The following is a 72,089-nucleotide window of genomic DNA, read 5'->3' on the forward strand; positions in this document are numbered from 1 at the left end:
CCCCTGACTTATAATGTGTCGATAGAACACGGACGCCCCATTATGTTCCGTTAACCGTGAAATTAGGGTATTGAGCGCAAACATATAAAACATTTCAGCGCCGATATTAAGGACATTTGAGCAAAAATAAAAATGAGCTGACTATGCGGTATGGGTTTTGTTGAAGGTCGTACGGTTACCTTTAGTTGTTTATATCTGTATCATTTGGTCTCTTGTTTATCTCATTGTCTATCATATCACATCTTCTGTTTTGTAATAAAAAAACGAAGGCATAAAATTAAAACTGGGCAATGGCATTATATACATATCAGTCCCTCGCAAATTCCTACTGTTACCGATTCGTATGTTTCCCATTTAGATTTTTCAAGTGCAGGGTGAGATTTATGTCTTTTTCTATACCATGTATACATAAACGTTAAAACGCTGCTAATGCCTTTAATTTTTTTTTATGTTTGCCACATCAATTTCTGTACGGATTAATTTTCGAAGGACGTTGAGCTATTCCATCATTGCCTTTACGTTTTGCGTTACACTACCATTACTAGTATATTTAGAACAGGTAAAATTTCTCGGTTGTAACACAGAAAATTTCGTCAAAATGTCCTACATTGAAGATCTGTTGGTGACCTTCTGCTGTTGTTTTTTTCTATGGTCGGGTTGTTGTCTCTTTGGCACATTCCCCATTTCCATTCTCAATTTTACTAGTATTTGAAAATCCAGGTGCGGCTAATATTGCAGTGCTCAAATGTCCAGTGATGGAGGCGCTCAAGTTCCCCGTTTTGCATTCCCTGCTCAAATGCCCTATGCAAGTGTTCACCCATCCCTTTTGTTAAAGTACGTATTTTGTAAATCATGCAATCATTATAAGTGGCGGATCCAGAAGGGTTCCGGGTGTTGCAATTGTAACCCCTATTTTTGGACGATAAATGCATTTTGAATGGGGACATATAGTTTGAACACCCCCTTTTATCCTGGGTCGGGACCTCCACTTTTAGAAATGGCTGGATATGCATCTGACCACTTTACTTTGTAAAAGGTTATATTTGAAAATATGCTTTTAGATTTTAACTATTATCCGTTATGTGTGAGCGATTGCTTTTTCATTAGCATCAGTGTTATATTTGGTTTTGTAGATTGTGTAACAATAACTCATAATGCTATATTTTACGTTTTTGCTCATTGCCACTTATTTTTCTCATAAAGTTTTAGAGCTATTAGTTAACATTCGGATGTTGAGACATGACATAAACCAGATGTACATAAATATGTTTTATATGCCTACTAGAGATAATCCCCCATCCAAACAAAAAACAAAAAACAAACGCACACAGGCAGAGACATGACTGGAAATTTTGACTTTTGTCGAAGTCAATCTGCACAAATGCTTATCATCAGATATTGTTTCGTTTTCCACTTTGTGTGGCCTTGTGTTGTTGTCTGGTTGCTGTCTTATGAAGTACTGACCTCTTACGGGATTTTCATTCTACTTTATGCACTGAAAGTGTGTGTACTTATTTTATTTTAGTAGATATATAGTAGTAGTATGATATCGATATGATTGATAGAATCTCGATCTCAACCTTCAAGTGTAATGAGTAAATTATAACTGAGATCAGTTCTATTCTATTTTTGATATGCAACTGCCAGTGAACACATTTTCTTTTTTATTCATTTAATTTTTAACCGTATGTATAGCAATTGCCTTTGAGGCGACAACCATACGAATTAATACTAAGAAAACTATTTTAAGAATCCACTGAATGTTCTTGTATTAGGAGATTATACCATACTCTTCAAACCAAAGGCCTATTTTATTTATACATCCATCTATATAAAGATTTTTGGTCTATTTATAGCTTCGAAATTTTCCACAAAATTGCGGACGTGAAAAAAAGCATCATAACAAAAACGTTAGAAAACAAACTGTAGCGAGCGATAGATCTGAGTGATTGTAAACATAATTTTTGTTAATGGTTTATTTGTTATAGTTTAAAAACTTATGATGTATACATTTTAAATCATTGTTGCAACCGTGAAGAAGGTTAATGTGAATATAAAAACATTGTGTCATCTGTTTCAACTTGAGACTGACTGACGCAGCTAAGAATTCTATGTGACTTCCATTTCTTAAATTTGAAAATATTTTTTCTTGTTTCGACTGGTGTGGTAATTTTTAAAATAGGGAATATTTTATCAAAGACTAAGTTTAAAAGTATTAATTTTTATTTTCTGCTGGACAATGTCTTTTCCCAGTGAATATAGCCGGATCAATATAGGCCGGGTTTCTGTAATGACAGTTTTGACATACTGACAAGACTAAGTTTTCTGTATATTTATTATGTGGGTAGAGCGAGCAGGGTGATGAACTATTCGGTGAGCTTACTTTCGGGTGCTGTGTGCTTCTTAAAGAAAGCTGACACAATTGTCTTTGACAGGCCTGAAAATAGTCAAAACCAAGGATTCAAAAAAAATTAGTCTTTATTTCTTGATAGCGTATGGCAGAGTGTATAATATATATTACATCACAACATAATAATAGACAGTAAACTAACAATATCAAAATTTTCTAAACTAAGACTTTACATGGCTTAGTATAATAAAACCAAATAAAATATGAATTTTAAAGATAAAGCATCCTAACTGATGTCTATTCCTGAATAGGGAACATGATTGTATAACGCCTTAACCAAACAGATATAAATTTCAAATTGTCTTTTTGACTAAAAAAATCATTAACATTAAATTTTATCATCTTTATAAACATGATAAAATATCAAAACTAATATTAACTATCTGCATTGTTTGAAATGACTCTCCATAGACATGCCACAATGAAATATGTAATTAATCTCAAACAAGTTTATATACAAAATATTCTAATTAAAAACAAATACTTGCAAACTAATTTGTATATCATGGGGGGATAACTATTTAAGTTGTCTCTTTGGACCTAGCTCACATACTAAAATTAAACATTCTGGGACTACTGAGTTAATTTACTCTAAAGTAAAATACAATTTAAATAAAGTACTATATTTAGATGCGCTTTTAACTATAGGCATCAGTCTGAACTATTAGGATAGTAAATAAATAAAGTCTCAAAATATAGAAATCACAAGGCTGGAATGGGAAATTCAGGAGAACTAATGTTTCTTTGCCTATACAAGCTTTGTTACTTGGCGACGATGGAAAACTAACCTAAATGTATTGAATAATAAATGTATAACACTAACCATGACTTATTTTGGCTCTAAACTGGTGAAAATACACAATATTATTTGTCCCGCAGTTTTGTCGCAAGTAAACCCTGAGTTATCTCCCATATAAATAAATCTATGGCAGCCCGCAATACCAAAACTTAACTATACATTCAAGATGTGTACACCGTGACATAATTAAACAAAAGTAGTAAACTAAAACTATTACACACTAAACTGTAACTTTGAAACAAATATATTTACACAAGCTGTGTTTCTGTTTACCGAATTTAGAACTTTTTGCCAAAAGTACTTTAGTTAACTTTTCAAATAGAATAAGAAGAAACTCTTTAGATTTACATTTTTGACGGTTTCTTAAATAATTTGAATTAAAACCCAATATTTAATTCAACTAATTAACCTTTCAAAATTGAATAAATTACCTTCTTAGTTTTTAAAACATACTAGAAAAATATATATAACCTATGTACTCACCTGAAAATAGTCAAAACCAAGGATTCAATAAAAATGAGTCTTTATTTCTTGATAGCGTATGGGTGAGTGACGCTAATGAAGGAAAAAAAGTGAATCCATTGAATTAAACTAATTTTCAGGTTTTGAGCCAATCAAAATTTATTTTACAAAATTTTCAGTGTAAAAGTGGCAGATTATCGTACCACGTGCAAAACCACTCATTGTCAATGTGGCTATTTCTGTTTCCTTCTTTGTCAACTTAACTTGTTAAAAGACGTCTAATTACATAAAGTATTTATTTGTTAACCCTTACAAAAGAACTAATGTACATTACATAATTTAATCTGTCGCCTTGCTTTTTTTCATAGACGAGATAAAGACCTCCAAGATAACTTGAAAATAATCTCTCTTTGTTTAGCAGATTTACACCTTATATGTCTGTTTTAAGATAGATAATAACGTGAAAGAAAACTTGTGAACCAAACTTCAAAATGTTTAAGCCAAATATAAAATTAAATTTCCAAAATGTCTAAAATATAGAACATAAAAATAAGAATATTCCCTATAAAAATCTAAAGGAAATTTAATGCAATTTCTTACTATGACAATACTACATAGAGAATACTTCCAAGATAGCATTGTTTTTCCTCGTCAAAATTATGTAGAAAATCAAAGAGTGGTTAGCTACAGTTTGTACACTCTTTTGACTGGTCGCCGAGATATCTAAGCTCTACCACTCCACGTCCTTGACGCCAGTCAACTTCCCAATTTTCATTTTATGGATCGTCTTCATGACTTTTTTCATATTCATTTTAAAAAATCCTGTAAATTCTTTAATTTTAGCAAACAATTTAATTCTCCTAGAAGTTATATACTCTCATCAAATGTGCCGTTGTCCCGTCGGAAAGTCGCCGGTTGCAACATTGTTAAATCTAGTCAAAGGGACGTAACTCGTACAAAACGTCCAAAAATTTCGCGACATCCGCTAGACGGCGTTCATTTACTGTTACTTGACCTTAAATGGACGCATTAAATTATAACAAATATGTCCGTTAAATACACGAAAAAGTATGTTGGTCTAGTACAATAAGCGTTCATCTTCTTAACCAGTATCTTAACTTTTCTTCATTTAGTACGCTTCCAATTAATATCACGTTTAGTCGTCATATTCAGTCTCAAAAATCAAAATGTCTTTGTACAATAAAACGTATATGTTTCGTTATGCTTTAATTACTTTTAAAATAGTAATATGTGTTTAATGATGTATAAGACGAAATGTATTATGGATGAATTAGACAGAAATAATATCAACTTCGAGAAATGATATGGAAATATAGTTTGATTAAATTTCATTCTTATATGCAAAATACAATGGCATACTCCAGATTCGCGTTTATTCTACATTAGATTCATCAGTGGTGCTCAATTTAACAGAAAATTAAGCTAAAGAGCATTAGAATTTTTTTTTTTTTAAATTGATTCCATCAAAATATGACAAGCAAATATATAATGATATTAAAAATGTATTAGCTGAAGAGAAACTGACCACGCCATGACAAAACACGAATTACCATGACAAGAGTCAGAAAGGTTTCATACTTTCAAAAGTTACATGTTACAGAACAATACATTGGCTCTTGTTCTTTATTTTGTCACTTTTTGCCAAATAATATTTAGGATTTTCCAACAAAGAAATGATTTCAAAATGGTTCTTCTGTTTTGCAATATCTAATGGACTTGTTCCGTCATTCCTGCAAATATCTCTGTTGGCGCCGTGTTCAAGAAGTATAGTTGTAATATCAATAAAACCGAATAGACAGGCTACAAAAAGAGGCGTTGAACCGTCTTCCTTACGTATGTTGATGTCGGCGTTTCTCTCTAATAATAGTCTAATCATATCAATATCATTTGTAAAACACATCAGATGAACTGGTGTGGCTCCACCTATAATGTTTGTTATTTTGGTTGGTTCTTGATTAACATAATCAACAACAGAAGATTGGCACATTTTTGTAAACCAATGTAACCAAGCATTCTCTTCGTTTTCAATTGTTATTGTTTTTACTAGTTTTTCGGCCTCCCTTAGTCCATCTTTAATTGTCTGACTGTCATAGAAACCAATATTACAATCAGCAGAATGAGAAAGAAGTACTTTTACTGCTTCTCTATTGTTTTCATATAATGCAAGGAGTAATGGAGTTTCCCCATCGTACGTTTGTTTGTTTATGCAAGATTTGTTTTTTAGCAATAAATCTAAGACAGCTGGGTCGACGTTGGACTCACATGACACATGAAGACATGTACATCCAAATGTTCCTTGTTTGTTAATATCTGCACCAAAATTTAATAGTGTATTTATGACTTCTTTTTTATTGTTAAGGCACGAAAAAGACAGTGGTGTAAAGTAACAAGTACTACATCGATTTATTTCCACACCTTGATCAACAAACCATGGTAATAAATTAGCATGTCCTCCCCAACAACAGGCTTCTAAAGAACCGAATGCAAAACCGTTTTCGCACATCTCCGTAATGCGGGTAAGATGTAACTGTTCTGCTTTATCACGATGCAATAACTGAGTAAGTAATGAGTCCCTGAATTGTTCATTTTCCATATTGTAATTATTACTGAACAGATCTACAAATTTCCCATTTGACCAGTCTAATATTAATCTGTTTAAATACAAGGTTAATTTATCCTCTGGAATTATGATAATAAACTCATCTGTATCTTTGTCCTCGTTATTGCGAAATTTGTTCCATCGAAAACGTTGGTTGATGATATCAGTCATTGCATGTTTAATAAGGCAGTCTAACATCTTTGTTCCATAGAAATATACCAAAAAATCAAATAGCTTATCATGAATTGTTATATATATATTGTTTTCTTTCTTAAGATATGTACCTACAAGTGTATCCAGTTCTTCCTTTATTTTGATCCTTGATGTTCCTCTATTAATTCCACATGCTTCACACACATCATCTATTATATCCCGAACACACGATTCCATGCTTGTCAGGTATTTCTCATCTAATTTATTATTATAAATAACACAAAGCGCTAGTCCACAAATCTTGCACTGACCAACTTCTCCTTCATTCCAAAGACTGTTCAGCTCTTTTTCAAATACTACGAAAGGGTTATTAAAGAAATTATTGATGTCCATGTTTTCTTGTCTACTAAAAAGAAAGCATAATAAAGGAAAAAAATCATATTTCAACAACATGGCTTCTGGTATATCATTTCCATGTTTACCTAAATGAGCTTTGGCTATTTGTATTCTCTCATCCTTTGATAACAGTAAATTGTGTGAAATTAAATTACATTCACATGATCTGAATTGGGATAACACACAAAATTGTGTATCTTTATATACTTGGGATCTAATTGATACAATAATTTTACAATTATCTGATAATATGTTATCAACGACACCTAGTAACTGTTTCCAGGTGTCAATCAGCTGTTTATTAGCAGTAAATTTACCACCCATATCATCAATAATAAACACTGTTTGTTGACCTGGCTGGTAAAAGTCTCTTATATCTGTTGGAACTGTTATAGGAATTACAGTATATCCTTGCTCTTTCATCTTTAAAGCTACATGTCTTGTAACAGCGGTTTTTCCCACTCCTGGACTTCCAACAACAGATACACAGTTTTCCTTTTTCAAACAACTTATTACATACTCAGAAGCTGTTGTAGGTACGAACTTTGTATCATCTTGTAACCATTTTTCGAAATCTTTCAACATTTGATCTGTGAAATACAAAACAAGAGCGAGAATTTAACATATAGCACTTATAAACTATTTAAACTATATGGTACCGAACATACAACCTTACAGGAGTCAATAACAATTAACAGATAAAACAAACAACAGATATACCAAATAAGAAAAAATAAACAATAAGTTCATGACACATTACACGATAAACAACAAACTCAGCTACAGTATTTTAATGGAAAAATATAAGTGACTGACTTTGTTTAATTTTTATATCATTTAGGAAATTTGATCTCTGTTACATGCATTCTAGACATTTCCGCACTCTGTGTACTTGACAACTTGACATGGTGTTGAGACAAAACGTTTTTCTTGAAGACTATAAATTATGAACATGACATGTGTGCTTACTTATTTACTGCTTAAAAAGAAATAATCCTGACATACATGTATCGTAAATGCTGACAATTAACAAGTTGTAGAAATATTCAATAAACTATATGACTTGACTTAAAAACAATTATTCCAATAGTATACAATATGGAGTGATACATTACTACAAGGGATAATCAATGTTGTAACGACAGTAACTGGAAATAGTGTAAGTTATTATTACATTTGATTGTGTGTTGCATTATCATTTGGTCTCTATTTACATTGATCTCTGAGTGTATTGTTCAACTCATTCAGAAATGCTAAAAGATCACAACCAAAACAAATCATCGTTATCAGTATGTTGTCGTTTTATGGTTTGATTAATTTACAACCGACTTTGTCCGTGTTCACACCACACGTCATGTACAGTTAACATGTTTACAATTAGTTTAATGTAATGTACACTGGTTTCACGTTAAGAGTTTTCACATCTAAAAACCTGGTTCAATTTCTTGTATATGAGATTTTTCCACACTTGTAAACTATATGTCATTTAAATGCTCATTACATAGAATACAATTTAAATTGCTCGATCAATTTTTGTAGAAGTTAATATTAAAACGAACCATATAATACCAAAGTATATACGTATACATTCAGTTCAAAGACTAATTGAAAATATCAGAGATTTTTGACAAATCAACAGATTGCAACAATTAGGCGGGACAAATTTCGCATTTATACGCATACAATCGGATATACGCAATATTTGAAAAGATATATATTATACCGAGTTGATAATTTGATGAAATATATTTGCGTTTTTCGCAATTAACTAGTTTTGTTTAAATAAAACGGTCACTATTTGGAACCAAGAGCAACGACCAAATACTACGAAGCCTCTTTTGTAGATTCCTACGCTACGGAGCACCCGTGGCACACGGTAGTAAAATATAGACCTTATATTAAAAAAAAACATTTATTTAAAATCACCATCACGAGTTCGTTGACCGTTATGGAATAACCGTTTCACAAATGATATCGGATATGTTCCTTACGTCGTAACTACAATCGCGTTCTCTTTCATGAATGAATTAGACTATTTACCGGATTTGTTATCACATAAGCAACATGGCGGGTGCCACATGTGGAGCAGGATTTGCTTACTCTTCCGGAGCTCCTGAGATCAACCCTAGTTTATGGTTTTGACCAGTGGAAAATATATCCGTGTGCGTCCAGTCAATTCGGGTAGACATTTTTAAATGAATAATGTTCGGTAATGATGATGTTTTTTAGTGTTGATAAGGGGTTAATAAAGTTACCTATATTTTTTTTTTATAACAAGACGATATAGAACTTTGTTAAAATTGTTATAAATATCAATTCTTCTCATAAAAACATTTCTTTTTTAAATAAACATGGTAAAATTCATGTTTTAAATACGTTTTTTTTGTGTACACTTAAGCCACATAAGACCGACAATGACTATTGACAGCATGTAGACAAAACACGATTTTAACTAAATGTCAAAAATGAGTTTTATCAACAAGAACTTAAAGTGTTTTGTTTAATTATGATTTACACTAACACAACACCAAATTTGGGTTAATGTGAACATGGCCTTATTAGTGTCCCATTAAACACTCTGCACGAAATAATTAAAATTTGTTTAATTCTTCTTATAATGGCATTATACTGATATGATGTCTTGCATTCGAAAGTATAAACAGTAAATCAATTATTACATTCGATACAGACAAAAACAACCAATGCACATATTTGAAAATGACATCATGTATCTATAGAATTTAACGTAAACATGTTATAGTAATGGGGAAATGTGACTCCTACAAGGTTTGATATCCTGACTTTAAATTCCATTGATATTATTTTAGGCCATCTGAAGAAGAAAACATATTCAAATCAATAAATCAAACTCATCATGTTTGTCTTGCTCAACTATTGAACCTTTCCAATTTAAACTTTTTAGGGTGGATAAATGATTTCGAAAAATCTAAAGTCTGAGTATGGTTATTGACAATTTGATCGAAAGATGCGATCTACTGTTACCTAAATGATACCACAAATATGAGTATTCAGAATAAATAAAAATGTCATAAGCAATGGATGTGAACACATAAAAGCCAGAAAAGCTACTTACAGAAAGCTAAATACTTCATTTTTAAAATTTGAATTTATTTTAGAAAAAGCAACAAAACGTTATACATATGTAAGACTCTGTAACGCAATGGTACTCCGAACCGCGATGGTCACATTGAGGTGCAATGGGTTGACACTAAAGTGCGTTTTTGATCACGTCGAAGTGTGATGGTGGCATAGTGACGCTATCTTGTTGATAGCTACGCCAAAGAGCCATGGTGACTACGCTGAGGTGCGTTATGTTACTTAAACTGCATATTGTTAGTGTTTTTCATGTCCATCTGTCGACGAAGAAGTAAATATCTGTGCTAAAAGAAGCTTTCTTGATTATTAAGTAAATAATCTAGAATATTTCCAGTCATAATTGTAACGTTTTAGTTACTTTGGACAAAAAAAAGTAAACATACATTCAAACGTTCCAACATTTTTGTCCAACCGCTACATGCAAATATTTGTTTCCATTAAAAAGGTGCTTATTTCAACGACTGAAAACGTGATAGCTGCTTAAAACGCAATATAGTGATAAGTTAAGTACATAATTAACTTAACACCTATATGTCGCTTTTACTGCAACTGGACTGAGAAAATATGGAATGTTTTCGTATATTCATCATGTATACAAGTTCTAGACTGAGAAAATTTGGAATGTTTTTGTATATCCATCATATATACAAGTTCTATTCATTCTTAATACTACCTGTAAAGAGAAATAATTAGAAAAACGCTGACATACTCTTCGTGTTATGATATTACGGTAAATAGTAAGCTCAGACTGAGATGAGAATACAATAACACATAGTAATCTCAGATGAGAGGAACAAAGTTAAGTCTTTTAAGATAAACTGTTAACGCAGAAAATGTCCTCATGAAGCAAATTCATAGAGAACTCCCTCTCATTGAGCATGAAACTATAGATAACAACATATATAGCAATCGCACACCAGCGAATAGACCATCGCTCTTCGGTGTAGACCATCGCACATCAGCGTGACCATCGCACTTCAGCGTCCCCATTGCATCCCCACCGAGTCCTACACAGTTATGTCAGAATGCACACATATAGCATACACAATTAGTTGGTTAGTGATCGTTGTCAAACTGCATTAAAAAGTATAGCATGATTATTGAGCAAATTTCACGCAGTACAGACTTGTAGCTTATGTATCACTTCATCTAGACATACATGACCTTAGTTGAAACAGTTTAGTTACTTCATGTATGGGGATAAAGACAAGACCCTTTATAACATCTCTTGCAGTAAACTTAATAATGTAAATGAGTGATAACATGCATGAAGTAGGTTAAAACAAAAAAAGAGGTACCTAGCAAACCTCTGGGTAGATGAACAACACTGGATATAATTCTGGTAAGCAATGAGATTTTCCTTACCAATAAATAAAAAGTTAAATTGGAAAGAGGCAGGTGGAACTTCCTATTTTTTTTGTATCTTCTTCAAGTTTAGGATCAAAATATTTATCAATACACGATTAGCATCATTCACAGAAGAAAGAGTAAAGTGGTGGAGTTAACAAAACGTCGTAAAAATGATAATCAAACGTATTTGAATAATGAGTCTTTTTGTACGCACTATATAAACTTGTTTTTCTTTTAATGAAGTGTACTACAAGAAATAATTGGACATACAATCTTCATTGTTGTCATTACCTTAACTGGCAATTATTTCAAGCATGTTCATGACGATCAACTGTTAACATAATATGTAAGGTTTACAAAGTCCAACTAAAAAAAATAAAGACGTGCAACTTGGACTATTAGATATGTTGGAAAGAACATAATTAACCAAGCAAGTGAAGCATGTAAAAACTACTGAAACAAATGAGAAGTCATATCACCAATAGAGACATAAAATCTAGCTCAAACTATGCCTGGGCAAGTTTGAATCTTAGTTTTTGAAAATGTTTAAAAATTTATCAATTGCGAACTCAATGATATTTTCTTTTTAATCATTTCGGTACTGACGAACTGGTCTAACGAGCTTGTGATACTTTCTTGAACTACTAGTAACCAGCAGTGGTATCGACAAAATGTGAGAACAAAACTCCACGAAATTGTTTCACTAGATTAACCTGCAACATGAAGATATTAATCATGTCAGTAACGACAGATAGTAATTAGATATTCATTAAGTCAGTGAAGTCTTTAAAAAGTTAAAACCATGAACTTTTTTCGTCAATGGCACGGACATATATAATTTCTTCAATGAAATATAATCCATTCACGCTTTCAATTGAAAGTGGTCTTCTTATTGACTAATATCAACGCTTGTTTTTTTAATTAACGCAAATAGTAATAAAATCACTGTGGTAATGTATTATCATATTGAAATTAAGTAACTGGTGTTCTTGTGAAGCGAATTCCAATTATTGGTGGTTATTTAACATAAAAATATTGATGAATTATAACATTCATGCTTAACAATATATTTACTCAACAAGAAAAATTATTAAACGCTTTATATATGGAATGATAATTGTCCCAAAGTTACAGTTTTTTATCTGTATTCCACGGTAAGTGTTTGAAGTTCTACACAAGCTTTGACAAATATGGCAATTTTTTACTGACCAAAGTATTATCTACAAACTGATAACAGGACTGAGAATAATAAGGATTTGCAGATAAGTTGTTTGTGGTGTTCCAACCAAAGACAACAACATAAATTAAAATTGTTGAACAAAATGTTTTAAGAAGTGTCAATAGTGTAACAATGGTAGTAGATAGGTACTGAATTGATTTTTACATATTGTGTATGTTTGTTCTCTTAACGCATCGTTATCAATATTATAGTATTTGATGCGACTTTCATACAAGTGAGAGGTTAAGGTAGTTGTAAAACCAGGTTCAATCAACCATTTTCTACATAAGAAATTGCCTGTACCAAAGCAGGAATATGACAGCTGTTATCCATTCGTTTGATGCGTTTGACCTTTTGATTTCGCCATTTTATTAGTGATTTCCTTTTTGAATGTTCCTCGGAGTTCAGTATATTTGTGATTTTACTTTGAAAGCTCATTTTCAACTGTTTTAAACAATTGGTACCATGGAACAGGTGTTACCTTGCCTCATTCTGTAGGTGCATGAGAAGGCATGAGCTTGTAAATCAGTGGTTATCGTTTATTGATGTTTATCATATTTCATTTAAATCATAATTTTGCACAGCAGTCAATATCTTTCGACTCTATGTTTGAATTGTTTCACATTTGTTAGTTTTTGTCTTTTATATCTAAGTCATTTCGTCTTTGGTGGAGAGTTGTAGCAATGGCTATCATACGCATAACTCTTATAGACAATAGAAGGACTATGAACATGTATTCATCTGCCAAAATATTTGATTTACACTGTATAACTGAGTTGACTGTTTTAACTAGACAAACGTGTGTTGATTGACTTTACCGTTGTCTTTTTAAAATTAAAGTCCACCAAAACATACACTCATTCTAAAAGTACCCATAAAGATTATACTATGTATGAAAGCAGTGCGAAGACTTTGTTCTTCAGTTTCGTTCTGATAAATTTTAACTGGAGTTGTAGAACCCATTATATAATGATTGTATTCTCTCGACAATATCATGAATATGTAGCTTAAATTAACACCTTTACCTCTAATATTCTTCGGAATCACTTCCATTTGTTCCAATTTTATTCCATCTAATTCTCCTGTAAGTTTCGAAACGTTGTCTGTTACTACAATGATAACATACAGCTCCTTTTCATATAAAATAAACTTTGGCAGATTTAAATCATGCATATGGTAATTCTATTTATGTTATAATAGTAAACAATATTAAACTGTACTGTTTAAGAAATAATTCATGGTTGCAATAGATCTAGATTTGTTGGAAATTATACATGGCCATTGCCATGATATTCCAATTTTACCCCCGGCGTTAGCAATGGTAAGCGAGTGATAACACATAAGAATATAACGGTTAAGGCCATGTGTAACTTTTTTAATATTTGAACAACGGCATACCATAAATGTCAGGATATCGTTTGCCGATAGGTTACGATACGAGTGGATTTACGTTGGAGGTGTATTTTAATATACATCACTGAGTCTGCATAAAATATGGATCTATCGAGAATTGTACCACGGTGTTGTGTACGTAGCTAAAGAATCACGTCATTATGAAACGGTCATACTTGGACAAATAACGTTGAATAACTTTTAATCTTCTACAGAATAAATTAAGCATGAAGTCTGCTGAACATATAATAAATACAGAATTAATTACTGGATAACAAGTACTTCTTGAGCATTTACTGTAAAATGTCATTAGATTTACAACACTTAAATAGAATAGACCCTCAGTTGTCTCATAAATATGGACTAGAAAATATTATTTCAACGATATGAGTGACCTATATAAATAGGAATTATTTCAAATTGAAAAAGACCAGTTCAAACACTATATATTATACTAACTTTTTGAACCTAGAGAAGCTAATTTGAATGATTCGATTGTTATATTTGTAACAAGTTCTAGGCGTACGGAACGAATACAAGCACATGTGAACAAACAAATATACGATTTCCTCATAAGTCCATTTTCTTTAACGGAGACGGGTCAAATGGAATCAGTACCAGGTTTCGTAAACGGAATCATATCGGTGACCATCTTTCGGTAGTGGAGGTGATATTTGCTGTGGAAATGCTTTTCCGGTCACTTTTCGGCACTTTACACATTTCTGAACGATGTGGGTTACGCAATGTATAATAGAAGGTATCCAATAAGATTGGCGGATTTGCATAATTGTCTGTCCAGCTTCTGAATGCAACACTTGAAGGTGCGCGTTCAATATAATTAAGTCCGTAAATTGATTTTTCTTCGGTGACAACACTGGAAACTTCGCGGAGTCGTCTAACTGTGAATTGTGTATGCGCCCGGCGCATCAAATGCCATCTTCTGTATATATGAACAAGCGCAATTGTCTTACTAGAGGTAGATTCTTGTCCTTTGAGGGGTTTGCGAGTGGCTCATTTTCACTACTGAATTTTTCATTTTGAATATCTGTAATCCACGTACGAGTTGCTCGATCGATTTCATCTTTCGTAATATCTTTTTCGTGTCTAGCATATATCTTCAAATCATACGGTCGCTTACTTTTACAATATTCACAAATTGAAACACGTAGCATGTAACTCGTAGTAACTTCTTCAATGACAAGAATCTTGATAGATCGATTATTTTCAAAATTCCATTTAATGCACACGGTTTCATCTGTTTGCTGTTTTCTGTTGTCTTTTGTTTAACTTGTGGGGTCCATGAAGGCCAACTGTTGTCATCCGATATCGATGACAGTCCTTGCATCCGCAAAGTCGATTCTTTGAATTGCGTTGATGATATTTCTCGAGTTTGAAGGTAGGCTGGATTTGATTCTGTTGGTACGTATTTCCAGTCATAATTTTGTGTCGTTTCTTTAATTTCTAGCACACGATTCTGAACAAATCTTCCAAACGGTTTTATAGACGAAATCCAGTGCAGAACGATCTGACTGTCACTCAATAATACTCTGCGTTGTTGTGGTTCTAAGGTTTTCGTGAGGTTTTTAGCCATTTGAGCTCCTATAACTGCAGCCATCAATTCAAGCTTCGGGAATGTCATTTTTGCGAGCAGAGCGATCTGGTGTTTTTGCAATTACGAGAGAAGAAGTGTTTCTTTTGCATAAGTAGGCACTGGCTCCATAAGCGCGTTGGCTGGCATTAACAAAAGACATGTAATGATATTTTCTCGTTGCTTTCGTTCTCATTTTAATCGTTAAAATAATGTCGTGCGATTTTTATATTAACAGTTACATCTCGGATGTCATCTAGGATTTCACACCATGATTCAACTATGTTGCTAGGTAGCACTTGGTACCAATCGTATCCATCTTTCCGTAATGTTTGTTTCAGTAGCCTAGCTCTTACAGTAACTGGTCCAAGAATTTCGAGTGGGTCGAAAATTGACGATGATTTACGCAATACTTCTCTCTTTGTCGCTTGTGACTTGTCAATATCTATACGGTCTTCATTTAGCTTCGCAAATGTCAATATGTCTGACTTCGTATCCCAACGGACTCCAAGAATTTTTGTCTCGCTATCCTTATGAAGAACGTTTGCCTTTGTAGCTAAATCGCTAAGTTGATTGCTATAAGACTGTCATGTTCTCAAATTTAATCGTACATTTGTCATGTGTTTTCTAGATTCTTCAAAGAAATTTAAGGCGGCTTCTGCCGTATTAACACTCGTAAATACGTTGTCTATATACAAATCACGATTGGGTATGTCAGCAGTAGTACTTTTAACCGTTGATAAATGTTTCAATAATGTAGCGTTAAGAATAAATGGCGAACATGTCATTCCGAATAGAATTACCTTGATTCTGTAAGTCTCAAGTCCACTCTTGGGGTTGCTTGGATCTGTATGCCAGAAAAATCGGGTGAAATCGCCGTCTTTTTCGTCTAGTCCAATCTGGAGGAAGGCTTTCTTAATATCAGTTGTTAAGGCGTAATTCCTGTAGCGGAATCTTGTAAGAAAATCTGTTAACTTATTAAGCTGCGACGGTGTAGAAGAAAGGCAATCATTTAAGCTGGGTGATTCTGAATCTTGACGACAACTGCAATCATATACTATACGTATCGATTTAGTCGATTAATCTTTTTTCACTGGGTGGTGCAAAATATAATGTTATCGATTAGTAGTCTCATCCAGGGTCTCAACCTTCTCTATAAAACCTCGATTTTCTTGGTCGTTTATAATGTTACCGTATATCTTAAGCATCTCTGGTTCTTTATCAAGTCGGTTTATCACGTTGTGTATTCTCTTTCTGGCGATCATCTCGTTGCTAGGCAACTTCAGATGTTCCTGTTTCCACGGGAACTTGGCGATGTACCTATTGTCTTTCAAACGAATGTTATTTTCTTGGTAAGTGGTCATTTCTTGTAAGTCCGTTTTCGCTTTCACTTCACTGTCCTTTTCTGTTCCTATGGATTCGATTTCCCAAAATTTATGTATTTGACATTCTTCTAGTTTCTGTGGAGTCAAACTATTCAAAATCGATGTCGTTGATTGGCTAGTACTGTTAGAGGTCCTGAAAGTAAGTATACAACTTTGGACTGTACAGTGGTTGGTCCGGAACCTCAAATTACTCTGTCTCCAATTATATCCCAATAATAATCGGCACCAACTAAGACTGATATCTCAAAATCATCCTCCTGTAAAGCTGGGTGGGCTAAGTTCAATTTAAATAAGGAAAACTCGCCTGGTTCCTTGCGTATGTATGTATCGGATAGGCAATCAGAGATACTATAAGAACTTCAATAGTGACAAGCGTATTCGTCAGACCTTTTATATAGATTGTAGCCATTTGTAAATTTCTAACCTTCTTGTTGGATTCACCGAAACCGGATATCGTAATCGCTTCTTTCTTATCGGTAGTCAGGTTCAATAAATCGGCCATCTCTTGAGTAATAAAGCTTCGCTTAGCTCCTTCGTCGAATAGTATATAGGCGGTGTTAAAATGTGTCTTGTCATACGTGATAGGTGCTATCGCGGTTTCAACAATACCTGCGAGCTAACTGATGATTTGTATGAATGCATGCTTGCAACTGCGGCATCGGTATCTGGTTTTGATGTACTGCTATCTTGGTATACAGGTGTGTTTCATTCTTTGAACAAATACTGTGCAATGAGGTTAATTATTTATGCTGGAATTGTACGCAACAATGAGGGGCGATAAGGGAGTATCAGCACGGAAGAACGTGACATAAAATTGCCATTTCACGATTAACGAACAATTAAAAAATTGTTACACATTGATCTTTTTAATGATTTCACTAAACACGGTGAATAACGAATAACATATATAGAAACGAACTATATATTTGATAATAACTGTCACGTTCCTTACTTGGTACAGGATATAACAAGAACAAAAGGGTGAATTGAAACCGGTTGAATGGCTAGCCAAACCCTCATGCTTCATGGCAATGTTAAATATTATCTCTTAAATGTCAACACGTCGTTACAAAAATACAGCCAGATTGATAGTTTAGGCATTTTATATTTTTCAGTCGATTTTCAGACCAATCCACTTCGTTCTGTAAATTCAGGTCTGTCAGAAGATTCTTTTGTAGTCAATTTAAAACTGTTCAGTCTAAGCACATACTGTTTGGAAGTTGATATGTATCTGTACTCATCAACATCAAGCTGAATTGTCTGAAAAGCTACTGAAAAGTTTGGAATTCGCTGCAGGCGAGTTTTAGGGAACAGTACTGAATTTATAAGAACATAAGTCAGGACAATAACTAAAAAAAACAATGATCAAGACGGTTCACAAATCACGCCTCTTTTGGTGAGATATATAATATTTATAGACAATTAAGTATTTTTACGTACTGGTTCCAAGATGAGACATAGCTTGGGAATGTTACAAGTAAATGTAAATATATAAAGCGTTCAAATTGAAATCTATGGAAACCCTAAAGTCTAGGTAGGTATGGTAGGGGTAGTACAGAATTTTAGTTGAATTTTAAAGTCTTAAAAGTTGTGGACACGGAGTTGAAAGTAGAAAAATTCAAAATTTATTAGCATTAGTTTTTTAAGAGCTCGTTAAATTTAGTGTAGTACAGTAAGGTTATTGTTTATCAAGTGAGTTATCTTGTACTACTAAACTACGGTGATGCCTTTTTGTATAGTCATGTACGAGGATATTGCACAATTGGCTTCCTGCAGAGGTGTTTTCAAATTTTTTCAACAGTTCTGATTTTTTTTAAAAGACACACAACCAAGAGACATTAAGTTTTGTGGCAAATAGTTCATGCATTATCAGGACGACATTATATTAACAATAAGTACTATACATGTAGGTAAGTTTTATAATGAGATGCGGAGGAATATTTGCCGGGAATCGTGGATTGTACGTGTGTTGTTCCGGGAATTTGAGATTGGGCTTAAATGTATACGGTTATTAGGATTTTTACTTTACGGTTCTAAGTAATTTAGAGTAATTGGGACTCGAAATTAAATAATATTTTTTGTAGCGGTGAAAGACTGCTTAATTTTTACGGAACATCAGTATAATAATCTTTTATTTCCCTTTAAATTATAGGCCAACTTCAACCAGGTTGAAATGCCGGATTAGAAATCTATAATTTGGACACAAATGAATGTTGACAATCGGCTGATACAGGACGTTCACTTCCGGTTTTATTTTGCATGTATTACGGGAAAGCTCACTTAACTTTTAATGTATTTTCTGCAAAAACAGTCAGTGTATCATAAATTATACATGTTATAAATATTACAAAAAAGTGTTGTTTTCAACGGTTTTAACGTCTTTAACATGTTTAAACGATTATAGTTGTCAGTACTTTTGAGGAAAACTTTCGATTAGTATCCCTGGTTGATTCCGTTGATCAGACAACAGGCGATTAAATGGTTAAACTGTCTTGTTTATTCTTCCCAGTTGCTTTATATTTGCTAGATTTTTGCTAGAATTTTAATAGCATAAGATTTAGTACTTTGACGAGAAATCAGGAATGACATAAATGTTGAAAAACAACCGTGACTGCGACAAAATAAGATATGAGTTTGATTTGTATCTTCTTCACGGTGAGTTTCTTATTTTAATCAAAGAATTAAAACCATTTAATAATATTGTTATGAACTGGCAGTTTTGTATTGGCTCTGCACTAAATTCTTGATAAGCTGTATTGGCCCTCGACAATTCAAGACCAGGGTCCAATACAGCTTACCTCGAATATATAACAGGGAAAATTCAGAAACAGTAAGACACCACTATAATATGAAATTTACCTCTACCCAGTCTTCCTGTTTTCAGAACATATTTCGTTAGACTATTTATTTACAAATTTCAGGTAAAAAAAAAGCATAGGAATGCTACATCGTCTTCGTCTGCTTGAAAATAAAAGAAAAAGGCTGTTTTTTTTCTACGCCTTTGCTTGGCTGTAAAAAGAGCTGTCATTATTATACCATTATACATTTAACGTATTGCTAGAAATGTGATTTAATGACATATTTGATAGTCTTCATTCAAATTGTTACTTGTTATACTCTTGACAAATACGAATTTTCATTGTCTTATAAACCATATCAATTGTTGAATTTCACTCATCTTGTTTGCTTTTACACATGTTTTATATTTGCATATTATGTCATTCGGTTGCTTTCCAATGTATTTTTTCATTTTTGAGACTAAGTTGTATACTATAGTCCTTATTTGATTACTTGTGTTCTTCTGGTGGACTTACAATATGAATATTCTGATTGAAATATCTGAAATACCTTTCATAAGTCTTTCTACTTTCAGTACAGCATTCTCGTCTTTGACTGTAGATCTGCTCATGTAGAAATGGGAGGCGTTTATCATGTGTATAATATGCGTCATAAAATTAAAGTCACATGATTTCCATCAAAGAGAACAGTTAGATAACCCATAAATTTTCAAATTGATAAATCGTCATTGTCCTTGTCATCAGAACAATCTATATATTTGTAGATAATTTTCACCTACAAATATTGTTTTGTTTGATTACTGATTGAAATGAAAATGTGGAAGGGGTTAAAACCCTTGAGAAATGGTGTAACCCATACATTTCAAGAAAAGGAACTTTATTGATAGATGACGAAGATACATGTACTTACTTAAAGTGTATCGTTATATTTTATTTTGATAAAGTAGTTTGATTGTTTTGTTGATTTGTTTCTGTTTATTGTATACAAAACCTTTATATACCTACATGGAGTTAGTTTTTTTTTCAGAACAACAGATCATTTTGTTGAAATATCAACCCGGACGTAGCTAATATTAAATGCAATTTGCTCAAAGCATGACATAATGACATTTGTGAGGTTATTAATTACCTGACTAAAAAGCAAACTATGATTTTCTTTAACATTGAATTCGAGTGATAGTTATCGCATGCATCAATTCGGAGATTAATTTTTAATTTTCAGGCTGAAACAATTCTTTCATCCGTTCGTGTGTTGGATTTTCAGAGTCTCATTTATTCACATTATTTTGGAAATCATACTTTGACATATAGATATTCGTTTTTCTTGTTACATGTACATGTATCACGATTTCTTGTTCTTTTCATGCCAGTTTTTTTTTTTATAATTTTCACTCGATTTGATTGACCTAATATTCTTATTTTCTTCAGAATACCACCAACGTAATATAAAATCAGGAGGGATATACTATTCAATTTTCTTTTTCAGTTTTATCAATTTCAAATGTTTTGCCAGACCAAAGAGAGAAAAACAGTTATTCTCAACCGTTTGTTTAAAAAAAAACAATTGAAAAAATTATCTGGTTTTTCACAAAGAACATACCATGAAAAAACAACCTCAGAAAACCCTTATCATTACATTTTTTCTTAAACAAAGTTAATACAATATACCAATAACAAAGTGACTAGTATTTTCACTCACCGTAGCAATTGATTCAAGTCAGTAATATTTCTATTGTAATTGGACAATGATTTCTAAAGTTAAAGTGAGTTTAAGTAGACATTTTAATACAGTCGTCGGGCGTATTAAAACCCAAACTCGCCAGAAAAGAATATCCCACCTTATTGTGGTCGGCAACATAGGATGAAAATACTGCACAAATTGGCAGGACATAATGTTTATTGACGAGATATGAGTCAGATAGTGCATATTTTTAGGTATTTCTGGACGTCTAACCAATCGTCGTGTGTCAAGATTCACAAAGAAAACGTGTATGTGGTCGCTACTTCATTTGACAAATCGGGGAACCTCACTGTGGGTGATACTTATTGAAAACCCTTAAACTATGCATTATTCATAACTTAGAAACTAATGCTATTAAACTCTTGACATATTACGTAGACATATGTTTCTAGTTGAAGGCCATATGTTACCCTGAAAAAGTATGTTCAACTTGGTTATTGTTATTATTTGTGTGCCGTCTAATTGACGTATATCACTTATCTGCTTTTGTTTGTGTCTAACTTTTGGAAAATGTTTTATTTTTGTTAACAAACAAAATCTTCTATGCATTGTGTAAATTTATTGAATTGGCAATAATTTATACTTCAATTTCTTCTTTCATATCTATTGTTTTCAAACCTTGAGCATGTTGAGGAAAGAGTCCTTATTTGATATCTTGTGTTCATAGTTTCTTATTATTTACTTTATTTTTCTGACTGATGGACTTACAATATCAATTTTCTGTATAAGAAATATTTGAAATACCTTAAATAAGTCTTTCTTCTTTTAGTACAGCATTTTCTTCTTTGTCTCTGCTTATATGTAGAAATGGGAGGCGATTATCATGTGCATAATCTATGTCATAAAATTCACATGATTTCCATCAAGGAGGACAGTTAGATAACCGATACATTTTTAAATTGATAAATCGTCATTGTCCTTGTCATCAGACCAATCTATATATTTGTAGATAATTTTCACCTACGAATATTGTTTTGTTCAATTACAGATTGAAAAAAATGTGGAGGGGCTTAAACTCTTAAAAAATAGTGTGACCAATACATTTAATGTGCGTGTTAAACAAAAAAGAACTTGATCGAAAGTTGTCTTAGATCCTTGCTGAAAGTTTATCGATTTTTTTAATAAAGTGGGTTGATAGCAGATGTTCGATTCTTTCTGTTTGTCGTATACAAAACCTTTATATACCTACCAGGAGTTATTTACTTTCAGAACGACATGTCATTTTGTTGAAGTATCAACCCGGACGAAGCTAATTTGTAATAAAACTTGCTCAAAGGCATAATATAATGACATTGGTGAGGTTATTAATTTCCTGATGAACAAGGGAACTATAATTTTCTTTAAAATTGAATTCGGAATATACATTTAGTTATCGCATGTTGTTGTCAATTTGGGGATCAATTTTTAATTTTCCATGTTTGGTAAGTTTCATCCGTTCGTGTGTTGAATTTTGAGAATCTCATTTATTCACATTTTGGAAATCATACCTTGACATATGGTTTCGGTTTTTGTTTTACATGTACATGTATCACAATTTCTTGCTCGTTTCGTACCAGTTTCTTTTATCCCTTTCACTCGATCTGATTGACCCAATATTCTTATTTTCTTCAGAATACCACCAACGTATTATAAAATCGACATTGGGTATATAATTCAATCCTCTTTTTTCAGTTTTATAAATTTGAAATGTATTGCCAGACAAAAGAGAAAAAAACAGATACCCTGAATAGTTCGTTTACAAAAATATTCAAAAAAATAACAAAGTGACTCGTTTTTTTCATACACATTAGCAATTGATTTGAGTCTTGCTTTGTGTAGTTAAAGTAATATTTCTATTGTAAAAGTCCATTTGCCAATTACCGGTTTGATTCTGTTATTACACGCTTTAAAAAAAATGCTTCCCTCTGTCAATCGTAGACTGGTTCCATACCGGACAAAATTAGCTTTTGCCAATGTAAAGTATGATGAATTGAAAGTGATGTATCGGTGGTTTAACTAATTTTTCATGAATATAGTTTATGATGTCAAAAGTATTTTGGTTAACAACAAATTAATGTAACTACAAAATTTGAAAACCTTAAAGATTACTCACATTACGCACAGGTAAATTTGCACGTTCTGCTAGCTCTTCATTATAATTTTTTTTTAAATGTCCGTCATAAGGGAGACAACTGAAATAGGGATCGCTAATAACACGGTCAATTACGGGAATTGGCAAATAACCTATTGGACAATGATTTCTAAAGTCTATATCCAGATTATTAAGTGAGTTTAAGTAGACATTTTAAGAGAGCCGTCGATCGTATTAAAACCTAAACGCACCACAAAAGAATATCCCACGTTATTGCGGTCGGCAAAAATGAGAAAAATACTGAACAAATTGTCAGCAAATAATGTTTGTTGACGAGATATGAGTCAGATAATGCATATTTTCAGGTCTTTCTTGACAAAAAACTAACCATTGGGTGTCACGATTCTCAAAGAATATTTCATTTGATTATTCTAGGAACCTCACGGTGGGTGATACTTATAGAAAAACCTTAAACTATGCTTTATTTATAACTTAGACACTAATGCTATTAAACTCTTGGCATATAACGTAGACCTCTGTTTTAAGTTGAACATGAATATGTTACCCTGTATAAGTATGTTGGTTACTAGTATTGTTATCGTTTGTGTGCTGTCTAATTGGCACATATCACTTGTCTGCTTTTGTTCATTTCTGACTTTTGGAAAATATTTTATTTTTGTTAACAAACAAAATCTTTGATGCATTTTGTAATGATTTTTAATTGGCTATAATTTATACTTCAGTTTCTTCTTTCATATTAATTTTTTTAACCTTGAGGAAATAGAACCAATGTAAAAATTAGCCCCGCGCGTACGTATAACATGTATAAACGCTAATAAGTGAAATAGTCTAAGACTTGTATAATGACAATGTTTATTAGAAAAAGGAAATTTTAACTAACTCTCACTCAAAATTAAAAATGAAAAATATACAAATACCGGATGTAACAAAACTTTCCTTTTATTTGTTATACAATTTTCATATTTCATGCCAGTACAGAGGGGTAAACCCTCCGAAACGTCCACCAACAGTTAGATCGACCAAATAGTTGTAAAACCCTAAAAAAAAGATTGCAATCCTAAAATTTGTAAATAAAGAATGATATATAACATGTATACTGAGCTTATCAATGAAAAATGAAAAACAGAAGAAGCATTTAAAATATGGATGCCTTTTGGTTTTTGGCGTTCGATTGCGGTGTCAATGACATTAACCCCACATTTATTGTATCCATACATTATTTATGTAAATTAATTTACTCGTTAAACATGCATTCTCATAGATTCCAGTGAAACAAATATTTAGAAGGAAAAATAGGTGTCTGATAAAAGCCTTTGGCGGGAACTGTCATAAAGAAATTCCTAAAATGGTCAATATTCTAACGGGATATGTCTAATTGCATTCACTCTTTCAATCATGTTTGTTTGAATCAACCTTTGTGTCCTTATTTCAATTGTAAACTGTTACTTACAGACAAAGCAAGATAAAAGAAGTACTAAAACACATTTAAAAAGTGATTTTTATCTTAAAGTTTTAAATAATTATTTAGAAATGCAAAAAAAAACTTATGCAAATTGGTCCACTGCCAGTGAATTTCGCTATCCCTTTAAAGCTGATATCATAAGGAAAAAAATCTTTCAGTAGGGCAATGTAATAATAACGTGTTCCAAATGAAAATTGGGGTGGTGGAGGTGGAGGATGAATTCAACATTGAGTTTTCAACAAAGAAAACATTGTTGAAGATCGGAAAAAAGAGGAACATCAGAAATTTTTTGGTTCAAGTAAGAATCCCTGCATTCTCTTTGTTGTCTCTATTTTTCTCTTTTTTTTTATTTCAAGATGTAAACAGTTTATGTAACTTCTTACTTGTTTTAGTTGACTGTGTGTGTACTCGAAGGTATTAATATAGATTAACTAACAAAATGGACATCAAAAATTATTTTCTTTTGAATAGCGCATACGACATGTACGAGAACCGTTGTATGAGATGTGATTTATAATTTTTGACGGCTATATATATGGTCAAGACGAAACAACAATGCTAACATTCTGAAGCAGTTATATGAACCTCTTTGTATTTGATAATGGATAATAAAACAAAATAACTACAGGTTTCAAAAATCTTTATCACATCCATATTAGGGATCTCAAGAACCTGTTTAATGATGGCGGTCCGGCATCGTTAAATTACCTGGCGTCATCGTCAAATTAACTCTTCCATGGTTAAATGTGGATGCCGTCATAGTTAATCAATGTCCGCCATCGTTAATATTATTATCAAACGTATCGTTGTCGTCGCCATTTTTGTTTGTCAAAAATACAAGCCTGATTATATCTGGTACTACAGAGGAATTTTACAGGTAAATCTACAGTCCTGTATAGGTACAACTATGCATGTGAATTCAAAACCCCTTCGGCTGTACGTGAATATTTACCAATCAAGGATAATAAAATGTGAAGGTATTATAAATGTTTAAAGTTAAAATCGAATCTTATAGGTATTGAAAAGTGTTCAAAACGTATTTAAAATTTAAAATTATAAAATGTGTTTTTATTTTGATGAAAAATGTCGAAACGAGTACGTCATTTCTATAAACTGTCTAGTATTCAGTCAACACTTGGAGATTTTTTTTATGAATCTAGGGAAAAAACGTAAAAAACGTAAAATAATGATAGCGATGATGAGAGTCTTAAAACTGCCAGTCTAGTGAAATAAAACATTCCTTTTTTCGTTTTACAAAACGAAGTATAAGTGGTTGCATTACGAAGATGAAGAAGGTACATTTAATTAAAACTTCTATTTCGTAGGTTCATTAATAAAAAAGTAATTATTACTTTGTTGTTCTTTCAATTGAACATTTCAGAATAATTTTTCGTATGCTTATAACTTAGATTTAAAAAAAAATCTTCTTTGGACACCTATTCCAAGTAAAATAGGATTAATGTACGATTTCATATTTGCACATCTTCGATATTAAACTATTAAACTGGTCTACCTCAAATGCAGGCTGTGCAATTCATTACTGTAACTGTATTGCACATTCGATCGGTTTCGTTTCCCACCTGAAGTATAGAACATGGTCATGCACGATGTTTTCGACCTAAGCACCCCTCGGTATGAACGACAACAAAAATTCAAACATATTGACGTAGATGGACGACTTCACACGAAAATCTATGATAAACGGGACGATTTCAACTTCCCAATTATCAATTTCCCATTTCTCAGCAGTAACATACCCTCTGCCCCTTCGTATGGTGTTTACATATCACAACTGATACGTTATTCTCGTGCTTGGACTATACGGACTTCATATACAGGAGTGTGCTCCTTACGCAGAAACTGCTCCAACAAAGTTATGAGGAGGACAGATTAAAATTGACACTCCGTAAATGTTATGGACACCATCACGAATTGGTGGATCCATACGTTGTATCTTTGACCAAACTAGCTAAGGACATTTTTACCACATGTTAGATTGTTGTTTGTCATTATGTCGTCTAATCTTTTAATTACCAAGCATGACTTATTCCCGATTGTGACTGTTTTGCTGAGTGTGAATTCGCATTACTACAAGACGTGTTACGGTACTTGTCTATCCCAAATTCATGTATTTAGTTTAAATGTTTAATGTTATATTTGTAATTCTCATCGGATTTTGTCAAATGTGTTGATGTCTTTTCTATTATATTTATGTGTTATGGTAAATAATATTAATCACCGCATTCAGTTATTAGATTTCATTTTGTTCAACGTAATCAGTACGATATTTTACGTTTGAAGTCAGATTCAAAACAAACCGTACATAGCTTTATAATATAGTTAATTGCTACCTTAGTTTGCTAATAATAAATATTAAAATGTGCATTGTTATTAAATGCAATATCAGTATTTTGTTCAAATATAATCTTAAATCAATCCTAATTCTATCTTATTCATTCAAATGACGTCATTTTTCATTTTTTGATGATCTGTTTTACAAATTCAAATGACGTCATCATTTTTTTTTGTCATTTTTTACAATTTCAAATATGACGTCACTTGGAATTGGGGTTTGGGCTTGTTCGGATGTGTCTACATTTTGTGTTGCAAATGTCTGGTTATGTAATTTATTTCAGTTGTTTCCTGTAATTAGTTAATATTTCAGTTCTATCATGTACAGCTTTTGTTTAGTAATTTTATCAATTTACTGTTTGCAAAGGTATAAATTATTCTAAATAATAAGGATGTTCTGGTAACTAACAGAAAACCCTGGCCGTTTTTGGCACAACTTTCTTGATCTTTTCGTCCTCTATGCTGTTCGACTTTGTGCTTGTTTCGGCTTTCAAACTTTTGTATCTGGGCGTCACTGGTGGATCTTGTGTGGATAAAATGCACTTCTGACGTATTAAAATTTTCAACTTGTTGCCCTTTGTTGGCTGTTGTTCGTGTGTTTCTTTGTCAATTGTATTCTCCAATTTATTTATATTGTAGTCCTGTGGTGTTGAGTTGTCCTTTTAATGTTATATTTCACATGGCTATAAAAGGGGAAGTTTGGCATGCCACAAAACCAGGTTCAACCCGCCATTTTTTTCTTTAAAAATGTCCTGTACCAAGTCAGGAATATGGCCATTGTTATATTATAGTTCGTTTCTGTATGTATTACATTTTAACGTTGCGTCGTTTGTTTTCTCTTAATTTTGTGTGTAAATTCACATTGCGATAAGACGTGTCATGGTAATTTATGTATTTAGTTTTGATGTTATATTTGTTTTTTTCGTGGGATTTTGTCTGATGCTTGGTCCGTTTCTGTGTGTGTTACATTGTAGTGTTGTGTCGTTGTTCTCCTCTTATATTTAATGCGTTTCCCTCAGTTTTAGTTTGTTACCCCGATTTTGTTTTTTGTCCATGGATTTATGAGTTTGAACAGCGGTATACTACTGCTGCCTTTATTTACCACCACTTGAGCTATAAATGTCACACCAGCAGACACAAATGCAGTCATTTCAGTCTCAGAGAAAAGAATATACATTCTTAATATGTCTAGCCCAAGTCAGGTATCTAACTACGTGGTTGTCGTTGGTTCATGTCTGTCATATTTGTTTTTCGTAATACATTAGGCTGTTAGTTTTCTCAAATGAATTACTTCATAGTTTTCATATCGGGGCCTTTCAATGCCGACCATTAATTATGTGTTTTTCTCACATTGAAGGTCATATATTTGCATATAATTGACTACTTCTACTTTATTTGAACTTTGATAGACAACAACACCTTGTTTGTAAATCGTACAACAAGTATTACATTAAATTAACATTATCAATGTTGGAACACGTTATTATGAGGTAAGGTTAGAGGAACTCTGCCACAAAGACATATACACCTTGCTATCATTCCATAAACCAAATATATTTGACCAACTACTAATAGTATTTGAGATAAGGACTTGACCATGGAAACTTAACCTTGTTCACTGAATCTTGAAATGAGGTCAAAGTCAGGTGAACCATGTCTAACGGACATGTAGACCCTGCAAGTTCCATACATTAGTAAACAAATATTTAGTTATCCTAGAATTCATGATAAGTTGGGCATTCATATGACAAGGAAAACTGTACAGTCTTTTAGCAGTAACTTTACCATGAAAATGAGGTCAAGGAAAATGATTATATCACTGACGGGAAATTCGTAACACAATGTTCGAATGCGATTGAAAAAGAACAACTGGCATGCACTCACGGACCTAAACGTGGTCACTTGACTTTCAACTTAATATTAGACAATTGTGTAAGTCATTTGTCCCATGAAAGAATTCGGAACGTGAACAGGACCTCTCTTATCGTTGGTATAATGAAACAGTCGCCAACGATGATGCACTGTCAGTCAATTGAAAAGTGTTAGCTTTACCTCTCTTCACTTTATTTGACGCATTTTGGAAACAATATTGTTGATTGACAAACCTGAAAGTCTGCTCGTGGCATAGAAAGAAACGTTCCTTAAAAGCAATTGTCTCTGTGTTGATGACTATATTTTCGGCACCTTTTTGTATAAAACATCCTCTTGGTGTTTGGAAACAATACCATCTGGAGCGTAAATACAGTCTTCATGTGGTCAAACTCGTGCATGACAATGTCTGTCAGGTATAGTCTTACCTCTGCATAGGAGACACAAAAGCCATGTGAGTACTAAGTTTCTATCAATGTTCGTTACCCATATTCTTATATTCATGATATAACTGCACGGCCAATCCCAAATGTATTGGGGGAATGTTGCTACAGAAACGATTGATTTTGTAATAGTCATACTTTTACGATTTTTTGTTATCTTTAGGGACAACATACGGTTCAGAAGCGTCTTTGTGTTATTTTTCATCAATTAATTAACAAATGAACTCAAGAAGCGATGCGGGCATCTTTTCCGTAGACACGCCAAACGAGGACATAGCTCAATAGAGTGATGGCGGCAGAGTAAAGTAATTGTTCTTCTTTTGATGTATCCTTGATATCTTAAGACATACCTTGGTGAAATTTTGAAAGTCTTAACATAGACTTCAATTTTCCTGTAACAGATATATATCTCTATATTGAGTTCAAAGCTAAACTCTATATCACTTGGCCCCGCTGTGTCTGAGTTGTTAGGTGTCATAATATCTAGTTAGTTTGTTCTTGAGTTTGGCAGTTTGGTACGCATTAGAGACTATCTTGGGTAAAAGTGATCGCTATATGTCGATGATGTGCTACACGAGAAAGGTCTTTTTATGGAAAAACATATCTTGGTTTATATGATAACTTTACGTTTATTTACAAGTTACAATTATTACATTACACTTATGTATAAGTAAGATACCTCTCATATAGAGTTCATGGAATGCCTTGGTCTAAACTATAAAAGAAGATGCGCACACTAAAAAACAATGTTTGGGAGATAGCTCTGACAATAAAAAGTGTTCTGTTAAACAGATTCAGTTTCAGAATTTCAATTAAATCCAATATGATATTCAAACATCTAAGAGACTTCTTGCGAAATACTACACATCGCAATAATAATAGTTATCAAGGGTACCAGGATTATAATTTATTACGCCAGACGCGTGTTTCGTCTACATAAGACTCATCAGTGACGCTCAGATCAACATAGTTGTAAAGGCAAACAAGTACAAAGTTGAGAACATTGAGGACCCAAAATTCCAAAAAGTTGTGCCAAATACGACTAAGGTAATCTATTCCGGAGATAATAAAATCCTTAGTTTTTCGAAAAAAAATAAAGTTTTGACAACTTGAAATTTATTAAAATGACCATATAATATGGCGGAATAAGAAAAAAAAATACAATCAAATCAAACACAATAAGTCTCTTCACAGAAAGGTGGAATACCTAACAATTCTCAAGCAGAACCTTTACACGTTTGCTGTTAAATTACACACCAGTAACTGGATCTTGAGTACACCTCTTGTTTAAGTGCCAGTTGTCTCATATAACATGAGAACTAATCCCATTAAGCCGTTATATTAATTTTAATCGTAAAAGATTGTAAATTTCTGTAAATGTTACTTCGTGAACCATAATCTGTTATCTGTCTGGTAGGTGCACCCTTTTTAATGGTCACTTCAATGGGTTAAATCTAGGTTAAATGCCATGATAACAATGCATATTCAGTTGTCCATTTAAGTTTTGAATACAACCACAGATCGGACGTGGACAATCTATGACCAAAATCCGTAATCATACATTTAACATCATAAAAATGCATGGATCAGTAGACTTGGAAATAGTGATCCCACAGAGAAAAAAAAAACGCATTTAGCGCCTATTATTAGACATATTGTTTTTACAAGATTATATTCTAACTAAACTGCATTGTTTCAGGGTATCATTTAATTTTCTTAAATTTATCTAATCAATATATTTTGTAATTGAAATTATTTTTTTTTCCTTAAGATATGCAACATATTTAGTTGGTAGTGCTTGACAAGTGGACAAGATTAATTGTGTTACTTAAAAAGTCTGGAAACTGTTACTTTAGTGTTCTATGTTGTGTTTTGTGTACTATTGTTTGTCTATTAGTCTTTTCTTTTTTCCGCTATGGCGTTGTCGGTTTATTTTCTACATGATATGAGTTTGAATGTTCCTCTAATATCTTTCGTCCCTCTTTGAATGTCATGGTATTTTTAGACGCATGAGCTTAATTGAATTTGAACAATACAACAATTTATTATATACCAATGGCACGATGGAAACCAACAAATAAAGCGACAGGAGCGAACCAACAAATTTCACAAAAATTACGATGAGAAATATCACTTCTACCTATGATTTGAAAGAAGTGTAACATCAATTGCCAATAGCATTATTAGGAGTTTATGAATATGATCAATAAAGGCTCTAGTCATGTTTAACTCATTATAATGATGATAAAACATTGACTCAATAGTTGTGTTTGTAGCGCTCTGCTGCTTTTCTGTATTCTTTGTCGAATCCGAAACGTATATCGAGAAATACTATGCCATTCATTGGTTGTTGGGGCAAGTTTTTTTTATCTATCAACTTTCAAGTTCTATGCCAAAGTTTTCTGGTGATGACCTTGATGAAAGATCCATTACAATGTGAAAAAAACGTGTAATACTACGGCGATATTTAATTGTTTTCTTATATTGTCCAAACGTTCAAAGAAAATCAATACATTTTTTCATGCCAGTTATTGATTGATGTTGTGTATATTTTATTTTAACTTTACAAATCAATTGGTTAAATCTTCTTTCAGTAAAAGATATCTCTACTTTCTATTTCGATTTCCCTTTCGTAAGTGATCGGTGCGGTTGGCAAATTTCTAACGATAATGTCATCGTTAAGGGCGTTGCATTTGTAATACCTGTCGGCAAAGTAGAATTCAGGAAGACAAACATTTAATAGAAGTACATTTTTGAAGATTTGGGCAAGATAACGCGTTTTCTCTAAAAAAAATGTCTATGTTCACATGATTAAATAGTAACAGTAGCAATGTAATAATATGTGTTGCAGTAAATGAGTATGATAAGAATAACGTATAAAAGAGAGACGAAAGATACCAGAGGGACAGTCAAGGCTCTGACATTTTTAGGAATTATACATGATCACTAGTAGAAAATTGTGCAGGACTATACATTTGTACATAATAACAAGAGCGAAAGAAAAGGATTATACATACAAAAAAGCAAAGAGACAATGAATAAAAGTAAAATAACATAATCTTTATAATCTTATTTCAACAGCGTTAGAATATTGAATGAATATTATCATTTTAACCCCAATAATCTTATATAAATCCTTTATTTAAACAAAGTACTTTGACAATTTTGTTTACATATATCATGTATATTATTGCATAATTTTCCAAATAACCATGTTCCAACATCCTGCTTTTTCGTTTTTTTTGCAACATCAGCTACCTTAAAGAAAAAACAAAAAACAGCCTTGCCTTAATTTTCTCGTAGGTTGAAGAGATATAAATTGATCATTAACAGCATCTGCTGGTACAAAAAAAATGTAATGTAGTCATCCCAAATTGATTTATCGTTTATGATCATAGCTTTGTAGCCAGGTAATAGCCTTTTAGTGCGTTCATGGTTAATGACATCTATATTTTGGGAGATCAATATGCAGAATATATATTAAAATACAACTCAATACTTGATTATACAAAAGAAAAAAAAAAAAAAATACCGAACTCCAAGGAAAATTCAAATAGGAAATTCCTTATCGAATTGCAAAATCCAAAGCTCAAACACATCAAACGAATAAAAAATAACCATCACCTTCACTGTAACAAATACAAAAAAAAAAGTAAAATCACAAAAAAACTAAATTCACTTTTAACAAATACATATTTTTAACTTTTTGTCAGATTTTATTTTCAAACTCTTCAGTTATCTTAAGCTTTGTAAGGTTATTATTTTGTTTGCTTTGTATTACAAGTCGCTTAAAGATAACTTACTTTTGAAGAAACAGCGTAAAAAAGCAAATATCCCTATGATGCAATCCAGAAGTCAAAAGTAACTCAAAGACATGTGCTTGAATTACTACACATAATGACAAGAACGTCGAGAACGATTATATATACCAGGGTTAGTTGTAAATATCTATGATTCTTCATGTATAGAAATCCAGATTAGAGTTCAAGGCACTTTATAATTTGTCAGAAGAGGTTTTGTTGGTTTATTTTACATGTTATTTGCACTAGAGTAACAAAATCTTTTTTGTATCAAGAATTAAAACGCCAAGTTAATCGTGATAATTGTAATCGGGAAACAATTAAAAAAAAACAATGTTGAATAAATATAAAAAAAAATACATGGTTGTGTTGAATGGTCTATATGTATAATTACAATAAGTTGAATAACTGTATGTCAACATTTTGAGAGAGCAAAATCTATTGAGTTTTGAAAACTGTTCTGTCCAATTTGACCGATAAACACAAATTTTTTTCATACATGTAGCTATAAATAGAATTGGAAAAGTTTATTTCTACTTTTTCTTTCATTACTGACTTTCTCAAAATCTCTTTTATTTAATTTTGTTAACTTAAGATATGTGTTTTGAAAAACATCTCTTGGTAATGAATTAAATTTGTCACCTGATATTATTGTAAAATAGCTACAACTAAAACAACAAAAATCTGTGATGAATTCATGAAAAATACATAAATACATGGTTGTGTTAAATGGATTTTAATGACACAACAATTTGAATAAGTTTTATGTCAAAAGCAATTACGAAAAGAAATCTATCGATGATTTCGCTTTCTCCCGGGCATCACTGACTCTGTTTTTATCACAAATTAAGTTCATTTTTCACACAGGAAACTAACAGTAATCCATATTTCTCAGTATTTTTCAGCTATTTAAAATTCTTGCCATTTTCACTGACGCATGCGCATTAAATAAGATGCTAATTCTGCAAATTTTTGTAGAAAATATTTTTTTATGACAGTATATAAGTCAGATAATTCATATTTTTAGGTGTTTCTTGTCGCAGTACACAACAGGTTGTCATGACTGCTAAAAAAAAAGACCTCCCTACGGTCGGTCTTTCATTAATTTTTTTCTATACCGTAATTACACTATTTCCTAGGATCATGTAAAACACGATTTTTATTAAGTTGTTTTCGTGTATTTAACTCTGCACTTTATTGTGGAAGCTAGTGTCATAATGAATATAACATTTTATCACGAAATGAAGATTGATTTCAGAATTGTGCGAAATTCCTGTTAGCCAATCACTATAACGCATTATAATAAAAGAGGGGCGAAAGATATTAGAGAGATATTCAAAATCATAGATAAAAAATAAAATGACAACGCCATGGCTCAAAAAGAAAAAGACAAACAGAAAAACAATAGTACGCAAGCATAATATATAAAACTAAAGACAAAGCAACAAGAACCCCACCGCACACTGGGATGATCTGAGGTGCTCTGGAAGCGTTATCAGATCCTCCTCCACATGTGTCACCCGTCGTGTTGCTCATGTTATCAAAAAACACAGTAAATAATTTAATTCGGTAGGTCACATTTATGAAAAGGTAATGCTTTTGTAGCTACGACATTAGGAAAATATCCAACATCATCTGTGAAAAGGGTATTCCTTTGGGAGATATTCACTCCGTATTCAGGCGCTGCTGGAATGTTGCTACATATAAAATGGAAAAATCACAATTGGGAAGCTGAAATAATCTCTTTTGACGAAAAGTTTTATTTTCAACCAACTGGTGATGGCGTCTGTAAAATTCATGAAGGAATGATTTCAACTTCACCATTTGGACCTCTTGGTTTAATAGTTTCCTCTAGTGCAGCAATCTTCTATCAAGGAAATCATGATAGGGAAAACAAGCTCGGGAATATCGTATCAATTGGGAGATATTAACTCCGTATATAGGCGCTGCTGAAATGTTGCTACATAGAAATGGAAAGATCACAATTGGGAAGCTAAAATCATCTCTTTCGTCGTAAAGTTTTATATTCAACAGACCCTCATTGAAAATTTCTAGATATAAGTCGAAATATGAGGCATTGTAATCTGTAAAATATACATGTAATGTAATTATAACTTAATTTACGTGTATTGATAGTAACTTCTTTGTATTCAAAGTGTCACATGCTATAATTACAAAATTTATACAACTTAAAGACAGAAATCAGTGATCAATTGATGAAAAATACAGGTTTGTGTAGAATGAATGATTATCGGACATATGAGTTGAATTAGTGTATTTCAAAAGCAATTGTGGATACAAAATTTGATCACCACAAAACGTAATATGGTCAATTGTGTGATAGGATCTAAACATGACTATAATTGTTTTCGCCATGAATTTTTACTGTCCATTTAGGCCGTATTACTTGAAAATCATTCGAAAAATTTCTGTTTTTTTTTTCTTTCTAATTTGTAATGCCATACCTGTATTATACAAAATGTACAAAGATTGAACTTTAAGCCTTAAAGCGTATTTAGACCAAAATACAGTTCAAATTGTCTTATCGGAGATATTACAAAGAAGTTCTGGGGTTAACTTTGATAACACAAAATCTCTAAAACATACATACCACGTCCACTTGTATTTTTGTCCATCTGATGAGTTAAGCCTATTTCAACTGATTTTTATAGTTCGTTCTTATGTTGTACTGTTATACCACTGTCCTAGGTTAGGTGGAGGGTTGGGATCCCGCTAACATGTTTAACCTCGCCACATTATTTATGTATGTGCCTGTCTCAAGTCAGTAGCCTGTTATACAGTGGTTGTCGTTTGTTTATGTGTTACATATTTGTTTTTCGTTCATTTTTTTACATAAATTTTCTCGTTTGAATTGTTTTACATTGTCTTATCGGGGCCTTTTATAGCTGACTATGCGGTATTGGTTTTGCTCATTATTGAAGGCCGTACGGTGACCTAGAGTTGTTAATGTCTGTGTCATTTTGGTCTTTCGTGGATAGTTGTCTCATTGGCAATCATACCACATCTTCTTTTTTATATACTAAAAGACGTTTATAGTTAACCGTGATATTTTATAACGAACAGCAACCATTACAAATTATAAAATTTATAAATGTATGGACATACAGAAACTGTAAAAATAGATTAACAAAGGACAAACCTATTTAAATCAAATATATCAGTTAGACAAGGAAATAATCTTAGTCCCTATCTCTTAGCTTCTATCTAAATGATTTGCCAACCTATTTTGACAAAAAAGGATATGTGACCCAACCCCATTTAGCACACACCCAATACATATTGTATTGTAAGCTGATGATGTAGTTCTTTTATCATCACCAGAAAAGAGCAAGATTCTTGTATTAAACCAAACAGGACGACATTTAAAAATATTAAAATATCCGTACACAGCAACTTAATTACAAGTAATCTTAGTGTACAGTTCTAAAGCTGTATATAAACTGTACATCTGTAAAGCTATATAAATTGTACAGCTCCAAAGCTGTAATAAAACTATACAGCTGTTAAGCTGGATATAAACTGTACATCTGTAAAACTGTATATAAACTATACTTTTTAAAGTTGTATATAAACTGCAACTCTGTAGAAATGTACATTAACTGGACATTTTTAAATCTGTGTTTAAGCTATACATATAGCTATAGATTATACCACTACACTTTGTTTGATATGATATCTATTAACATTTTATATATATTGTCCATTCCTTAATTTATATATCATAGTGTTACAACAGAAACCTTTACAAAGTTAGTTACGAGAAAAGGGATAATATTTCTTTCCTTATAGTTGATTTTCTTTGTTGTTTGTTTAGGACGGTGATATCATTTTGGTACCGTAAGCATATCCTTAATTTTACGGTGATGTGATTAACAGAGTGCGCAAATTTAGAAAAAGGCTAGAAGTAAACTTTACAATTCTTTAAATAAACTTATACTAAACGGTTACCAATTCAACGCTGTAAACAAATCTTTGAGTACTCTTTTTATTGGTGTACATATTGATTTTGTAATCGGATAATTACAACAATACAAAACATTACACATTTGTACTGTCACAGTACTACATCTTTCGATATATTTATTTTGCATTGCACTGATCGATATTCACATACATGATGTTTTGATAAATTGTTATTGGCTTTGAACTTGCTGTCAGTACCTGCGAGTACGTTTAGATCTGTACTTTGTCTCATTTTTGTTTTAAGGAAAGAGTGATGGTACATTGTATATACAATTGATGCCAACTCGGTTTTTAGTTATTAATCAATTACTGTTCGTTTTATCGAGTGATACTCCTGTTCTTAATCGGAAATATATCTACAAAAAAAGAAAAAGAATGATACAAATTTAACGCGTTATTGGTCGTTACCAAATTGACGTCAAACCCTCCAAATTATAACCTTGGGCTAAGTTTTTGGCACAATCAACCATAAGTAATCGCTCAATCACTTCATGTTTCAACTTAGTCTTGTTGGTGAACAATAATTTACTCAACCATTAAATGAACTCGGTTTTAAATAACTAATCGAGCAATACTCCAGTTCTCACTAGGAACAAATCTTCAAAAAAAATAATACGCATTTAACGCATTGCTGGCCTTTACCAAATTGACGTTAAACCATCCGCATTATAACCTTGGACTAGACAATTAGTCTTTGACATAATCAATCAAAAGTAATAGCTCATTTACTTCATATTCAAACTTAGTAAACAATAATTCAATCAAGCATTAAATGAACTTCCTTTGATAATAAGCAATGATTAAAAGTCTAACCACTGCAGATAAAACATCTGTTTCATTTTATAATCGTAAAAAAAGACTCGTTCACCAAGCTGTTATATACTTACATAAAAATGTTCTTATCTTTGTTCTACTTTAACAATAATTCGCTATTAAAAAGTGCAGCATGCTATCCAAGTTGCTAAAAAAACGGATTGTAGTTACGACATCAGGAGCATATCCGATACCATATGTACAAAGGATATTCCATAACGGTCATCCAACTCGTGATGGCGTCCGTAAAAATTACTAAGTGATTATTTCAACGTTACCATTTGAAACTCTTGGTTTAAAAATGTAAAGATCAAAAGGGGAAGCCGAAACATCTCTTTGGCGTAAAGTTTTGTTTTTAATATCTAGGTATATTTAAAGTCCTAATAAAATGGCAAAATCAAAAGCTAACATATCTAACACGAATGGATAACAACTGTCATATTCCTGACTATGTACAGGCATTTTCTTACGTAGAAAATGGTGGATTGAACCTGGTTTTATAGCGCTAAACCTTTCACTTGTATGACAGTCGCATCAAATTCCATTATATTTACAACGATGCATGAACAAAACAGATACAATAGGAAAAACAGTTAAAATATGGATACAGCAGTCATCACTGTGTCACAATCTCAAAACCAACAAATATTTAACATAAAAGCACAAAACGTATCTATCAATTTAAAAACCGCATTCATTGCTTCAGGTGTATGACGTCAAAAAATGTAAACGTCACATTGTAAAAATGTAAAAAAAAAATTGTCGTTCAAAGTATTTAAAAACATATATAATTTCACATAGGGAACGGTAGTATACAGGGTTAAAATCACAGGTAAGTCCTTGTCAATCAAAATTGGAGTCGAGCGCACCAGCATCAAAACAAACTGATTGCAACTATTGAGAGATATTATTTTTTTCAGAAAATTCGTAAAAACTTTAGAGATAACTGAAATTAAAAAAAAAATGCATATTTTTCTCTTTTATTTACCTAACTACAACAAAATGAATTCTTTCAAAATAGATAAATATTTTTCAATAATAATTATATATATCTTGATATCATCAGATTTCTGATTACAAATGTTAGATTTTGCATTAAAAAACCTGATATATGTTGTTAAATCATTTTATTTTCGAATGATTGATCTTGAAAATTATAGAGTTGCCCAATCCTTTTGTTTGCAAATTAACCAATCTATTATTTAGTTTGCAATGAAGCACATAAAAAATCTACAATTTACGTCACGTCACGCCTATTCCAACTGTTTGAGGGCATTAATTTTTATCAATCTAGAAGACAATTTGAAAAAATGAAATAAACAGCTAACTGATTTTAATGTTTAAAAATTTTGCATGACTTCAACATGTCAATTAAGATATAAGGAACTGTCGATGTATTCCTTTAAATAAAAAAAATATAAAAAAGTAAAAATAAAAACATATTTAAAATTTAATTCACCAACAGTTGGATAATCAGTTAGAATGCGGAAAACTTAGTAAAAATATACTAGCAACGAATTCAATTCAATGTAAACAAATAACTATAATAAACGGATATTCTGAATGCATTTCCAAATATTTATTCATTCTTACCTAATTATAAAGGTTATAAAAAAAAGGACGTGACATTTTTTATTCATTTATTCTCATTGACGGACGTTTTGTTTTGTGTTGTGTTATGTGTTAAAGTTAAATGGCTCTTGTTTTATTCTTTTAGAGTAACCAATTAGAAATTTAAATCCACTTTGAGTGGTTATAAACATAAAGATAAAAAAAAAACTTTGATTAACTAGTGTGAGACCTTTAAGTTGTCAACTTTTACCTTTTCCTGCAGGTTAAAACGGTGACATATGATTGATTGAATTAAAACTAATCAACAATGCCTGCTCTATGTATAATTGCACTTGATAAATAACATTGATTGTCAGAACAACGAAAAAGGTCTGCAAATTGAAAGATTCAGGAGAACCTTAAAATTGAATACAAGTGTGAATTTTCAAATCTGCAACATTTCTAGCTCCTGTGACATTGTTAATAAAAATGTAAAGTTAATGGGATAACATAAGAGTTTCGCTACCAAGGAAGAGACCTGATCAAAGATTTTAACTTATAAATGAATGAGAAAATCCATAAATGACATCCATTGATCACATAAATGTTGTAGCAAGAGCCGCTTACTCGATCGATGCACCCAGTTCCGCTCATGAGGATGATAAGGTTGTAACTAATTTTAAATTAATATGCTTTTGAATTCTTTGTCGTACATATATTTGGTTTGTAAGAATGATACAGACCTTTAGATGCAATGTTAATTATTGTCCATCAAATGTTCAATGTAGCTTTGAGGAGATGCCCTTTAAAACCTGCAGATTATGCAATTAAGACTGGGTCGTGTACATCAAAAGTAGGAACTAATAGTATCATCCGTTGTTTTTCTTATATTGTTGCGCATGTGTACAAAAATGGTGTAAGGTACTCGATTACTATAGATTTGGATATCTAAAGGTCTTCAATACTTTTGAATTTACTTAAGTGGATTTTTGTTGATGTTAGGTTTATGCATGATGATTACACCAAGTAGACAGTTAGTCTCATTGTCTATGTAAAACTACGCAGACAGAACTAAACTCTGAAGACGCTGTGTTAGTCATCCAATATGACATACAGATACGTGGGATAAGTTCGGGTCACTTTTGTGTATGTGTTTTTTAACACAACAAGTTTATGAATGATAGGTTCTGGTATTGGTGTGGCATATTTGATTAAATGTTTACTGCCAAACTTTTGATCTTTTTCCGTGATGATACTATGGCAAATTTGAATATATAATAGATTTATCAGTGTTATAGTGTAAATATGTGTCTTCACCCGTCAGATGTCTGTGATGATATTATGGCAAATTTGATTAAAAGAATAGATTTCTCAGTGTAATAGTGTAAATATGACTCCGTCACTTGAAGGTGTATTGCTTTGGCATGTTTGTAAATGGAAGTATTCAGTCATTTGCTTGTTGTTTTACTTTTAGAAAAGATCATTGTTTTTTATACAGTCTGAAACAATGTGATATTTACCCGAAAACACTTATTGTGACTCATATTTCACATGGCCATATAGTTAGTGTAAAACGTCCTTCTGATGTCATATATGGCAATTAAAAAATGATCAGGACATCGAAGTAACATAAGGGGCCTCGGTGGCCGAGTGGTCTAAGTAGTTACTACTGTAAACACTAGCCAGTCAACACTGAGGTTGTGAGTTCGAACTCTGCTCGTGCGGGTGGACTCAACTCCAATAATAATTCACTAGGATTGTCAGTTTTCGTATCGAAGGTCGATGGGGTTTTTTTCGGGCACTATAGCTGCCACGCAATAGCGGTGCTTAAAAGTGGCGTTAAAACATCAAAAATCAAAATCAAATCGAAGTAATATTATAACTGACATTTTATTTAGTTTAAGTGTCGAAATTACATCATTCCTTTTATTTATTTATTATATTCTAAAGGACTAAGAACTTTGTGTGCTTACCTTTTCAAATGTAGACATTAAAACAAATAATTGGTTTAGATTATATGTCTTTTTGTTTTATTGATTGATTGCAAATACTTCAAAACGTTTTTTCAATGATATATGATTTTGTTCTATTTAAACGTTTTAACAATCCGACAACAGATTACTTTGATATCAAAATGATTGCAATTATCAGTTAATCAGGCATACCACTCCAATTCATTAATAATGTATTTTTGGTATTCATTATTGCGATTTAATGATATAAAAGGCATATGATGTATATGAATGAATACTTTCTTTAAAGAGTACTACAGAAAATGCATTTACTTGGAAGCTTTATGATTTCTTGTATATTTCAAGGTTGGTATTTTTAGTGTTAGGCATTTTCACAGTGACGTTGAAATAAATTCCGTTTTCAATGAGACATTAATTTTTTTTTTTATATATGTCTATTATATAATTAATTCCATTGTAACTGTTTCATTTCAAAAGTTATTTTATTGTTCATATGATTATATTTTTTTACAAATGAGAATACAACTGAATATATTTTTTAAAAAAGGAATGTATGTATATTTTTCCTTAACTATTTATCAAGTGAATTTTTTATCCTTATTGTTAGATTATAACATAAAACAATTGTTTCAAATATCATGAATATGAATAGCTTGAATTTGTTCAGCAATCTGTCAAAAATATGTATTAGTCAATAGTAAACAATCTTCTTGAATTATTATTTTGCAGATCTATATGGTGCATTACTGACTTTGAATGAAACATGTTACTTCCCGCCTGCCGTTTTCGCTTACTGTAGAAACAATAGTGCAGCGAATGGCGTTTACATTCCTCCATTCTATAATTTTTTTCCTTTTGATTCTCACATTTTATTAAGTACTTCTTATATCGCATTGTGTGAAACAAGGTAAGAACATTTTCTCTTTATTTGAAATTATTAGGGTCGTTTAGTTATTCATTCAGCTTGACTATCAATTAAGATAACCTTTTTCAGACGGCATATCCGGTCTACTTGTATTTGTGTCCATCTGATGAGTTAAGCCTTTTTCAACTGATTTTTATAGTTCGTTCTTATGTTGTACTGTTATACCACTGTCCCAGTTTAGGGGGGGGGGGGGGGTGATCCCGCTAACATGTTTAACCCCGCCACATTAATTATGTATGTGCCTGTCCCAAGTCAGGAGCCTGTAATTCAGTGGTTGTCGTTTGTTTATGTGTTACATATTTGTTTTTCGTTTCTTTTTTTACATAAATAAGGCCGTTAGTTATCTCGTTTGAATTGTTTTACATTGTCTTATCGGGGCCTATTATAGCTGACTATGCGGTATGGGCTTTGCTCATTGTTGAAGGCGTTACGGTGACCTATAGTTGTTAATATCTGTGTCATTTTGGCTTTTTGTGGATAGCTGTCTCATTGGCAATCATAGCACATCTTTTTTTTTTATATTGGACGATACTTTTTACTTCAAACGATAGCAAGACGGATTTATATAAGTTTTTCTTGTTTCCGAATCCCTGTATTTATATTGTATATTTATATTTCATGCACCTTTTGAATAAATATTATTTAAACTAAACGATAGCAATAATCTTATTCCTTATTTTTGATGAACGTTTGAAAAATACCTAAATCCTTTATTGCTAAAACAGTTGAATGATTGCCCTTAACTTTACAACCACCAAATATAAATATTTTCGGGTTTGCATAACATTACCGTTCCTGATTCTTAAAATTAATTTTCCATAGTAATGCATACACAAATAAAAACTAAAAGTAGAAAAACGTTCAATCTTCAAAGATATATTAATGTTTTAACTTGACAAAAGTAATCATAGTTAATCGTAGTAAAATCAAACATGTAATCTGGTTCCATAAAACAATATTTTTACTGATACTTTTCTCCTTGAAGACCCTTAAAGATATCCTAACTGCATGTGAAATCTTTTAGAGGTTGCACGGTAGTATTTACACTCTTTTGTGTACCCCAATGAAGCCAATGTATCTGAACAGTGTGATTGGACAAAAATTACAGTATCTGCTGTAAATACTTTTCCAAACTGAGGAATGAAAGTAATTCATTTACCTGAGTAAGTAGAATTTTGGGCATTTTGAGCATTCTGTCTCCTGGTATGACTTCTCCAAAATAGAAATAACGTAAAGCAGATTATTTCAGAATGTCAAAGCTGTCATTTTTTATTATAGTGATATCTTATATAGTCAAAGAACAAATAACGGTACCAACTGATATTAAATGTCACAACAATGTTCATTCAAAAATAATTATCTTTGTGGGAGTTTCCAATATTATGCATCCTTGCGGGAGTTTCCAATATTATGCATCCTTGCATTTTGAAATGTTAGAAGACAGTTTCGGAGAATCATCGTTAGCAAGCCTGTTATGCAGACTTACAAATACCAGAGATACTTCTCATCTTGTACAGATTTCAGTTTTCACTGAAAAGCATATAGATAATATATGGATATATTAGAGACGTCAATAAATGAGATGCAAGTCAACATTCCAGCCGACCAACAGCACTGATAAAGTTGAAAGAGATATACAGGCACCAACAGCAAATATGGATGACAAGTTTAGTTTCTTTCTATTCCAGTTGGTGCAGGTAGGAATAAGAAGTTTCATGTTTATATTATCATTGACAATGTATTATGTTTCTAATATAAATATCATGCATTTCCTTTTTAGATTTTCATGCATATACATTTAAAGACCAAACACAAAAGTAAACATGTGTAAAGACTTCCTTCCATGCTTAGTGTTTTTCTTCTTAGGCTTATTCTTAAACAGCAAGTGAATTGACATACGTACATTATTGGCACGAGTTACTCATTGCCATGCAAAGTGCCAACAATAGCACTTTTAAAAGGGTAGGTAAGCTCTTTAATGCCTAACATGCTAAATTTGTAAGGTAATTTTGTGGTATAAACAGTTTTTATTTTTTTTATTTTACCTTCAATGTTATCCACTGGCTATTAGATATAGAACTATTTATATTTGTATACCAGGTTTTTATCCAATTTATGAAGGGTTTATTAAAACAAAAATATTCCAACGTATGATACATAACATTCTATTCTAATGTGTTGAAAGCTTTCGAAATATCTATGAATAAAATTGCTCCTTTTTTTATAAGACTTATCTGCGTTAATCCATTACATCTTGTATTTGTGTAAATTAAAACCTATAAATCTGTTCTTTATGGATCCTGTTTCATCAGAATTAATGATTGAATTTTAGATTTGTTTATTCTTAAAGCTAAAGTGTATCACTTTTTAATAATGATATCGGTCTATAACTCGCAAGTTCCAAAGGATCATTTTTTCTTATAAATTTGATTCAGTAAATTTTGTCTTTGCGTAAATAGCAATAGTAATGTTTATTTTCAAATCTAAAATTATGTTTTTTGGCAAGTAGCGTTCAAAGAAGTTCCCAAATATTTTAATTAAAAGTTTATACATATCCTGTCCATTCCTGGACTTTTGTTTATTTTTAGATTATTGACTGCAATAGTTAATTCTTCTAGCGTTGCGTTTCCGTCACAATACTTACTCTTTTTTCTGACAATTTGTAATTACGTTTTGATCTTGAAATGTATTTTTGACCATCTATATCCGGTTTATGTTTATTTTCGTATAGATTAGCATAAAAAAATTCTTTCAAGCTTTAATATCTATCTTGATCTGTTACTATAACCCCTTTATTGTTTTTCAATTTAAGTATTTTCTTTTTCGTTTATTTATATTGTCAAGACCGTTATTTTTTTTTCATTTTTCTACCCACTCTCGTTTTGATCTTATTTGAGCTCTTTAGCTTTGTTTTCATATTGGTTTTCTAGCCCTTCTCTAAAGTGGAAATTGTATTCTTTTATAAAATCGTTTTCCTCATTAATTGATTTTTCATATAATATTTTCAGTTGTACTTCTAAATTATATGTTTCATTTTCCAATGTTTTGCTTTACTTTTACTTTTACTATATTTAATACTGTATTCCTTTATTTCCAATTTGAAGGTGTCCCATAGAAGTCTAGGATCTATTTCTTCTTTTTTTCTATCTTATTACTATGCTTTTGTATAATTTTATTTACTTTGCCTTTATATTCTTCCTCATCGAGAATACCCCGGGCCCCTGATACATATTGTAATGGTATGGATGCTGCTTCTTGGTACTTTCAAATTCGATATTTATCATGATTATTCGACCTTCTAAATTTTTATACTCATCTATTAATTTATAGTCTAGTTTGCTATTAATTAATATTGATACTCCTATGCTGGCTAAAATAACAAGACAGATCTAATTTATAGTTAGAACGTTTTGTAGGGATGTATTGAAGTGAGTTTTTTGAATAAAAGATATTTTAAAACATTTCTGATTTTTTTATACATTGATAAAATCTCAATCTCTTTTGTTTATCTCGAAGTCCTTAACATTTGCTGTCAAATGTGCAGGTTATTTAGCATGTTTTAATCAAAAGTGGGTAATTTTTTATATTACGTTTAATTTGTGAGCATACTTTAACTTTGAGTCCCGTTTTTAGAGTAAACTTTATTTCTCCTACAGAGACCCATGTCCACTGTAACATGGAACATTTTTTATTTCAGCTGGGGGTTCCCCTGACATAATTTGAGGGGTGAGAATTTTCATGGAATATTCCAAAACATAAGTGTTAAATTAATTCTACAGACATTAAATGTTATCTAATGGTATATTATTATGGGGAGCACACTATGCAGCAGCGGTATGACTTTAGACTTTTATAAATGGCGGCCGTTACCTTGGAAAAAGCAAAAATTTCAAAAACTTCAAAATGCTGAAAATTCAATAAAATTTAAAACAAAGGTTGCCTGTCATATCTAGACATGACTTTATACTTTAGACTTATCAAAACGGCTGCCGTTTAGTGGCAATTGGCGGACCAGGGTGACATCCGCTATTGCTCGCAATAGCAATTCAAGTTGTAATTGGTATTGTTATAGTCTGGTTTACAATAATAATTGTGTTTTTGGTTTAGAATTGTGTTTTGTCCAATATTGAGATGTTAATTTTGAAACATAAAATACATACTCATACACAAATACTACCGAATGAGACTATTTACCGGATTTGTTATAACATGAGCAACCCGACGGGTGCCACATGTGGAGCAGGATCTGCTTACCCTTCCGGAGCACCTAAGATAACCCCTTGTTTTTGATGGGGTTCGTGTTGCTTATTCTTTAGTTTTCTATGTTGTGTCATGTGTACTATTGTTTGTCTGTTTGTCTTTTTAATTTTAGCCATGGCGTCGTCAGTTTATTTTCGATTTATGAGTTTAACTATCCCTCTGGTATCTTTCATCCCTCTTTTAAAATATACAACACACAACATATACATAGAACTATTAATGAAATTACAAAATAAGACATTTTTTTTGCTTTGTACAAACTAAAACAAATGAATGGTTTTGACTGAAAAAAAATATAACACTGTCTTTAATTTTCTCAGTTAGTAATGCGATAATAATTTCTAATCTATGAAGCTCTCGTGAAGTACTGCTTGTTTTTAATATTTTGTTTTTCATAACATTTTTACAGTGTTTATTTAATTTTTGCATAATATTTTCTTTTTCTCTATTTTCAGTTACATTATATGATTTATGCTGTGAAGATGTAGTAAGAAAAGATATTAAGGTAGGTTAATCTTTTCTTTAGATTAAATATTTTTGAGTGTTTCTACTTTAGATAGAAGTTCTCGTCTAGAAAGGTTTTAAATAGAAAAATGACTGTTTAACTTTTCTAACATAATTGTTTTGATCTCTATCTTTTTTAGTTTTTGGTATTATCAAAAATACTTCTGTCAATAGTAACATTAACATGAACTTCAAGCTAATGTTACTAACAAGAGTACATAGGAAAAAAAGAAAAGTAAAATTTTGCACACATTGTATTATAACATAGATATATGTGCAAAATTTTACTTTTCTTTTTTTCATATTAACTCTTGTAACATTTGTTTTTGGATCTTTGTTCCATTCAATTATCTTTCTATAATAAGTCAATACACACACACATGAATACAAAAGACAAGATATATAAACATACATTTTTGTTTGTTGTATATAAAATGTTCTATAATTTATAGAGGCTCTGATTGACTGTTCCCATCTGGATGATTGGTAATAGGTGTTGTTCTTTCCTTGGCTGCATTTGTTTTATTGTTGGGGGTTAAAAACTTTGAAGCTTCAGATTGTGTTGATGAAGAATCTCTATTTGCTTCTGCTGGTTTTGAAGCCTGTCGTTTAGAAGAATCACTTGAAGTTTTGTTTCCTTCCTTTTTTGCAGACTTTTTTGCAGAATTTTTTGCAGACCTTTTTGCCTTCTTTTTATCTTTTTGGCATTTCCTGGTGTTTTTTTTTTGTTTAATGACATAGAGTGTGTGAGATTGTCTTCATCATCTCCATCTTTTAATTCAGGTTGTTCATCAGTATCCTCTATTTTGTCATTGTCTGTAAGAACTTCAGTTTGTTGTTTTTCTTCATATTTTGTATTTTCGTCTTCATTAACTGTTGTTGTTTCTTGTTGCTCTTCTCCTTCTGTTTCAGCATGTTTTTCCATGTTCTTTTTCACAAATGTAGTGCATTGAATTATCTTGATTATGGCCATATTCATTGCATAGTTTGTATTTCCAATCATTTGAACAGTAATTTATATTTATTTATATTATGTCTTTTCAGTTAGTATTTATTGCACAAGAACATGTCAGTATCTTTCAATTGACCGAAGTGATATATTCTTGCTGTATATTTACTTATTGTAAAACACCTTGGAAGTGGTTTGTCAATTTTTTTGCATGAGACTATTTTGTCTCCTGTCCAGCAGTGGGTAACCATATTGTCAATCCTGAGTCTTTCTCTGTTTTAAGACAAAAAACATCTATGCTTTTTGTCTGAATTCTCTGTCAATTGACCATCATCTGCTGATAGTGTGATGTTTTTAACTCTTACTGTTGTTGTCAACCACTCATCTTTTTGGTAATATGGGATCTGGGAATACAGAGGTACCGACTTGTTTCTTATTAATGTGATACCTCCTGTTAGCAACATCATTCTGTCTTCCTCACTGTCTAGGTAGATTCTCCACATTTGTTTTATTGTTTGTACATGTTGTATGCCTCTTACAAACTGTGATCTTATGTCCAAGTGCTTTTATATTTCTACTTGTGTTATCCAAAGTTCTTTTGACGGAGTTTTGTTGCCAAAGAAGTCTGATTCTTTAATGAAGATAGGTTAGACTCCTTTAAGCTTTGGTTCAGGATCATTGTAGGCCTGATAATTTAAGTCAGTTAAAAATGTACACGTATACCTCATACATTGATTTTGGTTTCATTATCTAATATTACTGTATAATATAGATTTCATTTCTACAGGGAAGTTGAAACAAAAATCTTTATGTCTATTGATGAACAAACAAATTAAAAAAGAAATGAAGTAATTTATTTGTAACTTGTACAATGAATGAATCTTTATGTCATTGTTGAAAACGATCTCCATTGTAAAAACATATCAGTCTTCAAATACCAAACTGAGTCTTTCCAGAGATACGTTTGAAAATCTTCTATGATTAAGAAAAAAACAACTTTTACACAATAGTCCTTTAGGATACATTTTTACTTGACTTGGTTAGAAAACTGATGGTTAATCTTGAAAACTCCGAAACATACAAATCATGCTAAGCCAGTCATCACTTCATTTTATGCAAATTGTCGAAAGATCTAATCTTCCTGAATTTATTAATGTTTCTATTATATATAGAAATTGGAATGCTTATATTCTGGCTAGTTCCGGTTTTCTTCCCAACCATATCTTAATGCCTCAAAATGCCGAGCAAGATTGTTTTCATGGACAGTTTTGAATGTTAATTGTGACCAAACTCACAAAAATGCCAATTTCTAAACGTAATTAAGGTGAAAAGTAGCACTATAAACATTGATAAAGAACTGTTTGTAATTTACTTTCATTCAATACACCATATATAGAAATTGGTAATTGGTTTCTGAGATACTGGCCAAACTGAGGAACTTTGACTAGTAACTAAAGTGCACAATACATTGTTCTCTTCTAATGAATATTAAATGAGAATTTTAAATTGGTCTACATTAAGGTCAAACTGATCTAAAATAATTCTGTGTTCGATTTCTTCAAACCATTGAATTATTATTGGTTAATCTAATCTTGTATTTAGATTTTGGATGTTGACCCTTATTTGTTTTATTTTTCAAGGTCCAACGGGTCCAAAATTAAAGTACTAAATACATGTATTCTTGGATATGCCAAATATAACTGCAAAGAAAAATCGTGGATTTTGGGCCCTGTTTTTAAATTGGTCAACGTTGAGGCCCAAAAGGTCGAAAATCAAACTGTTGAATTTCATCAAGAATTAAATTATTTGGATTCTATGATCTGCCGAATCTAACCGTTTGTTTCGATTTTATATTGGGCTTGAATAAAATTTTGATCCACAGTATGGTCCAAAATTAAACTTACTTTGGTTTAACAAAATTTAAATTTTGAGGTTCTTTGATATGCTAACAAAAATTTTGAGTTTTCATTTTTGGCCCAGTTTTCAAGTGTGGTCAAATAAAAGTCCTAACCTTGAATTTAGCTTTTGAATTTTGCACCCCGTTTAAATAAATTTATTATATAACTGTAGAATAAACAACTAGAATTCATTCGGAAAATTAAACTATAAGTTGAATGTGATCTCCTGTTTCCACTCTAAGAGTGACCTAGCTATATTGCATTCATGTTGTCCATCTGTCTGCTCATAGGACAAATATTTATGTCACACTTTCCCCAGATAATATTGGACTGTTCTAAACAGACCAACTTAAAAGTTTATCTACAGCACCAGAGTGATGAGGTATTAAGATTTGTTTGTTTTTTTTTTGTCTTACAAACACCTTTTTTTGTACTTTGAATTATCAGTATAAGTTAACTGAGCACAACAAAGCAGAACCAAAAATTTAATACTAAAATCAATGAAACTTCTTGTTCAGATTTATCGCAATCTGCACCCAAAAATTACAATTACTGGTCATATGATGAATATTTGGTGGTTCTTATGTGCTCAAACACACTTTTGCAAATACTTACTTGTCAGAATATAATTTTCATGGTCAGAAACAGCAGACTGTTATTGTTTCTTTGTTTCCAGGAATTTTTATTTATTAAGTCAATCAAATGTCATCGCTTAGTACACACAAATGATTCATATGTTAATTAAAAACGTTTCTGGCATGTTAATTTGAAAAAAACAACAAGTATCTGTCCTTCTTAAATGAGTTTACCACTCAATAAAATCATGAAAATAAATACACAGCTTGAAATAAATATTCAATTTTAAATAGTTAGAATTATAATGTTTTTAATGATTTTAGGCTGGGTATACTTTCCCACAAGACCAACACAACAGTGGCAAAGTTCACACATTTGCAGAAAGTTGAAATAGAGATGCTCATGATCAGCAACATTGCTTAAAGGAGAATCAACCTAACTTAGAAAACAGCAATATGTCTACCTTTAATGTATATTGCTGTTGCGATAGAGTGTTTGCTACATCATTTAATTTTGACAGTCATTTATTCCAAGAAAATCATAATTACCGGAAATATAAAGAAAGAAGCGATTTATTAAAACATTCAAAGCTAAGCTAAATGCATAAAGGAAGTACGCAATTTATGCACAACAATAACGTAACGTCACACTACCACGTGGTCACGTTACCTAGTTACATATCTTGATGAATCCCGTGAAGGATGAAAACGTTAGAACAATGTTAATAATGTTTCATTATCTACTTACCTGATTTTTTGTGTTTTTATGAATATACGAATCTGTACACGACTTATTTTAAACATTTATAAATATATTATCTATATATAAATATATTGAAAATCTTTGAATTTTGTCAACGCTGATTCAAAAGTTTTTAATTTTGTCACAATTTTCTCATGTTTTTTAGACAAATTTTGAAAGATGTGCATTGTATGAAGAATTACTGCTGATGCATGTTACTGTGGCAGGGTAACTTAATGTTTTTTTGAAAAAGAAAATAGTCTGGTGATCTATAATGGGTTTTTTTAAAGCTCATTGTTTTGATCGTCTCATGTCAAATAAAAAACAAATTAATGGAGCAAATTTTTTGAATTCGTTTTTACAATTTCTGTTATTTATGTGTGCAGCAAACTTGACCAAATTTGAGCTGGATTTAATAAATATGTATACAACTGCCATAATTTGTGTTTTATTTATATCTTTAACACTATTTATGTGATAACTAAAAAATCAAACTTCTGAGATACTTTCAGGGCTTAAAAAATCCAGAGTTTCTACTTCAGGTATGTTTATATTCATAAATGTGTTGTACCAACTTTGGTAACGTTACAATTGAAACATCACTGGTGGCATACTATACGCAACTCAATTTGTATAGAGGCCATTAAGAAAAAATTGAAGGTAAAAACAAAATACATGTAGCTTTATCTGTAGGGACTCACCTCAAATTCGAAATTCAACCTTTGCCTAATACCCATCAGAAATGTTTATAGGGAAATCGAGTATTCAATATGGTTATAATTGAATAATTTTTGACAGTATTTCTTTTTCTCAGAATAATGACCGAACTTTTCGAATGTGTCAGCAATATGGCAAACCATTGTCCAGATGGGAAGATAGGTTGGGAACGGCATAAATGGCACGTCGGACATTTCAACACTTTTATAATTGGCGCCTGTTTAAATATAAATGGTAAGTTGAAGACCTTATATAACGTACTATTTTGAATACTGGTACATTAGCGAAACATTGGTGTCAGTAGGTTCTTTGCTCGAAGAAATAATTTGTTCACCCATTATCAGTGTATTCGTCAAAATTTTTAGGGAACCAATCAGAATTCTTTTCAACATTTAAACGTATTTCTTACTAAGTTTTATGTAAGGTATTTCAGTATACATTTGTACATCTGGGTATTGAAAAACTATTGATGATATTTTTTGTCAGATTTACTTGCCGTTAATAAATGATTGTAATTATTAAACATACATTTGTATGTGTTCGTCAAGGCTACAATATCGATATGAAATAATTCCTCTTAAAACAATGAAAGTGACAGCTTTGAACTTGTTTCAAAAAGCAAGAGATTTTTCCATGATGAAAATAAACTTATCATATATACCAGGATAACATTTTGCATTTACGCCAGATGTACGTTTCGTCTACAAAAGACTCATCCGTGACGCTCGAATCGAAGGCATCTTTGTGACTCTTTAATGAAGAAAATCAATTCAAAATTATTTTTTTCAGTGTTAGATGATGGATTAAGGTGTCTTGGTTCAAAAAGAAAGTGTGTAATTAACTATGTCGACAATACCTGCATTAAATATGCAGTAGCATGGACGAACACTACAAGTTATAGAACGAAAACGCAACAGTATTGTAGGTATGTACTTTTTTATCATTTATCTTTAATTAAAGCAATTTTTTGAGAACCAATTAAAAAACATAAAATACAAAATACAAAAAGAAAATGAAAAATAACGCTTATTATTTTTTATCTTTACCAGAGTGCAAAGCAAATGTGAATTTCTAATCGCATCCAGTCATTCATATAGCTAAAATATATATTACGTTTTATGTATTTTTTCACATCATGCAAAACCGATGTTATCAATGTTTTTTTTATCTTCAGTCGTAGGATTTTTGCAATCCAATGTTCTGTCAATAAAACACGAGAGTTCGGATGTTCCGATGAGTTTTATGATTTCTTGCTACATTCGTCCTACGTCCGTTTGCCAGAAGAGTGTTTTGAATCTAATTCGACTAAGATGAAATGGCATTATATGTATACAGAAATACCAAAAAAGTTCCCAGAAAGACAGAAGAGAACAGATGAAGAAGAACCAAATACATGTACCACAACTGATGATACTGTTAGTTCTGCAGCTTGGAATTACATGTCACACGTTTCAATAATCAAACTGAATTTGATTTTGTACTTGTTACAAGTAGTTTGGAGTTACCATTGAAAACTAACTTTCTGATTTAAAGTTCACGAAGACCAATATTCTTGCACTTTTTCAAATAGAAAGTATTTTGGTTTATTTGCGCTAAGTTGACAACATTTTGACCGTATATATTTTATTGTACCATGTGTTCCTGACAGTTTAATTTACTTCAATAATGAGCATATATGACTGTTTGGCTCTGTCAATGATTGATAATCTAGATTTAGATCCCTGTTCAATGATAAATCTAAAAACAAATTGTTTTGTTTGTTTGTTGTTTTTTTATTGCCATTTCATATTTGTTTCAAAATACAATCAATCTATGTTGTTTGATGGGTTATTTTTGTTATCTCAAATAGAACAAAAATAATTCGAATGAAAAATCGTTAAAGCAGTTTAATTAAATTGTCTATAAATGAAAATACATCTGTCCGCCTAAAAAGAACGTTTAGAAAGATTTAATTTTTACTCGAAATTTACCACATTTTCATCCAAAGTAAAATTATTGGGTGTATCACAACACGTTTCTTTATGTGTGAAATATACATCGTTTTGAAGAAACTGGAAATTAAATTACAAATTCAGTCAACACTTTGCAATTGTCAGAAAATGAATAATCTCGTTCCATTAAGCATTGTGTTCCATAAACTATAAAGTCAATAACAAAGACAGTTGTCAGTCAATACATATTTTTTTGTAATAGTTATCCCATGAGGACGCGGTGTGTCAGTGTCAGATCACCCGATTGCAAGAGGCCAGAGGGTGATCTGATACTGTCACCGCAAGTCCTAATTGGATAACTATTTTACATCCCAGCTGTTTAAGATTAGAAGAAAAACATTTACAATTTATAAAATGTAGTTTATAACGCCACTCAACCATTATAATATACTTTATATGCTACGATATGCTATACAACCTTTGTGATCCCCGAACACGATGTTTAAATATGAAACCATGTCAAAAAATTAAAAACAACACGTTTAATATTTTCATGCGTCCGAAGCGCTTTTTTGGATTTACCTTCATCAGGAACTCGTCCAACTCACCAATCGGCTCACACTAAATCGCCACTTTCTAAAAAAATCAACCAAAAGTATTTACTTTGAACATGTTGAAAAAAGAGGGACGAAAGATACCAAAGGGACAGTCAAACTCATAAATCTAAAACAAACTGACAACGCCATGGCTAAAAATGAAAAAGACAAACAGAAAAACAATAGTACACATGACACAACATAGAAAACTAAAGAAATAAACAACACGAACCCCACCAAAAACTAGGGGTGATCTCAGGTGCTCCGGAAGGGTAAGCAGATCCTGCTCCACATGCGGCACCCGTCGTGTTGCTTATGTGATTACAAATCCGGTAAATAGTCTAATTCGGTAGGTCAAATTCATGAAAGGGAAGGGGATTGTAGTTACGACGTGAGGAACATATCCGATATCATTTGTGAAATGGTTATTCCATAACGGTCAACCAACTCGTGATGGCGTCCGTAAAATTTACGAAGGGATGATTTCAACTTCACCATTTGGAACTCTTGATTTAATAGCTTCCTTGTGAGCAGTAAACCTCTATCAAGAAAATCATGATAGGAAATGCAAGCACGGGAATATCGTATCAATTGAGAGATATATACCCCGTATGCAGGTGCTGCTGGAATGTTGCTACTTAGAAATGGAAAGTTCACAATTGGAAAGCTGAAATCATCTCTTTTGTCGTAAAGTTTTGTCTTCAACCGACCCTCATTGTCAATTTCTAGATGTAAGTCAAGATATGAAGCTGACTTAACTGTATCTGTAGTATCCTTTATCTCCAATTCGATGGGATAGATGCGTTCCACATAGTCACCAAATTTTGAATTGTTTAGTGAAAGAACGTCATCTATATAGCGGAAAGTAGAGTTAAAGGATATTGCTAACTTCTTATCTTTCTTCCTAAGAAGTTCCTGCATGAAGTCAGCCTCATAATAATAAAGAAACAAGTCAGCAAGTAGAGGGGCACAGTTTGTTCCCATTGGTATGCCGACAGTCTGTTGAAAAACACGTCCTCCGAACGTAACAAATATGTTGTCAATCAAGAAATCAAGCATCTTGATAATATCGGTTTCAGAGAATTTTTTGTTTGAATCAGAGTGATTCTTTACAAAGTAGGATTTATCCCTCCCTAAGACAAGATACTTGTATCTACGTTGGCCATTCTTTTTTATGAAGCAAAGTAATACCAACTCTTTTAATTTGTCTTTAAGTTTGGAATGTGGAATACTTGTGTAAAGAGTAGAGAAGTCAAATGTTTTAATACTGTTACAAGATGAAAGAGAGTTAGATTGTATGTGCTCTAAAAGATCTTTGGAATTTTTAAGTATCCACATCTGATTCACGCCACCTCTAGAATAGGCAGTTTCACAATAACTTTGAAGCCCGTCTTTGATTGCTGATAAAATGGATGTTAATAATTTGTTTGTAAGGACACTTATGTAGTTTAGGTATCCAATACAGTGATGGAAGATCCAGTTCTTCATCTTTGGTTGAAATACCAAAGGAACAAAGAACAGACCTATGATTATCCAGGATTTCCTCTTTGGTAAGTGTCGTGAGGGTATATGTTGAGTTTCCAAGTGAATTGTCTGTACCTAATTCGTTTATCAAGCAATAAATGTAATGACTTTTACAGACAAAAACGATGTTATTTGGGGCTTTGTCTGCGGGGACAACAACATATTTATCATGGAGGTCGGATAGGTGTTTAGCAACATTTGGGTCTTTAAAAATTGACGTAGCATGGGCATTGATGGACCCATTCAGTTTCTTAATTCTGATTTGTATTAAGGACCTCACTGCCTTTATCCATTCGGATAGAGTGTCTACGTCTTCCTTCTCGCGCTTAGCCCATTGCCTGGCATAATCCTCGACTGAATCCATCAAAATTTTAAAGTTGTATTTCCAATTGATGGATTTAGGCTCACGATATTTCGGACCTTTCGATAACACGTTTCGTAGAGAAGTGTTATTAACAATGTTAAGGTCACCGGTAATAACGTGGCCAGCGGGATTATATGTGAATTGGGAACTAGCACAAGTGCAATCAGGAGGTTTAGACTTGAAGTCGTCAATATCGAGATCCTGCAAAACGTGTTTGTAATTGAAAATTTTAGTTGCAATAGGTTTGGTATAGGTATAAGAAATTATTGGTACAGACTGGTCTTTAAAATAAGGAGGTATTTTCGATTGAACTAATTTATGATGAAGGATATTGCCAAGGTTGACGCCATCGAGACCTTTGTTGGCAAAGGAAAGATTTAGAAAATATCTTTTCTCTTTTTCATCTTTTCAAAAAAAAATTAACCAACCATTTCATCAATCAAATTACACTGGTTATATAGCAGTTTGACAAACACTAATTGTGATCATTGAGAAGCTTAATATTCTCTTAACAATACAACGTAATCAAATCATTTAGCTGATTTTACAGAGTTATCTCCCTGTAGTGTTGTAACCACCTTAACTGCATTACTTATCATGACTAGGTATGTCGAAAGTCTTAAAGAAAGTTTTAATGGTTATACAAAAGTATAATAAAGTTAAGGTACGATAAAAGAGGGATGAAAGATACCAGAGGGACATTCAAACTCATAAATCGAAAATAAACTGACAACGCCATGGCTTAAAATGAAAAAGACAAACAGACAAATAATAGGACACATGGCACTACATAGAAAACTAAAGACTAAGCAACACGAACCCTATGCAATACAGATTACCTTGCTACCATTCCATTTAAATATATTTGACCAACTACAAAGCCACTTTATGTTTCTAAGATACGTACTTGACCATGGAACAAACCTTGTTCACTTATGCATGAAATGAAGTCAATATTCGAGGTCAAGTGAACCATGTTTGACAGTTGAAATAATACTAGTTGTCAAATATAGTTATTATAGAACTCATTATAAATGATACACTCATATGATGAAAAAACACCATGCAACTTTTTAACAAGCACTGAACCATGACAATTATTTCAAGGACAATACTAGTAATCAGATGACAGACTAGTACTTCGTAAAACAACGTATCTATAAATAAAGTATGAATCATACAGTTCCTCCAACCTCTTATATATGAGCCAGTCCATGCGAAAAGGTACAAAAAGTCCTTTTGGTAAAATTTACAGGACACGTTATCAAAGTTTGTTATAGTATTTTTGAAAAACGATTTTATCCGAAAAAAAAAAAATGCATTAATGTAAACATTCATAAGATTGGCAATTCTATCCCGAATTTGTCAACTAAACAGAAAAAGACGTAGAAATATCTGAATTTTTGGTATTTGAGCAAGTGTAAAATCATTTGTTCCCCGGATGCTATACCGACCAGAAACTATAAAAAATTATGACACTACAGAGACAAAAGTCAATAATTTCCGTCAGTTCTACAGGTTTAAAGAAAGAAGACAACATTAAAACATGAGGGAAAATACAAAAACTATGACATCTTGTGTTTTAGAAATTGAAATTTAAGTTAAGTTAAGTTATTTAAAATTATATAAATCAACCTTAGTTGCACGGAATTCGAACCGTTGCCCGGTTTGATTGCATTGATATCCGCATCGTAAGCGAGAGCCTTATCCCCACTGCTACCGGGGTTAACGTTATCAATTGGCAAATCAAGCCATTTAAACTGTACTTTGAAAATGATTGAAAAATATGAAATAATTCACTTAAAATCTTGATAAAACTAAAGGGGGGGGGTCTCAACACTCGCAGGTGCGTGTAGCTCACAGCTTGATGATATGAGGGAAAGTAAATGTGTTTTATAAATCACAAGTCTACTACCAATAATTATGCACACTTTATAGAATTTCGTTAATTTTTCGTTTTTGTACCTTTTCGCATGGACTGGCTCATATATAAAGCTTTACAAATAGTTAATGCTGTTTACCCCTCCACCACCATCAGATTGTTATTACTTTGACTTGCAATATACGAAAAGCGTCGAATGCCCATGAAAAATAGAAATAACAGGATCAAGACCTGGGGTCGCTTTTACAAAAAAACTTACGACTAAGATTGGTCTTAAGTCATGAACGAATCAGTATACTTACGATTAATCATAGTCGTAAGTTTTTTTTTATGAAATCGACTTCTGGTCCGTGAACTTTCAAGCTAACAGTAGAACATGAATCGTAATATCTACTGCTAGCTTCGACAATTTTTCTACAACTGCACGAAGAATACATCGATGCTGTACATAACCCTCGTTTTGTAGATAAACTATATTTTATCGCTGAATAAATTTTACAAGTGTGAACGATGGAACAATTAAGCGATTTTGTTTTCTAAATTTTGACAGACACCCATCGCCTTTTTCATCGTTTGCAGTATTTCTTACTTCTACAGACAGGACATCGATATACTCAGACCTCTTTTGAAATTCAATTAATTATGCGTTATACCTATCAAAAGACGTGAAAAAAATAACATTCTGTGAGGGCAACTTATAAATTATAAAATGTATAAAAATTAATCTTAAGTGATTCCTTATACATGTTATACATAATATATCTAATCTAACATTGTCTAATGTAAAAATTTCACATCAGGTCAAAGTCACTGTTCTTTTCCAGATAAATGAAAATTGTAAATGTGCACCCTACATATATAAATAAAAAAGTCAATATCGCTCATATTTTGCAAAAAAATATTAAAATAGTCCTTACTATAGAAACTATAATAATAATCTTTTACAAAATTCTAAAAAAAATTGCTCTAATGTATATACGTTTATGCGTCAAATTGTCTAAATGTGAATTTGCGTTTTCCCTGCAATTTACGCCTTGACCCATGTTTAAAAAAAACGTGTAACCACTGTAGATAATGACGATATCAATATTACTATAAGGCTTTCCTCTTTCCAATCATACTAATTACATCCCAGCTCCTTTTTTCTACCAGGGGTGATCTGAGTCGGATAACCCCTACCAGATCACCCCAGCTGGAGTTTCCTTGTTCTGCATGCGTTCCTTTGTTCTGTAACTTTTTGGCGGGAATGTTAAATCCGCAATAAAACTTAGATATATGTATACGGAGAAGACTGCATTTTCAATTAGTGAAGACAACATCCAGTGTCTATGCTGGGATTCGATCTCAAAACTTTCGAATATAAACCCATAAATCAAACCCCTATAACAGGACTCAGTACAACACCAAATCGCCCCACTTTTTCACCAACTCGCCCCACTTTAGTACTGCATGTACGATCTAAGTGACGACTTTCTCTGATACGTGGGGTAAGTTGTCACGACTAAATTCAGTGTGGTTTTTCTATTGTTCTTAAGTGGGGCGAGTTGGCAGAACTTTATTCTATGGTATTTTTACCCTTTTTCTTAAGTGGGACGAGTTGGTAAACAAGAGCTGGGCGATATTTCAGATGTTATGAATAGCAAATGTTTTTTCATCTAATCTATAACAGCTGGGATGTAAAATAGTTATTCCATTCGGAATTAGTGTTTTAGTGTTAGATCATCCTCTGGCCTCCGGCCATCGTGGATTACCTTACACTGACACACCGCTTCATCATGGGATAACAATAACATATAGCTATGTGTTATTTATTTACCAAAATCAATCAAATTCGTTGACTGCGCTCCCTTATAGTAAGTTAAAAATAATTCACGACTAAATTTGTTTGCAAATTATAGGAAAATCTTCATATATGTCATGTTTTTGTCGTAGGTTAACGGGTTCACGATTTTCTAACTTTCGTTCTTTAACAGCATAACCCAAGATAGGTGTATCGTATTGTTTTTGAAATTTTCAACATGAAAAATATTAAATTATTGCACCCTTTGTTGGTGGTTAATATAGTGTGTATATTGAATATATCATATAACGAAAGCAGAAAGTATTTTATTAATTTTGTTTCTTACACTGTTATGTCAATAATAAGGACAGTGGTCACTGAATAAATTGTTCATTTCTGCTTATTGTGTGATCGATTCGTATTTTTTTAATATCCAGTTAACTTTGAAGATTAGCATTTAAGAATAGAAAAGTGTTAGGCATATACGCATCCATTACATTTTAAATGTACTAGACATCGAGCAATCACACACATTTCCTCTGTTCCATGTCTTTAACGGTTGTGATACGGTATCTTCGTTTGCTGGAAAAGGAAAAAGATTGTGTTGGAAGACATGGATGGCACATGAAGATGTGACTTTAGCAATTACAATGAATATTGAAAAGCGAACATTGATTTGATTATGTCATTGCAAGACGATACGTGGTTTTGGTGCACGATAAACAAAACAAAACCGTCAGATTTGGTTTAAGATAGCAAGCAAACAACTGTTTGCGCAAAAGACAAGACAAATTGAGGCTTTTTCTGCCGACTCGGTCTAGTTCCCTGATGTGCAATATACCAAGACGGTTGCGTATGGGGAACGAGCTTGGCATTGGTTTCTTTGGTACCTTGTCCAGGCGCTTATGGAAAGTAAATGGAAAAAGATGATAAATGAGGACCCTTTTGAGCAGTTCTTTCTGCGGCCTCGTCATATTGTCAGGAGCTTGTACATTGAATATGTAAGAATAAATGCCGTGGTCATTGTAAACGTGGAAAATCGGGTCGCCCGTGCACTGTTATTTATTTTGTGGTTTTGATTGAAAATAGACATGCATTTACGGCAATATATAAGTAATTCAAAAAATGTTTTAGTACTTTGGTGACATTATCTTTTTTAATAAATCTATCCAAAACTCTACTATACATCGAAGATTCAGATTGAGAACTTATCTCTGAAATTTACGTTCTAGTGTTGTTGTTTTTTTATCGGAAATGCAAACTTTGTCTTAAAGTACTAGAAACATAGTTACTGTAGTGAATTATTGCATTAAATATATTAACTTAGAGCCAAAAGTTAAATGGCCGGCACAAAAAAAAACCTCTTTTTTTACATTTAAATAAACATTAAACAATTGATATTTCTAGGTCCACCATATTTGAAATTAACGGAAGAAGTGGTTTAAAGAAACACGTTCTATAAATTGTGTCCACGAGAAGCACACAAGAAAAGTAATACGTTTATTTTAGTACAGTGTCCACCATCCTGGATTTTACCGGAAGTAAGGTTTTCAAAGACATATTATCATAAGTAGCACGAAAAAAAGGTTTGTGACGAATATACTGACAGATGAATGATTAGAACACCTTTTCACATACCAGCCTTCGATATTGGGCTGATTTAACATGTTTAAGTATAATGTCCGACGTTTTGAATTTTACCGGAAATGGTTCTTTTGGGTAATGCCTCCTTATCGGAAGTTAAAGAGTTCTACTACAGGAAGCTTCGTGCCAAATATATGCTTGAAGCAGGATGTGCACAATTTTTCACGACGCCACCGTACTTAAGTAGCTTCATTTTCACAATGTTAAAGTTTACTGCAAATTCGTTGTCATGGTTTGGTTAATTGTGTCATGGTTAACATAATTATTAAAAAAAGGTCAGTTCAGTTAATTTGTCCTGCCGTGTATGATGGAAGAGTAACGATCAAAATGAACAGACATTATGAAAACTATTGAAATACCGTTAAAAAGTATTTTCGCAGATTGTATTTCTCGCGTTTAACCTATAACATTATATTTTGAGGCAATTTATTTTCGCCATTTTGTAATGTTGTTGTTTTGTTCCCATACAGATAGCTCTGAGATTCACATATTAAGTTATATATTTCTATTCCTTTATAGTTTGATTTTTTCTTTATCTATTTCTATCTTTAGTACATGTGGAACAAGTTTGTAGAACTACAGATGGGTGCGGTCCTAACCTTGACAAAAGTTAACTTAGAGTTAACTTGTTGACTGCTTTTTAAGTTAACTTGAGAATTTTTAAGCAGACCAGCAAGTTAACTTCGTCTACAGTGGACCAGACGAATCCATGATATCTCGGCCTATAACAAAATCGGACTATAACAAACTCGGACTATAACAAACTCGGCCTCCCAAAATCGGACTATAACAAACTCGGACTATACCAAACTCGGACTACTATAAGAATATAAGTATAATGTTGATTGTTGCTGTCATTGGAAATTAATTTTCAATTCTTAATTTAAAATGAATTTTTATCTACAATTAATTAAATAATTTATTTTTGAACATTTTTTATCCCCTTCAAAAATGTTCAAAAATAAATTATTTAATTAATTGTAGATAAAAATTCATTTTAAATTAAGAATTGAAAATTAATTTATATATATATCAAACGTCTGAAAAATAGTCAACGATTTTTCCCACGTGGGAGCTGGATCGTTACAAGTAACGATACATGTACACAATAAAATAAATTATATAAACGCCTAAAAATTGTACATAACAACACCAATGATATAAAAAGGAACTATAAATGTAATTATTTATAAATATTTCGGATAACAGATATCCTTCGTCAGTCAGATTATGATGTTAAATGAATCATCTTTAAGTCTTCTTAGATTAAACTTTTACTAAATCTTGAAATTTATACAATAAAAAAGGCAAACCGAACATCAGTTAAGACGCTTGCACCATTCTAAAAATTTGTTGAATATGACATAGGTTATATGACTAATTACATCAGAGAGTTCACATATATGCTTTAAATAAAAATAATAATGTGCGATGTGAACTAGCACAATTTTAAAGCTTTAACGGTGTCGATATTATGATGTTATAAGAAAGATTGCGTCAATAAGAATTCCAAATAAACAGCACTGAACGGTCTAAATTTCTAAATATTTCAGATTTGACAACTGTAGTGTAGTTACATTAGAGTCTGCGATGTTTAAAACAAACGGTTTCAGACATATTTAATTCTACGAGATCATCATCAAGAAGTTTTTTTTAATTTTTCAATCTGAAGTTGGTAAAAACGAAATAGTTGATACGGTGTATTTGATTATTAAAAGTCAACCATCGCCAGGAATCCTCACAGACAAGCCTTATAATGCCAACAAAGGACAAACTTCAGTTCTAAAAGTGTAAACTTATGACTTGGATAGAAGATTGTCATATTGAAACTCATGCCTCATCTTATATCTATGTGTAGGGTACTGTAATAGATAACTAGGCTTTAAAACACCAACTTAAAAAACTACCGGTTAACCGGTTAATCGGTCGAACGATTATCCGAGTAACCGGTTAGGCAAAAGTGTCCGATTTGACAACACTAGTTTAATATATATATATATAAAAAGAAAAGTACAAAAAAACTTCTATTTGAAGTTGATACATTGAAAATTTACCGCTGATTTGTCATTCCAGTATTATTATTTGTAATGATGTCCCTCTCAGAATAAATTTTTATTATATGCATATCTTAATTGATTATGACATCATGCCACGTGTATCGTTGACACCTTTTTAATCACCATAAGTTAAACAAACAACTGGCACATGTACTGTTGACACCTATCTAATCACCCAAGTCAGGACACAACTACCTGTTATTACACGAAATTGGGAACTAAATATCCAATTAAATGTGTCTTGTCTTGTATTGGCTGTAACTGAACTTCATTTTTTTTTTTTTGTTTTTTTTTTTTATTACAAATCTTGTGTTATTATAAGACAATTTAGTGAGTTGAAGTTTTTCTGGTTTCTGATCATACTATGTATGGTGGAGTCTTGGTGTGATTTATCTGTACATTGCAATACTATTTAATAAAGAAAACAGAGGGTTTACAAATTTTATTTCAGTAGATGTCAACAAACCAATTAACATAACAATGATTTCGTCTTTCAATAATATCTAATATTACTTACGAAATATAACACATAAAGCACATTTTAATCTCAAAAGCATTTTGTCATCATCTATAAGACTGAAAGCATGCATATATATAGCACATTTAAAACACACATACCTACGGTCCGCTTTTTTATGACTGCTGCAGACCTATCGAAGGGTCTGTTCCAGACCAGACCTGTGGACAAGTCTGCTTTTGACCAGTCCTGAGGACAAGTCTGCCCCAGACCAGACCTGTGGACAGGTCTGCTTCTGATCAGACCTGTGGACAGGTCTGCTTCTGACCATGCAGACCTGTGGACAAGTCTGCTATTGACCAGACCTGGGGACATGTCTGCTTATGAAATGTTTTTGTTTTTGCGACTTTTCATATCAGACTTGAGCTTTATTAAAATATATATAAACAACATTCGCATTGTTCTTCCCAAGAAGGCCTCTGATAGCAAATTTCTTTACTCGCTATACTCTACTAGACATTATTAATAACAACACAATTCTTTCTTTTTTTATTTTTATATTGTCTCATAGTGTCTCATAAGTCTATTCTAAGGCTGGATATTTGATCTTTGTTTGTATTATGAATTGTTGTATATATATATTGTCTGATCAAATATGTGACACTATAATAAACTAATTATTATTATTTATTATATTTTCTTATAAACATTAGTCAATTACATAGAGCTATCATATTTTTTTAATTGGAAGGCGGATAGAAATTAGGGTTATCCAACACATCGGAACAACATTCATATATCATGGGATATCAACATCTTTGTCGACGTTACTTCGTTCCCCGTGCTTTACCTGTCCCTTCATAATTTTTACTTCACGCATTTATACATGCATGGATATTTCATTGTTATTCTACTTATTTGGATTGGATTGACTATTCTTTTTCCGCAGAATATTCTAACGAAAATTGTACAGTTGTACAGTGTCCGGATATGGGGTTCGACGACTTACAGAAAAGAGCGACGATTTACGATGTACGATGTGGTTAAACTACCAACAATCTCGTCAAATTCGTCAGATTTGTCGAGAGATTTGTACACATGAATGAAATAGTTGTCACTTGACGTTTAACTACAAACAAAATCAATCAACCGACATAATAGATTAACAGTATACTATTACCAGAAGAGAACCTCAAATACATTTTTTATTAAATATCACAAATGAATTCAGACATGTCAGTGTTGGTACATGTACTTGGATGATGCGGCCTAATAGTTTCGTTTTACACACCTTAGTGATCCTTAGTGACTGTTCAATATTATGAATACAGAGATGAAACGCTGACATTCTCAATGTATGCCGAAAAAAAATTGCATTAATTGTTTTCCTTATTGCTTACATTTGCCGTCCTACTAACATGTTCACAGGAGTACCAGGAGAAGACATAATTAGGCACCATTCCAACAGCGGTCATTTATTTTATACATTGAATCCAGACATCAAAAATATGGCTGATTTACTATGCGGATATATATAGATTTTTAAATTAAAGTGCACATATGCAGGTCAGTTTTTTGTCGATGCAGTCAAATAATTTTGTTGTATAAGTCAGCATGAGGTATCAAATCTACTGAAATTTTGTTACGTATCAATATTTGAATTAAAGAAGGACATGCTGACATCCAAAATAAATGCGAACAAAAATTTGTTGTTATTATATTGCAATATTACTGTCCATTGTATTATACATTGAATCCTGGCATAAAATATATGGCTTATTTACTATGCGGGTATACATGGTCATTGCTGGTATATAGATTTACAAATTAAAGTGCACATACATGTATGGTCAGTTTTGGTCAATGCGGTCAAATCATTTTGTTGTACAAGTCAGCATGAGGTATCAAAACTACTGAAATTTTGTTACGTATCAATATTTTGAATAAAAGGAGGACATGCTGGCACCCTAAATTTATGCGAACAAAAATTTGTTGTTCATGTTGTTCATGTTGTTATTGTATTGCAATATAGCTGTCCGTTGTATTATAAATTGCATCGTGACATAAAAAAATATGGCTGATTTACTATGCTGGCATATAGATTTACAAATTAGAATGCACATATGGTCAGTTTTGGTCTTTGTCAATGCGGTCAAATTATTTCATTGTACAAGTCAGCATGAGGTATCAAAACTATTGAAATTTTGTTACGTATCAATATTTTGAATATAAGGAGGACATGCTGGCACTCAAGTTTATGCGACACAAAAATTTGTTGTTATCAGCTGGTTATTGTATTGCAATATTGCAATCCATTGTATTATACATTGAATCTTGACATAAAAAATATGGCTGTATTACTATGCGGGTATATATGGTATATAAATTTACAAATTTAAGTGCACATATGGTCAGTTTTGGTGGAAGCGCTCAAAATATTTTGTTGTACATGTCAGCATGAGGTATCAAAACACTGTAATTTTGATACGTATCAATATTTTGAATTAAAAGAGGTCATTCTAGCACCCTAAATGTATGCAAACACAAATTTGTTGTTATTGTATTGCAATATTGCTGTCCATTGTATTGTACATTGAATCCTAACACAAAAAATATGGCTGATTTACTATGCGGGTATATAGATTTACAAATTAAAGTGCACATATGGTCAGTTTAAGTTGATGCGGTCAAATAATTTTGCCGGACAAATCAGCATGAGGTATCAAAACTGCTGTTATTTTGTTACGTATTAATATTTTGTATTAATGTTGTTGTTTTGTTCCCATACAGATGGCTCTGAGATTCACATATTAAGTTATATATTTCTATTCCTTTATAGTTTGATTTTTTTCTTTATCTATTTCTATCTTTACATGTGGAACAAGTTTGTAGAACTAACTTGCTGACCTTATTTTGAAATAAGTTCTCTCAAAACTTTTAAATTTTTAACCCTGTGTACCAATATTTCCCATGTGAAATTGAAAAATCGTCTAAAGAAAATACACCACAATGCTTTTCAATATAAAAATGCTAGCATACGCTATACATTTATTACTTTGGGATATCATATGGCATATTTGGTAAATAGTGAGCAAACAGATAATACATGCTACACAGATGAGATCTATACACAGATGAACAAGTGATCATTAGGCTATTGTTTCTTATTGACAACGTATTTGTTGAATTTTGATATAACCTTTTACAACAAATTGTCAAATTGATTCATGTTCAGAAGAAAAAGCACAAAAAAATATGATATACAGTAACACACACTACAAACCATTAAAAGTCTGAAATGGCCTATATCTGTACTCAACTGTACTGAATTTTACTCGACCAGTCTGAATTAGGCTGAGATTCACTTGATAATACTCGACTGTAGTCTGAACTATACTTAACAGTCTGAATGTGTACTTGACCAGTACTTAACCGTTTTATACGAGTCTGAACTGTACTCGACCTAGTCTGAACCGTACTCGACCTAGTCTGAACCGTACTCGACCTAGTCTGAACCATACTCGACCTAGTCTGAACCATACTCGACCAAGTCTTAACCAAACTAGACCTATTCTTTGTATCTATTAACTGAATTTTATCAATTTAGGAATTTTTTTAATAAAAATAAAATTTAAACGACAACTTGAAATCAAAAATGTATTTAATACAGTATTGAAATTAAAATTTCACAATAATCAATCATAATATAACTTCAACCCAATATTAATCAACACTTACGTAATAATATATATCAACTTTTAAAATATAAAACAAGCTGATAAATAATCTAAAAAAATAAATTGTGACTAATATTTTCAATATTATTCAAATTTTATGAATATTTCGGAAGTATTTTATGGTAATTGGACTATTTTCACCATAAACTTAAGCCAAGGATTTGTATTTACTATACAAATCCTTGATAACCTTTTTAAAAAAGGAAATGTATTCCAAAGTAACAGTAAAAAAAAAAAATAATTTAAGTATTTTTTTGTCAAATTAACATGGCATACATAAAGCACTTTAATATGTTCTAATTAACTCAGTACATGTGTGTTTTACAGGTAAAAAGAAAGCCCTATTTTCTTAAATTCGTGTATTACTTATCTAGTACATGTATGTATATTCAAAAGGCCTTGTTATGTAATTTAAACAGGATGTTGCAATTTTGAATCAATGTTATTTAGAATTAAATACCTCTGACCAGGTGTGATCTTATTTATGAGTTTGCCCCAAACAGAGGTTATACTTTATATTTCACCACTAAATAGAAAAATAATTTTATTCATTTATTTAATTTTATCCCTTTTTGATATAAGTTATATATAATATATTTTTTTTATCCTAAATATAATCAAAGATATATTTCTTTTATAAGGTTAAAATCTTTTATAAATTTTGTTGGCTGTTATATATGTCAGTTAAAAAGAAATTTATTTAAACGGTTAAAAAAGTAGAGGGTTTTTTGGTCTAGTATGGTTCAGACTGGTCGAGTATTGTTCAGACCTTTGGTTAAATATGGTTCAGACTGGAAAAATAGGTCGAGTACATGTCAAGAATGGGTTAAGACTGTTTCAAACTGGTCGAGTAATAGTTCAGACTATTTTTAACGGCAAAGATAAGGGTCAAGTACGATTCAGTACAGTCAAGTATGGTTCAGACTGGGGTCGAGTAATGTCAAGTAAAAGTCAGACCAATTCAGACTGGTCGAGTAAAAATCAGTACAGTCGAGTACAGATATAGGCCATTTCAGACTTTAATGGTTTGTAGTGACAGTACAGCTACTGCATACTTTGGACTTAGGACAGGTATATACATAATATCGCGGTGTTTAAAATGTAAGCGGGCTCCTAACCCGCTCCTAACTTTCACCTTGGCGGCAGTGCACCAGCATAACACAAAAGAACAAACTATAAAAATCAGTAAAAAAAACTTGACTCATCAGATGAATACAATGCAAAATAGTCAACTCCCATAAACCACACAGAAAATCGATCTGTAAGTTTTGCATTTCCTGGAATTTCCAAACTAATAGAAAATTCTAATGAAATTCTACTGCCAATGTTCGTCTAAATTTGTGACAGTCAGCCAGTACCAACACTTACAGATATATGCAATGACCTATTTTATCAAAGTACAAAGTTGCATGAGAAGTAATCGAAACAAATTTTAAATATTTTTACAACTGTTTCGAGGAGAACAAACATACAACACGTGTTTTAATGTTTATGACAAAACCTAAATAGTATTCAATCGTAGAAAAATCATTAAAAGTAATATATTCTATCATGCATAGATCTGATTACTTGGCTAGGTTTTGCAATACGTCCTTTAAAACTATACTTATCATTTTAATGTTTAGTTTATGTTTACGATTTAAAAAACATTGGGCTCGAGCATCACTGAAGAGATATACAACATCAGTATATGCATCGGATGTAGTAGAATTGTGTTCGTTTAATAGGATTACCAATGCATGTATTTATATATTACAATATATGTAAAGCAACATTATTTTCAAAGCACTGACACATATGCGCATGTTGCATATCATTTTAAGCAGTAATATTATTTGCAAGTATATATTAAGAATAGTTAAATGTTTTTATAAAGTATGCAGCTTACTGCTGCATCCAACCATTTAACAATGTGAGCTTATCAAGGCAACAAGACAAATTTTCAAAAGCATTTGGAAGGGAGAAGACCAAAATTTAAACTTTTCCAAAAGACATAAATATATTTCTAAATATATTAGGAATTACTATATATTTCCACACTTTTTGTATGATAAACTTAAAGTTATGTATTTTATCGAATCCTGAAAGCCCCATGGCATTTCTATACATTTTACTTGGGCTTGATACGGGAGATGTGTAACGTCGCCAAAGTCACGTGATGACTGCTATAGTTGGATATGCATGACTTGTGATATTTGACTAACTAAATACAGTACCAGGAATTTCAAAGTGCAACTATCCTTTTTCACATTTTGACTGCGCTACTGATAATGTTACTTATTTAGTGCTTTGTTTTATGTAACTTTATTTATTGCTTTTGATGTAAATGTTGAGATGAATGTCATATCCATATAAAAAAAGTATAAGAAAAATACTTAGCTCGAAGGCATATAAAAAAAAAAGTTTCACAACATACGAATAACAACAAAACACACTTACCCTCTTAGATGTGATTAAAATTATACAAACAAAAACTTAATATAAAAAATTATAAATAAAACGTCAATAATACATAAAAAAACCTCCCACTCTAGATATTGTATTTTTAAATCTTTGGAAAGCTGACTATTGCATTTCAATTAAAACATATTATAAAAGTTATTGTGTTCTTTCATGGTAAGCTATTATACATTCGCCATTGCTAATAGTTGATTATGACACTATAGTATTCGTAGGGTTAGTTTTAGGTCATCAGATAACCCATCTAGAGATGTCCGAAGAACTACCCAGAAATCATGCTCTTCCGGTAACTAATAATGGCTAACACAGACGATACATTCTACTGAAGAGCAATCGGCCATTCCTGACTGCAGGAACGACCATCCAAGGTATCTATTGGTCTTTAGATATACTCGGAATTACAACAACACACACTTTTTCGCCTAAGGTTAGTCTCTTGGCGTTGAAAATTAAATACGTGCTAACAGATGAACTACTACATAATGCAAAAACCTCTGTAATTAAACAAATCACTTTGATAAGATAAGACCTTCACAAAAATGAGATCAATTGCTCTTGGCGAGTTAAACTTACAATATACGTTAATAAAATAGAACATGAAGCGGACAATTATAGGGAACTAATGGTAGTGTTAATGATCATTGGTGGCGCTATGTATATAATTTAAATAATTCCAGCCTTCGTAACCAATGCTGGTACTAATGACCATTGATGGCGCAATGTATATAATTTGGATTATTTCAGCCATCGTTGAATCAAAGCTACCCGGTGCTTACTCCTTTAATTCTGCATGAAGAGAAGCGATTTGAATAAATGAAGAGAAAACATGTAGTTATTCCTGAAGGAATAGTGGTTGGATTGATCACATTTGTAAAAGTGTATATTAACTGTACATCTATTTAACTGTACATGTACATTAACTGTAAATCTGTAAAACTGTTTATAAACTGTACATTTTTAAAAATTGTATATAAATTGCAAGCTCTGTAAAAATGTACATTAAGCGCACGTTTTTAAGTCTGTGTTAAAGCTAACATATAGATTCTACCACTGCATCTTGTGTGATACTATATTTATCCACAGTTTATTTACAGTTTTACAGATCATGTACAGTTTATATAAGCTTTACAGACGTACAGTTTATCTACAGCTTTACAGCTGTGCAGTTGATATACAGCAGTTCAGATGTACATTTGCAATGCATCTTTAGAACTGTACATCAAGATTACTTGCACTAAAGTAGTTGTGTAGGAAATCAGTTTTTTTTAATGTGAACAGAAGTACTTAGAAATAATTTATTTCAGCATCTGGTAGATCA

The 72,089-nt window shown here is 32.0% G+C and overlaps 2 protein-coding genes and 1 long non-coding RNA gene across 3 annotated transcripts in view; 1 reads left to right on the forward strand and 2 right to left on the reverse strand.

The window, feature by feature from the left end:
- LOC139527919 (uncharacterized) overlaps window positions 1-356 on the reverse strand; it is a 3,909-nt gene extending 3,553 nt beyond the window's left edge. Inside the window, exon 1 of the long non-coding RNA XR_011665494.1 lies at window positions 1-356. This exon is cut by the window's left edge and continues 784 nt beyond it. This is a non-coding gene — a long non-coding RNA (uncharacterized lncRNA).
- A 4,898-nt stretch (window positions 357-5,254) lies between these two features.
- On the reverse strand, window positions 5,255-15,557 carry LOC139526502 (uncharacterized). The gene is made up of 4 exons (XM_071321655.1): window positions 15,230-15,557; window positions 14,378-14,395; window positions 13,552-13,635; window positions 5,255-7,430 (listed from the first exon to the last, which is right to left on the reverse strand). Exons 1-4 carry the CDS (start codon window positions 15,555-15,557, stop codon window positions 5,287-5,289), a joined length of 2,574 nt encoding a protein of 857 aa, XP_071177756.1. The 3' UTR covers window positions 5,255-5,286.
- Window positions 15,558-42,596: 27,039 nt separating this feature from the next.
- LOC139526150 (uncharacterized) lies at window positions 42,597-53,971 on the forward strand. Its single transcript, XM_071321283.1, has 4 exons — window positions 42,597-42,676; window positions 52,437-52,573; window positions 53,129-53,264; window positions 53,514-53,971. Exons 2-4 carry the CDS (start codon window positions 52,441-52,443, stop codon window positions 53,848-53,850), a joined length of 606 nt encoding a protein of 201 aa, XP_071177384.1. The 5' UTR covers window positions 42,597-42,676; window positions 52,437-52,440; the 3' UTR covers window positions 53,851-53,971.
- Window positions 53,972-72,089: the final 18,118 nt, after the last annotated feature.

Source organism: Mytilus edulis, chromosome 6, assembly GCF_963676685.1.
Source record: "Mytilus edulis chromosome 6, xbMytEdul2.2, whole genome shotgun sequence".
Lineage (NCBI taxonomy): Eukaryota > Metazoa > Mollusca > Bivalvia > Mytilida > Mytilidae > Mytilus > Mytilus edulis.

Coding starts and splice junctions, on each gene's coding strand:
- LOC139526502 (XM_071321655.1), bottom strand. CDS start 15,557: ATGACATTCCCGAAGCTTGAATTGATGGCTGCAGTTATAGGAGCTCAA. Junction 7,431..13,551: donor GATTCCGAAGAATATTAGAG/GTAAAGGTGTTA, acceptor TGTATTTCACAG/ATCAAATGTTGAAAGATTTC.
- LOC139526150 (XM_071321283.1), top strand. CDS start 52,441: ATGACCGAACTTTTCGAATGTGTCAGCAATATGGCAAACCATTGTCCA. Junction 52,574..53,128: donor CGCCTGTTTAAATATAAATG/GTAAGTTGAAGA, acceptor TATTTTTTTCAG/TGTTAGATGATGGATTAAGG. Junction 53,265..53,513: donor AAAACGCAACAGTATTGTAG/GTATGTACTTTT, acceptor TTTTATCTTCAG/TCGTAGGATTTTTGCAATCC.